Source organism: Drosophila sulfurigaster, chromosome 3 (assembly GCF_023558435.1).
Source record: "Drosophila sulfurigaster albostrigata strain 15112-1811.04 chromosome 3, ASM2355843v2, whole genome shotgun sequence".
Classification (NCBI taxonomy): Eukaryota; Metazoa; Arthropoda; class Insecta; order Diptera; family Drosophilidae; genus Drosophila; species Drosophila sulfurigaster.
In genome coordinates, this window is record NC_084883.1 from 5,265,144 (window position 1) to 5,335,748 (window position 70,605).

The following is a 70,605-nucleotide window of genomic DNA, read 5'->3' on the forward strand; positions in this document are numbered from 1 at the left end:
ACTATGATTATTATTTTTGAGCTGTTGCACAAGGTCTCCATAATTTTCATCAGTAAACAAATCTCAAAAATAATAATGATTTTTAAGTAATTTTCGCTGAAAATAAAACTCATTTTCAATTGACTTTTTATAGCTTATAAAAGAAATCTTAATCACCAAAACGTTCCCCCAGTTCAGTGTTATTACGTATTCACACTACTTAAATGAGGTACATTTTTAGAATAAAATATTCTTTCATGTGAGTAGACTAAATTTTGTAGCTAGTTGCAAGCTGCTTCATCTGGCTTTGTTTCATTTAATTATGCTGTAACACAAGGTTGAAAAGTAGCTACCCCGAAAGCTGGTCATATCCTAAGTACGTAATTAAATATGATAGTGTTAGTTAGTAACTGCCCTGTCCCGCCACGCCCACTACTAAGCATGGCGCAGTGCATAAATTATGTTAGGCCGAAGTGCAAGCAAAGTTATTTGCAACATAAACCCTTCCTCCACACACACACACACTCTCTCACTATACGTAGCCTTGGTTTGTTAGAAAGATTAACGCGTGCATTTTGTTTTTTATGCCACCAACTCATAAAAACACACACACACATGTGCATAGTTACACAACACACTTATACACATAAGTATACTTATACTAAGCCGTCTGCGAACAGAGTGAAAAACAAACTGCAACGGAAGCGGCGCCTCCGTGCCTCTCGTTGATGTGCTCTGGCGTTGTCACTTTTGGGCGACAGGATGCACAGCCAGCCAGAGGACCACGCAGAGACTGCTCATGGCGGCCACTTCAGCGACAATAATAAGCGCCACAACAGCAGCAGCGGCTGCCACAGCGGCAGCGGATGTTGCATGATGCCAGGCGGCACACGGAGAAGGTGCGAACCGAGGCGTCTGTTAATGATAATGATGACAGTCTGTCGCCGGCTTTAGCTGCACTTGCTCCTTATGCCGACGCCAACGCCGACGTCGACGCGCTCTAGGACACTCGGCGCGCTAGTTAAAGTTTTAATTTGGCATATTATAGTGGCTGTAGTGTGGCACAGCATGCTGCTCGTTAGATACGGATATAGATATAAGCATATGGCATTATATAGCCACAATTGGAATAGGACTCGCAGAGTATGAGCACACCACATCGAGTACAAGTACGAGTACGAGTGCGAGACCAGGCAGGCAAGCAGGCCACAAATGAAAAGGAAATAGAAAAGAAATGCAAACAGCCAACTGCAAACAGCAAACAGCAAACAGCAAGAAAAACACTTGAGCTTGTCAAGTTATGGCATTGAACTTAGCCAAGCGAGTTGAGAACTTGCTAAGAGCTGCATGCCCGAATAGTTAGCCAGAGTCAAGTGCAGAGCTCGAGTGCAGCTAAGGGAAATTGATAATGAGAGCAACGAGTATGAGGCATGATAAGGCGAAAGAAATTAAGTTAATTATTTAACACGATACGGCAGAATATTTGCAAAGTTATGCTGTATAAGTTAATATGATTAAGTTTTAATTATTTATTCTTTCATTTTTTGTGGTTCTTGCTCTTGAGAGCTTAAGCTTCAGATCTAATCTAACTAGCATAACTTAAAACTAATCACACAAAGTTCTGCACTCTCAGCTTTCAAGCTCTAGATCGGCGATTGACTGCATTTGGGCCGCAGTCGACGCTCACCAAAGCTCCATATGCACCTCTCTTTCGACGACTCGCAAGTTAGTGTCTCAAGCCTGACTATTTGTGACGTCAGTATTGCTCGGCACGTTAACTTATATAAGAAATACCATACAACTATTGCAAACAATGGTATATTTTTAGGAATATTAAGGGTAAAGTAATAATATATTTAAAATGTGAATAAATGATTATAATTCTAAACTGTATAAGGTAAGAAACCCAATTTAGTATATAACTATATAGAAGAATAATAAATAGAATATCAGAAAGACATATTATATTATAAGATAAGGGAAAAGAAATGCAGTTAATTATTTAATACGATAGAACGTTTACAAAAGTGCGATGTGTTTAAGAAACAACATACGACTGTAGCATGCAATGCTACATTTGTAGAATTATTAAATATATTTTAAAATTGAATACGAAATTAAACTACTTAACTAAATGTTAAAACATTTAAGAAGTTCAATAGGATACATATGTAAATTTTTTTAATTTTTTTTTAAGTTTTTTAAATGTAATTTCTTTGCTAAGTATTGGACCAGTACAGCAAAAAAGAAAATAGTACTATAACAAATATATAGAAAAACTTATTTTGACCAAACCTCATATGCATTTAAAGGAGTTGACATACATATGTAGAAGGCAAAAGAGATGATGTTTATCATTAAAAGCCTTTAGGTAGGATGTTTAGAAAGGCGAGATATAAGACACATGGTAAGCTATTATTATGAAAATTCAAGAAGTATATAAAGAAGTACACATCATATACTAAAAAAACAACTTAATATGTATTAGACAAAAAAAAGCAATTAAATATGTATTAGAATATTATCGTTGAATAAATTAAAACAAGTCGAGTGTAATCAAAAAAAAAGTGAAGCAGGTCAGTATTATTATTAAAATATAGCAAATGAACATCCTGCAAAAATACTAAAATAGAGACCATATATGGTATATTGATTAAGTACTACATTCGAAATATACCATACAGTACAAAATATACCACAATCTCAAAGCAATTAACACCCGCAGTAAAAAATAGATTAATAGATAAAAGTATTATAATAACCAATGGTAAAACATTTAAAAGGGTTAACAGAATGTAATAATATAAGTTATCGTTTCTAGTTATTTTAAATAATTAATATTTATACCAATATCGAAAATTAATTGACAATAAAATTGCAATACATAATTAATAACTTTAACAACACGGAAAACGACAAGAATGTCATCATATTTGACTTTCTCTTTTAATGCAGAAATTTAATTCAACGCCAGATTTGAAAGCACGCTTGCTAGAATTAAATTATACGGCGAATGTATTTCATAGAAAAGTTGAATAGCGGATCAGAACAACGGGGGATGATGGATGCTTGCATTTAAATTGAGGTAAAATATTCGAGTATATCTCTTTTCTCAGAAATTTATGGAATGTTTTTTAATCTTTAGTTTAACCTTGGAGTATCATAAGCTTAATCATAAGGATGTGAATAGAGAAGGATATCAAGCAATTATTTAAAGTTGAGCATATGAAGCAAGATTCTTTTAGACTAATTCTTGGAAAATCCTTTTCTTAAATCCTTGGCTGATTGTCTGAGTTACACAGAGCTCACACTTTAAGCCATTTAGCAAATTATGTGCGAGTTCCTTTAACCCTTAAGAAAAGCAGTTCACAAAGCAACAGAAGGACTGAAGACAAGGCAGAGCATCGAAGGACATCGGGAGGAGGGATGTGAGGATGGAAGGATGGCAGGATGGAATAAATAGAACAGCAGGGGAAATGGAAAATATTTTGGCAAAGCATTTTCAATTCAATCAAACGCCCACTAACAAAAATGCAAATACCCAAGCTCATACACACAGATACACATGTATTCACACACGCATACGCATACGCACACCCACATATACACATACACATACATATGTATGTACATGTTGGCATTTAAATAAAAATAAACATAGCAAATGGTTAGAAATACTTTGAAACACTTTTAAGCATCATTACATTAGCAAATTTTTCTCTCTTTTCTTCTCTTCTCTTTCCTTTTTTTTTGGCAATGCACAAAGCGAAATGTGAGCGAAAGAGATTTGCTCAAATGTGGGCGTTATTCTCAGTTGGCGATTCTTCTTCTTCTTCAGAGTAATTTTATTAGATGTGAAAAGTGTATGGTATATGAGGGCGTGGCCAGCAGTCACATTATGGCCAGTTCTTTTGGTCCTTCGTCTGTTTGCTGCTGCTTTTCCTTTTCCATTTCTTTTTTTGCGCTGACTTTTGTGGCATTTTCTAATTTACATTTAACACAAATGTAATTATTGACAAAGGCAAAACGCTCTGACAGCACGTGAACCGCTTTTGCACCCACTGCACCACCACCAAATGCTACTGGTTCCTATGCTATGTAATTGTCGTTATAATAAATAACTTCAACTGTCCAACACTTGACACTTGACATCAACTGCAACGGAAACAACACGAAAAAGAACAAGAATGAAGGGTAACGATTGCTAAACCTTAGTCTGACATACCCTCTAATTTTTAAAAGATAGTGAAGAGTTTTTTCATTAACTTGATAAAAGAGACAAATGAAAAGTACATGTTATGAGAGCACTAAAGTCGACAGAAATCGATCCAGTTTCATAAGCTGACTACAACTATCCTAAATAGATTAAATAAGATTTAAAGCAATCAAGCATTCAAAATATGTTAACGGAAAATATGATAAGGGATTATTCATACCAAATTTTATAGTCTAAAAGTCCCTACCACCCACTTTATGAACATGTCAATATCACATTTTCAATTGTGGTGATTCAACAAATTTTAGAAAAACCCAATATACCATTCTTTCAGAGAAACTGTAAACGTTAGTTGTGCCAATACCAGAAAATAAAATGTAAAAAAAAAAACCCAATTATTAATCACAACAATATTTTTAGAAAAAAAAAACGTTTTTGCCCCATGGCAATAAAAATGTATTTATCAAAATGTGTGTTCAAACCTAAAAACTGCTTTTGTTGATAGTGTAAATAAACCCAAGATAAGAGAAATTTAATTTTTTTATCTTTAATACGCCTGCAATGAATGCGAACATGTTGTTTGAGATTGAAATCAGTTTTCGATAAAGCAATTTACACAGTTTTTTCGACTGCTGTTCGAACTATCGGTTGCAAAACTATCTGTAAGCACATTATACCCCTTAAAATCCAGTTTTAAGGGGGCTTAAAAAAGCACCAAACTCAACTCGACTCTTAACCGCATGCAAAAGCAGCAGAAAAACAGCGCCGCATATTTCAAATGGGACACATGTAAAAATGCTGAAGCGCTGATAAGGACATTAACATTTGCACAAAAACACGGAGGAAGAGGAATGACTGGAATTGGAGTGGGAGTGGGAGTGAGGCGGTGGAATCGGGGAATCGGGGAATTGGGGGGATACAGGACACCCAACTCGTCGACCATTTGAAACTTTGCTTTCGTATGCGAAACATCAAAAAAACTTTGCCGCGTCGCTTTTGACACGCAAATTTATAACGGCAGCCAAAGCAAAAGCAACAGAAACTTGTTGTGGTGCAAAGAGCGAACCACCAAACTCCAGCACTCAGTCAATGGGAAATATAGGAATAAATAAAAGGCAGCAAATTTTTGAACGCATACAAATGCAATTTAAATTTACTTATTTAGAACCCCCTGGGACTTTCAAATTATTTGCCTTTTCACGCAAATTTAGCGACCATTTTTCTCTGCTTCACAGCAAGGAAAAAAATACCATTGAAACCCCCCTCAGACAGGTGGGTACCAAATTGGAGTTTACATAGTTGTTGTTTTTTTTTCCCCTCCCTCACTCAGCTCCAACTCCAACTCCAACTCCGGCTTGCCCTCTGACATGTGCTGCACAAGTTTTTCGGCTGAGTTTTTGGACGATTAGAAAATGCTTCACAGTCAACAGTACGCAGTAAAGTAACCCAAAAGGCTCTGACAAATACCCTGGCTAGCCATATTCTTGTTGTTGTTGTTCTTATTATTCTTCTCGGTCTGCTTGTTGTTGTTGTTGCTGTTGCCTCTGTGGTGATTAATGACGTCGAATGTTGCTAAAGCAGACAACAAAAGGAGGTGTTGGAGGCAAAGCTGAAGCCTGCTCTGGCAGCTTAATTTAAAATGAAAATTGTACTTAATTTCTAGCATGGCTTGTGGATACAAGGGGGAGCAAGGATACCAGTGACAGAGAGCGGGCGAAGGGGAAGGCAGTGGAGAAAAGACATCTGTGTGGTGATGCTTAAGGCCTTGGGTTAAGAGTAAGAGAGAGAGAGAGAGAGCTTATGGCAAAGCCATCGAGTAACTTCTTCAATGGCACAAAGCCTCTGCTCATTGTCTAGCTATGGAGGATTCTGGGGAACTCTATTTATAACGCGTTTTACAGATAATTCAAGCATTAAGCATTACTACATAACTTAATACAAAGCTTCACGCGCTGCAAATCCGTCATAGAAATATTGAATCAATAAGCAAACAATCCATCAAAGTCTTCTTAATACTTTATTATTAGCACCTAATTCAAAATCTATTATACTCTATATTTCTCAGATAAGCCTTTTCCTTCTCCATGATATTTCTACTTTATTTGCCATTGTCTTTTCTTCAAATTATTGGGCTCTTAATAAATTACTCATTGGCAAATTGCAAGTAAATCATATATTCATGGATTTTATTGGACGCTTCTCTATTCAATGTTAATTTTATCACAAACGAATTATAAGACACCTACATATCTTTTATTTTGAAATGAATTTAAAAGGTTTAACATATAGAAATCACTTTACTGTTTTCTCCCTCTGTATCTAAATTAGATCAATATTGTAGCTAAATTAAGAAATAAATAGAATTTGCACAGATTTTGAATTTGAATAAATTTTACTTAAATGTATTTTTAATTTATTTATACCCGCATATGCAAAAAATAAACCATGGCATTGTCAAATTGTGGCAATTGTGGCAATCAGACATATGCCAGATTCAAAATGCGAAAAAGAAGAAAATAAAAGGACCAAGAAATGCAAAAAGTTGAAGCATGACTTTGACTTTTGAGTTTGGCTGCGGGAACCGCAAGGAAATTGAATTAAGATTACCTCGTGAGGATTTCAAAGAATTTACACAGAGTCAAACAAGCTTTAGTTTATTATTATTATTATTTTTAGGTTGTGGGAGAATTGTGGGGGAAAGAAACCTCGCAGCCACAAAATTGTAGGAAAAGCGTTGGCAATTTTCAATCGCAATCTTTTATTTTCTTTGGCGCAAAAGCTACTTTATTTTGACAGCAGACAAACAAATGTCAGAATTGAAATTAAAAGGGAAGCAGCGACAGGCAGCGAGTGGAAAACTTGGTGAAAACATGCCAAGCAGAAGCAGAGAGACAAGGAGGGAGAGAGAGAAACAGTCGCAGTTTGCTGATTCTCTTCTTGCCTCCCCCTCACACACGCACTCTCACACACACACAAATACAATCACATCCACACGCATTGCTCTGTTGACTTTCTTGCATTCCCGTATTCGCTTTGGTTTTGCTTTCTCAATTGTGTGTGTGTGTGTTTTTTGTTGTTTTTGTACATTTCACACAGCGTGAAATTTTCTAAATGTCATTTTGCTGTCATCTCGTGGATAATAAGATTACAACTACGTTGAAATAATAGGATTCAAATGAAAAAACTTTGCCGTCGTCTGTCTTCCTCTCGTATTATTTTCTTGTTCTTACTCTTCTTCTGCTTCTTCATCATCTCTCAACTTTCAATACGACTCTCTCACCTATCCTCAAATATGTCTCAAGTGAGGGTTCTTTCTTTCTTCGTCTTTTTCTTTTTGCCAAAGTGCAAAGTTTTCATTTCGACTGCTGATTGAGTACCGCGATAATGAGTAAACAGCTGGCCACCAAATAAAAATACATTAAGTCCCGATTTATGTTGATGCCACAATTCGTTGGCTCTTGTTTGGCTTGGTGAAAAACACTTATGATCCGTAGACCACTTTAAAAGTCTGGATCTAACAGGGTCTGTTGTCTGCATGCATAATTGATTCGATCGACTGTCTGTCTTAAATGAGCCCACAGAAGAAATAGATACAAAAAAAAAAGGAAAAATGGCAACAACAAAAATGACCAGCTTTCATAGTCCGATCGACTTTAGCCCTGGGCCATTAGTTGACGAAAGTACTTGCCGTGATGGAAGACTCGCAAAATCAAATCAAACAAAACCAAACAAAACAAAAATAAACCAAAAACCACAGCAAAAAACAATAAGCTGGTCAAAGAGCAAATCACACAACAAACACAGCCGGGAGCCATAAAAAACCGGCTTTCATTACCGAATTTTGGATATAAAAGCGCTGAGCGAAGCTCCGAAAGCTATCAGAACTTCGCCAACGTTCTAACAAGTCAGTGATAAACATGAACTCCATTTTTGTGATCGCTTTGAGTGCTCTGTTCGTGGCTCTTGCTGTGGCATCGGTAAGATATTATCTGATCTGCTGATAGAGATATACTAGAAATGTAGAGTAATTAACAAAATTACCAGTACTTATCATCATCGTTATATAAAACAAAAACAAGTATAATTGATTTTCAGATACTAAACTGAACAACAGAAGAATTATAATTGATTATTTTTGAATTTTTCAAACATCATCTCTTTGCGCCCTTAGCCCATTGAGCTGAACGAGGAACAAAAGGTCTTGGCCAAGCAGTATGGAGAAACCTGCTCCAAGGAAATCGGTCTCACCGAGGCTGAGGTAGCCAAGGTTAAGGCCAAGGACTTCAGCGATCCCACTGAGAACATCAAGTGCTTTGCCAACTGCTTCTTCGAGAAGGTCGGCACCCTCAAGGACGGCGAGATCCAGCCCGATGTTGTGCTTGCCAAGCTGGGTGCCATCATTGGTGAGGAGAAGACCAAAGCTGCCTTGGCAAAGTGCAGCTCGGTTAAGGGCGCTAATAAGTGTGAAACTGCAGTCAAGTTGCACGAATGTTTCGATGAGTTCAAGAAGGCTTAAGCAGCTGCTGCTGTTCAATAAATTATAATTAATTTATTCTTGCATTGAAAAACAATAATAACAACTGTATTTCATAATAGACAAACAAAAAGCTCTGAATGTTGGGTGGTTGGGTTTTGTACGTGTCACAGTTTGTCACAGCTTAATTGCGGCTTTAACTGCCTCCCCGCGACTGCTCCCCAAGCCATCAGCTTAAATGGATTATGCACATATTTGTATTATTTTTGCCCAAGGCATGTTCTCATCTGCGAATTCGTGTGACTTCCGCAATTTAATTAAATTAAAGTGCATCACTTTTAATGCATTGCAATCAACATGTTATTGAACGTGTTAAAAGTCTGTTAAAATACTTTGATATAAATTTTGATATCATCAAAATACAATTGAAGGAATATTCCATTTCGCATCTTGTCGAAATTGTGTTTTGAAATCGGTTGTTGGACTTGTGTGTGCATAAGTGTGTTTATGTTTTGTGAATGTGTTGACTCATTTGCCATTTTCAATTTGCATAATTAAATGCACAATGCAGCTCACACCTCGATTATGCAGTAAATGCGTTAATATTGTAGAATAACTTTATTATTTAAGGGATTCAACTACGTGATTGCCGGATCACCCATCATTTATGCAACACGCATGCATTGTTGCCTCCTGCAACACTCCCCTCTTAGGCAGTTAATGCTTTTGCCACACACATCTCATACTTGTACACGAAATCGCAATTCGCTGGACCCGGTGCAGAGCAAGCCTTCAGCTCCGTCTTGATCTTGTCCTGCGAAATCTTGCTGAAGCGTGCCTGGGCGAACTTGAGAATAGCAGCGTCGTTTGGCTGTTCGCCAGTGATGAGACCCAGTTTCTTATAGAGACAGCTGTGGAAACACTTGTAGGCCTCAGATGGATTGGCAACCAACTTATCGCTGGTGATTTGCGCTGCCTCAGCTGCCGATATCTTCAGTTCGGTGATGCACTGCTGCTGCATAGCCTTATAGGCAGCCAAGTCCGCAGCACTCTGAGCCTGTCATACATATTTTCAATTCAACTGAATCCTTTTTAGTATTAAACTAAACTCACCAGCGCAAACTCGTAGAAGGAGCACACAATCAAAATAAGCAGAACGACTTTCATCTTGTTAGTTTGAAATAACTTTAACTGATTTCAGTGATTTTCAATTCGTTTAAATAGTTCACGCGTTATATTAGAACTTACATGCGTTTCCCAATTTCCATTTAATTAAGTTGTTAAGTTTGTAATTTTTTGTATAAATTGGTCATTGATTAAAAAACCTAGCGTTAAATTTTAAATTACTACATGATACGTTAACAAGCTCCAATTTTATGTTATCGAAATACACTGAACAAATTATTTCACATTTTACAAATAGGTGTAATAAGATTAATACTCTATTTCATTTTAGTACTTTGACTGAAATAAATGTAGAATTACGAATATTTTAGGAGTGTAATATGCTTACCAATAAGCCTCTACTGTTTCATCAGTCGGTCCATTTCTGCATTCCTCTGCTTAAGATAGTTTATCGTTAGTTTAGGTGTAGATTATCGATGATAATATGAATTATGCGACATGAAGAAAGTCAATCGTCACATAGAGTCGTTACCAAACAATTCTCGTCAAATAGCGATATATTAAGTATAATTGTGAAATCCATACCGTTCGCTAAAAAGGTTGAATTTCAAGTACTTATTATGACCAAAAAACTTGTGAGAAATAACAGTTTTTCAGTGCTAAACTTACTCATGTTAGGTTCGTACAAGATTAAAATCGTATTTAAATACATACATATGAGAAATTATAAATTCACACTTTTACTACATTCAGGGGAGATATGATATCATAGCTCTGTTCAATTACAATATGTGTCATACTCGTATAACTTTCCTACATTATTCGATTTTTAATCCAGCCTAAAAGTAGGCAATGAATTTACAATTTCATGTTATTTTATTGCCAAGCACAGCATTGAGTATGCAGTGCTTTTGCTAGTTTATTGTACCATTTAAACATTTACTTTTCTCTTCCGATAAATATAATAAATTTGTTACATACATTACATAAGTTGATAATAAAGGTTAAAATAAACTAAGCTGCTGCGGTTTCTTGTATGCCATTGATGACCTCGTTCGTCTTTTCGTCTTTTTCATTCGCATCGAGCTCATCATTATCGGGCAATGTATCGCTGCTAGTTTCACTGCGTTCGAGAACCTCTCGCAGCCGTTGCTCAGCCTCCAAATTCTTTAGATGATTGTAGCAAAGGCGCAGCTTGTAGGCAGCCTCACAGCGATTAGTGCTCCTGATATCCTGGCACTCGGTCAGGTCGGGCTTCTGACGCTGCAACAGACTCTGCACCTCCATTTTGAATGCCTCCTCGAACACCATTTCGTAGTGAATGAGGCCCAAGCCATCGTATAGACAGCGGACAAAGCAATGGAGTGGCTCATTCCGTTTGAGATCGAGGCTGGGAAGTTGCACTGTGCTATCATAGTCGATGTCTGCCACATTGTTGTCGTTCTTCAGATTATCGTCAACATTGCCAGTGGCCATGTCCAGCTCAGGGTCATTGTTGGAGTTCTCATTGAAGAGCAGACTGAGTCGAAAAAGTTTCAGCTGCGACATCGATATCTCCGTCTCCCTCATGCACGATTGCAGCAGCTCTCGGGTGATCTTCGGCGATGCTGTTGTCGTCTGATTTCGATCCTCGACTTCGTTGCGAGTCATCGACATGTTCAGCGAGACAGAGACAGAACGAGTCTACAGTATAAAAAAGTTATTCGATCTGCCTTCTGAGATATCAAAGAAACTAAACTCACCCATGCTGGTTGAAACAGATTACTGAGATTTAGACACAGCAATGACAACAGATATACTTTTTTATACATTCCACAATTTCGCGTATGATTATTTTGGAGTTCGTTTAAAATCGATAAATCGACAGTTATATGGAGCTGCGACGGATCATGCAATGGCTTTTATAGCATTCGGTCGTTAGCAAATTATGACTTTAATCACTGGAATAATTCGCTGACAAATTATGAAGAACTTTAATTAGTCTCTTCATGCCTGAATAGGCATCGATCTTCATAGATCAGATCAAATCCATAAAATTCGTACAGTTTCAATAATTATACATATTTCATGCTCATTGCTCTTGTCACCCGAAGCATTTCAACTCTCATTAAACTGATTATTTAAATGACCATATCGCATTCGGTTCAAAGAGCACAGCTTAGTAATCCATAGATTTGGGTAAACACTAGCATTATCGTTGTCAAAGATACGCATGAGTGCGTTGCCAAAGCGATTTGCGAATAATTGCTGGTCAAAATATCGATAATGATCCACACCATATATATTATATACATATTTCAAAGCTGACCTAAGTATTGAACTAAGAATGTAATTCGACTTTCTTAGAAAAATAAAGAAAATATACATTTTGAATGTTTGTACTAATATCTATTTTAAGATAGTATTCATCTTAATATAATATTTTTATAAAAAACACTTATTCTCAATATATATATTTTTTTAATTTTCACTAACATTTACATTAAAATGTTAATGTAGAACTTTATTAGGATTTATAATATAAGTATTGTACAATTATTTTAAGTTGACAGTAGTATAGTTATTTAATCTTCAGTTAGAATGGGTGTGAAAACTTTTTAATTTCAAATAAATAAAACAATAAATTTATTTATTATTTCTTAATAATGAATTACTTTACTACATATCCATATTTACAACTTCCATTATTCTATCAGTAAGTGGAATGTTGAATTTTATAGGGATTTATAATACAAATGAAATTGTTGTCAGCTGACTGATTGATGGCGAAAATTAGACAATTAACGGGAAAGAATTTTCATACAGCACAGTTCTTACATCTTCAGCTAACAACTAATAAAGTTGGTGAGAAAACTTGTTAATTTCAAATACATTTAAAATAATGTTATTAAATACTTCTTGATAACGTATTACTAAATAACTTCACATATGCTATTAAATATGTGAAATAAATAATAATCAACTATGGGATAAATTGATTTAAATACACCAATACACCAAGAATTTTTTTCTAATTACTTAAGAAACTGAAATGCAGTTCGCAGATAATGTTATCGGTCCTGGCTATCTTATTACCTCATTCAACGCGCTCTCTGAGATATTTCTCCCTGAGTTCAGTAAACTTAAAAGCATTTCCTAATTGATGAACTCAGTAACAGACGTGTTCTGGTTATCAGGAACACGGAAAGAAACGGGATTTGGCACAGGACACAGAACTGAACACGTATGTCTTTAAGATCAAAGCAAAGACAGCTAAACGCTGAACTGTCAATGCCACAATGGCGATGGCGATGGCGATGGCAATACATGTATAACAACCCCCAGAGCGCAGTTTTTATAAAATTAAATTACATTAATGTGAGAACCGCAGGCGGCGGCATCAACGGCAACTAGCCACAATCCCGACCAACCCCCAGTCCAGCCTCTTTAGCTTTCGCCCCCCTTCACTCACCAAACAGAACTCATTGCCCAGCCATTGAGCCAACTAACAAGACAGCCAAGACAAGCGAAATAAGAAAAGTTGCCCGGCTGCTGCTTGGCGGTTCCTTTGGCTGTCTCTCCTTCTGCCTGTCTGTCTGTCTGTCAAGACAAAAGGCTAGTGAAGCATCAATGTGTTTGTCCCTTTGGCAGCGACGGCGTCCTCAACCACGACCACGCGTGTTGGTTTCTTTGACAAGCCGCCAGCGCAGAAACCACGAGCTGTCTACTTAAATGCATTAGCTTGCCCTGAAGAGTGTGGACTGGGGAAAGATTGTTGATTGGAGAGTGGAGAGTGAGGGCGGCAAAAGCGACAGGAGACGAGACGAAATGTATTGTGCTGGTTTTGCTTTTTAATAGACATTAGTAAACGCATCAGTGATTATGCCAAAGCTTTTGTGCAGACAACTGCAACTGAAACGGATGCTAAATGGAAGTGACATGACAGCCAGTTCTCTGCCAGGAAGTGACAAAATGAATTATAGACGCCAGTCTGTCCAGCTCTCAGTCCAAAAGCAGACAGTCAGACAGTCAGATACTCAGGCAGCGAAGCGGTTCAGTCAGCTGATTCCCCAGCCTAACTTACCCAAATTCCCCAAGCGATTGTCTCGGTCCCTCACGTGCCTGCCAGCAACCCTATAAAGGTGACTACGAAAATCAACCCGTACTCCGTACACCTGACTGACCCACTGGCAATTGCAATTGCGCCACGTGCTCAATGAATGTTTAATGATTTGTTAATTGGATTTTGGCTTTTCACTTCTGTGACGACACGAAAAAAAACTCAGTATATCACAAGCAACACCCCTTCTTCGCTTTAACTTGGGCCTATTCATTTGTTCCTACACATTACGCATACGGCGTGTTGGCCTCCTTTTGTTGTTCGCTGCTGCAGAAAAAGCGACGCTCATCAATATTTATGCATTGCATAAACGTGCAAACGTCCAAATACCTTTGGGACTGAGCGAAGGACTTAACGCCCTGACGACGGTCTGACAACGTCTAATGACGTCCAACTGTTATGCAAATGGCCAAACACAAAAAGGACAGCAAAGTTTCCAGTTTTGCATAGGGCACAGTAATGCTTTGTGTAAGTCTATATTATCCACAACAAATCAATGAATACAATTACAAAATTATTACGGAGCCTAAAACTAGAAATTTTCGTAGAAGATTATTAAATTTTCTAAAATTACTTAAGTGTACGGAAAACTGGACAAGAAAGCGAATTTCTCACGCCTATTTGCAAATTGCATCGTAAATTTACGCTCTTTCTAAGAATAAGTCTATTTTCATTAAATATATTAATACATTTTTATTCAGCTAAATCGTTAACTCATATTACTAGTTATCATTAAATATAAGAATATTCGATTTATAGATATATATTAATATACCACAATTAATTTAATCCAAGCCATGATAATTTGAAAATATAAAGTATAAGAACTCTATCTTAAAATTAATACAATTGTTTTGTATAATGTATAAACAATTTATTCATTTATCCTAAACACGACCACTTCAAAAGAGACAAATAAAGTTCTTATCTATATAAATAGAATTATTTTATAAATAAGAAAATAACAATCGAAAAGTCACATAAATTAAAGCATTATTTAAATTTAAATACAACTACTGTTCTACTTAAATTATAAGGTTTGCTTCTAATTACTGCCAAGTTTACTCTGATGACTCAAATGCAATTTTCCTAGATCGCTTGTCGTTTGAACTATTAAAAACTGCGCATTTAATGCTTTTATTAATGACACTTTAATAAGGTACCTCAACTTTGTTGCACACAGCAACAAAGTCATCGAAGCCCTTTTAGCCCCTTTGCGAAATCCATTTGTTGTATTAGTATTTATATTTGTATTGCTTTTCAAATTTATTTTGTATTGATGTGACTAATGACCTTGAATATACAAATATATTTATATGTTTGTGACTTGCCGCTAGGAAAATTACTTCATTTATTCTGAATTTCAAATTGAGATGAAATTATATTTAAAATACTTTAAATATTCAAATATATTTCAAAACAAGTAAGAAAGTTACAGTCGAGTGCTCGACTGTGAGATACCCGCTACCCATTTTTAATAAGGGCAAAATATTGCGGTATTATTTTCAAAATAAACCGAAAATATTAAAAATACTAAAAATATACCAAATGGTATGTTTGGTATATCGATACAGCACACCATTGAAAATATACCATAGACGGCACAATGGACCAGATTGTCAGCCAAAGCAACTCAGACCCCTAGTAAGTAGGCGTTATTGCCCATACAAAAGTATTTCTTTAATAACTTCCACAATTTTTATCTGATCGCAACCAAATTTTCAGGAATCATAACTACTATAGTAGTATAGCTATAGAATATACCAAAATTCGCAACTCTAGCTTTAAAATTACGCTTGTGATTCGATTTTTTTGATTTGCGGGGGCGGAAGTGGGCGTGGCAAAAATTTGAAACAAACTTGATCCGCGTGCAAACATAACAAATGCTGTCGAAAAAAAATTATAGCTCTATCTCTTATAGTCTCTGAGATCCAGTGTTTCATACGGACAGACGGACAGACACACAGACGGACAGACGGACATGGCTATATCGTCTCGGCTGTTGACGCTGATCAAGAATATATATACTTTATAGGGTCGGAGATGCCTCGTTCTACCTGTTACATACATTTCCTGCCGGCACAAAGTTATAATACCCTTCTACTCTATGGGTAGCGGGTATAAAAAAAGAGTTCGATATAACAATTATACAATTTTTTAAAATACACAATTATTTTCATACATTTATTATTTATGAATTTAGATCAAAACTGAGATACGAAAATAAATTTAAATTTCATCACCCTCGAGTTATGTGATATTTTTCATTCATTAGCAATGAGTTCAATATAAAAGCTTTTAATGGAGTTGTAGAATGCGTTTATGTCCATGTTAATAAGTAATCAAATAGTTTAAATCATGTGAAACTAACGTTTTATTCATAAATGAATTCTTAAGAATTTTCTTAAATAAGTTTTGAATCTTGCTTTAATATTGCGATGAGTAATTCCAAAATGAACAGTAAATTATTAAATAGATTAATCTTCTGAAGTTGCACGTTTTCTTTATCATTACAATACTTTTAGCTAAATTGTGTTAAGGATTTTTATTTACATTAATTTTATAATGTTCCAATTAAGGCTCTTTATAGGTTCATTTTGAGCTTTTTAAGATGTATTCATTATAGACTATAATAAATTGCCAACTTTTACCTAGATTTGTGTTTGTCTCATCATTATTATTTTGCGTTGTCATGCTGACAAGTTGGCCTAACGTGAAATGGTTTTAGAGTTAAATTTCATAGATTTGTTTTCTGAAGTGTATATTTAAAGATTTAAACAGTTTCTATCTTTAACTATCTTTATTTTGCGTTGTCATGCTGACAAGTTGGCCTAACGTGAAATGGTTTCAGAGTTAAATTTCATAGATTTGTTTTCTGAAGTGTATATTTAAAGATTTAAACAGTTTCTATCTTTAACAACAATCTACATGTATTTATTCATTTCTCAATTAGTTTTGTTCTGTGCTCAGTTGACTTAGATCTGGGTATGGTTCTTGTGATAACACTGGTACAACTGGAAAGCCCTTCAGAGAATCGCAGTTGGCTTGTAGTAGAATATAGTAATATAAATATGTATATGTAGTAAATATAAATAGAAGAGACAAATATATATTGTATATACAACATTAATTGAATTTTTACAAATGCGCATTGCTTATTGATAATAATTAATACTTTGTTTTTAGGCCGTTTTAAGTAATTATATATAGGTAAGTTATATACATTGAAACCATTGAAATGAGTATACCCTTTATTCCACATAAACAGCGTATGGATAATATGTGGAAGTGTGTGAGTATGCTTGAATATGTATATAATCATGTATAATGTCCATGAAAAAATAAATATTTTATATGTTTGTGCTTGCCGTTAAGAAAATTACTTCATTTATTTTTAATATGCAATATAAATTCAGATGAATTTATATTTAAAATGCTTTAAGTATTCAAATATTCTGTTAAAAATATTAAAATATATTTAAAAGGTGTCGATATAACAATTATTAGATTTTTTAAACTACACAATTTTCATAAATTTATTATTTAAACAGAGATACGAAAAAAAATTCAAGTCTTATCACACTCGAATTCATTCATTAGCAATGACTTCTATATAATAGCTTTTAATGAAGTTGTAAAATGACTTTGTGTTAATGGTAATAAGTAATCAAATACAGTAAGTATCGGCAATGACAATTTACTGTATTACAATCGATAATATTGGGATTATTCCACATATTTTTTGTCTATATTTTTTAATTATTGAGTCTACAAATAGATAAACTAAATCATGGGAAGCTTCCTACATGAATTCCTTCAAATATTCTTGATTAAGTTTTAACTCAGAGACGCATAATGCTGAAATTAACAGTAAATTAAATAAATTTATCTTCTGTAGTTGCACGAATTCTTTATTATTACAGTTATACTTTTTTCTGAATTATGTTAAATTACTTTAAGATTAATTTTATAATATAATATTACTCTTTATAGGTTCATTTTGAGCTTCAAAAGAGGGATTCATTATAGACTGTAATAAATTGTCAACTATTTACAGAGATTCATTTTTGGCTCATAATTATTATTTTGCGTTGTCATGCTGACAAGTTGTCCTAATATGAAATGGTTTCACAGTTAAGTTTCATAGTTTTGTTTTCTGAAGTGTATATTTAAAGATTTGAACAATAAATCTGAGTTTCTATCTTTAACAACAATCTACATGTTTTTATTCATTTCTCAATTAGTTAACAATTCACAGATGCTTTTTAAAATGTGCGTGTATGCTAATACCTTTTGTTGTATGCTCAGTTGACTTAGATCTGGGCATGGTTCTTGTGGTAACACTGGTACAACTGGTAGGCGGTGTCGCACTTATCGGTACCCTTCAGAGAGTCGCAGTTGGCCTGAATGGCCTTGACCTTATCGTCGCCGGCAATGGGACCCAATTTCTCGAGGACAACATTAGGCTGGATCTGGCCATCGACCAGGAAGCCAGTCTTCTCCAGGAAGCAGTTGGCGAAGCACTTGACCTTGTTGTCAGCACCATCGAAAGTGCCATCACGCAGAGAATGAGCTTGCTCCTTGGTGATGCCCTCCTGAGCAATGCAAGCAGCGCCATGCTCCTTGGCCTTGGCCTTTTGCTCGTCGGTCAACTTGATTTCCTAAACAAAGTTAAAGTAGAAAAGGAGTAGGGATTAAAATGAAATGTTGTAATCAAACCAACTTCACAACTTACATCGGCGGCGACAAGAGCCACGCAGGCAACCAGAACAATTAGGAATTTCATGGTGTTGTTGGTAGTTGAGTTTGCTTTTTTACACTGTTGGTTTGATTCATCGAACGATTCGCTTTTATATCATCCGAATCTCTGAACTTTGCTCATGCTTTGCATTCGGTTTATTTTGTTTGTCTGTTTATTTTTTATAGCTGGCTGATCACAAACAGTATTCAAGTTAAGCTTTTTAGAAGAGTAGTTTATTTAACTCTCGTTTTTAATGGATCCGAGATCTCATCGCATCGTTTTTTATTCTCTCTATCGCTCACTCTCTGTTGCTCCGCACATCAGAAATTATAAAGACTTTAATTATATACCCTGCTTACTTCTGAGAGACTTCTTTGGCTTTGTAGAGCGTTTTATTGTGTAAGAAACACGTCTTCAATTACTTGCTGATCTTATCGGTTTGCTTAATAAGACTTCTGGGTATAGGATATTCTCGAGTCGAGCATTCTTAATTGCTAAACACATTGTTATCTGGCGACCTTAACAGCTATTGAGTACGAGATGATGGCGAGACAAATCCAGTGATTTACCCAAGTTTAATGTGCCATTGTTGTTGGTCGGCATTACGAATTCGACTCTCAGGCGTTAATTGCTTCGAGTAATTTGTAAAATTAACATTAATATTAATTTTCAATGAGTTTTTTTCGGGTTGTTGTTGTCGATGTTTTTGTTGTTGAGTGTCAGTCGGTGCAGCGATGCAGCAAGTTTTCGTTTTTTCGTTAATTAAATAAATACCCATTACTCAGGGCTAATTTACTGGCACAGCCTACCAAATGAGACATAATTGGATGCTTCATAAAGGTAAATAAATATATGAATTATATGAATAACAAATTTTATTCACAAAAAATAAATGGAATGATTATTATTCGATTTGTTTAATTGAGAATTTTATAAATTGTTCATTAGTGCTTGACTTTAGTTTTTCTATTATTTTGTATATAGTTCAAATTGTATTGAAAATGATCCCCCTACTACGCCACTGGGTATTGCAACTTTTTGTAGTACATTTCCATAATAAACCTACAGCCAGCAATCTTCAAATTGATACACATACGAATACGTATAGAGATAGTTATACCGGTTTTCAAATAAATGATTTAACTTCGGGGCAAAAGCTATCTGTGATTGGACTCAATTCGCTTCAAAGTCTCTAACTTGAGTTCCAAAGTTCATAGAAAGAACTAGCTAAAGCTGGAGGTCAAAACGTATCTAAAATTACCCTAAAATCAAAAATTTAACAATATTTCGTAGAAATTCATTAATTCGTAATAATTAGATGCTAAATCATGCTTAGCTGCACTTTTAAATTCTAAACAATCTTCGCCAAGACTATAGAGTATCAGCACTTCAAAGTCCAAAAATCAGAAACCTGTATGTCGGGAAGACAACAAGCTGTAAAGTTGTTGCCTAGTCATCGTGATAATTAAGTATGCAACTTAATCGATCTGCGATCACTCATAACGGGATCATTATAAATGAAACGTAAAACTTTCCTAGCGAGTGTTCGTGCAACAAATAGTAAGTAAGGTTATATCGCATATTTTACAAATATTTACTGCTGACAGCATCGATAATTCATGACCTACTCAAACTAAGCTATCCAACTATCTGGGTTTCAGAAAAGTGCCTCAACCTGAGGGAGTTGAGCACAGAAACTTACCCAGACAAACTCATAAATAGTTACGCACGCCAACCCAAACAAAACGAATCGAAACGAAACGAAACGATGAGAAATCCAAATAAACAACAGCAACAAGAGCAACAGCCAAAACAATAACAATAACAGAATGTCAGAGCTCTTATTGGGTGCCATCGTCGCCTGCCAGGGCCACAACAAATATAAAATATTTAAATAGTAATAAATTCATAATGTCAACGTGTTGTTGCTGTAACTGCCATAGATTTATAGACAATAATAACGACAAACACGAAACGCGCCCAGGACAAAAAACTGTGACTTAAGTAGCCAACAAAAAGTAGAAAAAAAAGTTGCCAAAAAGCAACAAAAACTCAACTGGGAAGAGTGTTGGTTATGGCCAAAGAGTGATATGCTAAGATTACCCTGTATTTAAATATGAATAGAAAATCGTAAGTTGTATAGTTAGTATATTTTATTAGACACAGAACTAAAGACAATCCCAATTTCCAAGATATGCATTGAATATGTTTCAATTTTAATTATTATAAAACCTATTATAAATTTTTGAAATAGTTAAAACTAAAACATAAGTGTCGATAACAATGGCGACAGGGAAAAAAGAAGAATGCAGTATATAAGTAGACAGTAGTATTTATAATATAAATAGAAGAAAATAGTATATGTACTGTTGTACTATATTTAGTATAAAAAGAAGAAAATAGTATGTACTTAGGTATAGTTGTATTTATAGTATAAATAGAAGAAGAAAAGAAGAATAGAAAAAATCCGTATACTTGTAGATAAAGGAGTATTGTTTATATAAATGCGGACAGATTACAATTAATAATTTAGTTTTAAGTAGTTTATTATTTTGGTTATGTTTTCTCTATACGTCAGTTTTATAAATTGAAACCATTGAAATGAGTATACCCTTTATTACACACTAACAGAGTATGCAAAGGAAACGCCACGCGTTTTATAACTTCATATAAGAAAATAATAAAATTCTTTTATTGTAGACATGATAGACTGTTAGCGCTAGGTAGGAGTGGGATTAATAGTGCCATGTACCTCATATATATTATATGTGTGTGTGTTTGAATATGTATATATTCATATATATATACATATATATATTAAATACTATGTGGCATGCCATAAAAATATAAACAGCACATAAAACGACTATGAAAACAGTGGCACACGTTACAACTGAGACCATGAGAGAGAGTGAGTGAGTGAGTGAGAGTAGCCCTTAGAGCTAATGAAATGTCATTGGACCCGGTGGGGACTTGTGGCAGCTATGTCAAGCAAAACTGAAATGCAAATGTCACGCGAAAAACTATTTGACGACAACATTATGGCTGACATTATATAGTATTGCGATATGACCAAAGAATACAACCAGCAGCAGTCACAGTCGCAGTCGCAAGAGACTCACAAAGCAAAAAGCAAGAACAGCTCAAGCCAAAAAGCTACGCTAAGTCAGTTCTCAGTTATATGCAAATGAGATGTGCGAAGTCATGCAAGTAAATTTATTAGCTATGAACATTAAAAACTCTTAAAAATAAATAATTACAAAACAAAACGTATCACAAATGTTTATTGTCATCATTAAATCAAATATTGTATTATGTACTTGTTATTTGGCAAAGTCAAAATAATTAAATTAAATGTTTAATACTTAAATGAGAATAAATGAGAATTAGCTTCGTTTTAACTACAATTCATATAGATTTGCGTTTAATAAATCCACATTTTGGTCAAATGATGGCCCCAGTTAAACCTTTAATGGTCGATATATCATTTATTACTGTCACGTTGTCCAAGGACAAGCAAGGAGTGCAAGCAAGCCTTCTGCGATATCTGTATCCCGACCGAACAAAAGCCTACAGAAATTCAATTAGGCTTATCCCGTGCAACAACAACAAAAAAGCATCAGGTAAAACAGCTGCAACACCTGCGCAATTAATTAGTGTTTGCCGCATTAATTTCACAAAAAAAGAAAAAAAAATTGAAAAAAAAAACAAAGTCTGAGGCTGGCATAAAACCCCAAACGGGACGTGGGAAGGTGAATATACATACATACATATACATACATACCTCTGCTCTAGGGTCAAATGCGTAGCTCGGCCCACCAGGCTAATAAATTCAAAATGGTTCCGACATCGCCTCCGTCCTTCTCCTCCTCCTCCTTCTCCTCATGCTTCAGCTTTACCCGACCTCGGACCATTGCAAAAGGCTTATCTCGGCCAGCTCAGTTTTGGGCCACGCAATTAGAGCGAAAATATGTACCGAAACTCAGCAATGGGCCAGAAACCGAGCGAAACACTAAAGCAGCTAAATCAAATAAAGCAAATTCAGTTAATTTAAATTATAATGAAGGCACGCTGCGTATCCTTTGTGTATATATTCCCTTTCACTGATGAAAGGATAAAACGTGCTTTGAAGTGCCTTACTATCTAATCGCACTAGATCTCAAAATAAATTTAGTTTCAATTGGGCCATACTTAAATAAAATTAAAAGTGTAATTCTAATGCTCTTAATTATTAACATGTTCTCATTAAGAGTTTAGTTTTAAATATGTCAGATATATATTATATTATAGATATTATTCCTCCTATATTAGTTAAATAGTTAAATAATCTCAAATTCAAATGTTCTCAATTTCAGTAATCTTTAAGCAAAAACTTGCAATCGTGAACATAAAATTTAATTTTAATAGAAAATAAGTAATAATGAAATGAATTAGATAATATCTAATTGTAATTATTAATAAAATCTTTTAAAATATAATTAATTTCTCTTAAAATCTATTTAAGAAAATACATTTATAGCATCAACCTATTATATTCCGCTGGAAAATCAAAATCCTAAATCGGGAAAAAAGTCTCTAATTATTGCACTCGATCTCAAAATAGTTCAATTTGAATTGGTCAATCAATATGTGAAACTTGTAATATTGTTATTAAGTTAAACTCGCTATCATAAAAAGATTATTAAATAGAAATATTAAATTTAAATCTTATAAAGTATAAGTTTGTCTAATAATAAAAATTCAAAATTAAATGAAATCTTGAAAATTTAATGTATTGTTTGCTTAATAATTTCGCTTAATAATTTCGCAAATCAAAATGTATTATTACAGACATAATATATCTCTAATTGTGTACTTAATTTGCTAATTTATTTACTTTTTTTTATAGTATTTGCAAGTTTTTTATGAAGCTGATAAAAATCTCATCGGAGGACATAAAATGTCGTGGACGAAGTCCGCTGAGAGATATCATAATTTCCACTTCTATAATTTGTTTATGATTATAACCGCATGGAAAATAAAACGCATTTAAGTAATTAAGTCATAAAAAAATACAAAGAGAGAGAGAGAGAGAAAACAAAAGAAGAAGGAGAAAATGTCGTGCGGTCATAAAAAAACGTGGCCGCATTGCAATAAAATGCCAAGAACAAAACAATTAGGCAATTAAATGTGCTCATATTACCAAAAATTTTCGTTTTGGTAACAAAACGCGTCATAAAATTGGGCCAAAATGCGCTCCAGGACACTAAAAAAGGGTCACAAAATATGCTTATAAAAATAGCACCAATAAGAAAAAACAAAAAGGAATGAAGAAATAGAAAAAATGATGTGAAAATTCTGTTGATTTGCCTCCGCCCTTGTCGATTGTGAGTGTTTTAGCAATATTTATTGAATTCCAGTTTGCTAAAAAAAAGAGGCGAAAATCGTAAATGGAAAGAAAAACGGAAATAATAATAAAGAGCGATGCGCAAAAGATGAGGAAGGAAAGCTAACAAAAGCATCACAATGCATATTTCTGCCAACTGGCAGAAAATTCCAAACGCGACAAAATGAATTCTTTTGTGACAAGTTCAGTTGAGTTCAGTTCGGTTCGGTTCGGTTCGGTTCGGATTGGAGGAGAAGCTGAACTCCAAGAAGACTGAAAGCAACCCCAGGAAGAGGAAACTCAGGCACTTCATATGTGGGGACTGTGCACAGGGAAGAAGGGTTCAAAAGACAGTCAGGTGAAGGAATGCAGCACCCATTTTGTAAGAAATTGAAAAATCTAACAGTGCTTTGCTTGAAGCGCCGGCAAAAATAAGCAGCAAATGCGCTGCTTTAGTTCACATTATTGTCATGGCCCTTGTGCATGGAATTTTTTAATAAACGTTAAAGTTTATAACATTCTCTCGGCACTTACATGCGAGAGTATATCGACATGGACCCTACACGGCTTCTTTGCGCCAAGTAACAAGGGGAGGAGGAGAAAATAGGGAGCGAGTGTGAGAGAGAGATTTGCGTCTAAAAGGTAAGCCAAAGGCATAAAGAGCCCTCACATAAAACCAACTAATTAGGCAAAGCATCTAATTAGACACACACAACAAGCAGGGGCAGCAGCAGCAGCAGCATCCAAAAAGTCAGGCAGAGACGGAGAGACAGGACCAAAACAAGGATATGCGTCTTTTGCGCCGGCTCGTAAAAGCCAAAGCCCCCAAATGACAACGTCGCTAAAAATTCTTATCGCAGCGCCAAAAATTAAGACCCACCCAACACAAAACAACACAACGGGAAAAAAACCCTAGAAATTTATTGTAGCAAAGGTTAAAGATGCGCCATGTTAAATGTGGAAATTGTTTAATCCAGAGCTTAGCAATTACAAGGCACAGCGCTCATGGTCAGCTGCATGAAATTGGACCTGACAACGCATTCAAAATAGCGAGACAGGGAAAAACCAACCTTTAAAAGGTTCAGCAACGAATTCTGCATACACTACGTTAAATAAATTATATAGTATATACAAATGTATTATGCCATACAATACAAGTTAAAATACAAGTTAAAATATATCCGACAGAAAACCAATTGAAATGAATATATGTATTTTATATTTATTTTCTATATAAATAAAATTCTTCTAGGCACTTTACAAATACGCTTATCTAAGCGTAATTCTTTACTGCAGGGTAAAAATATCTACAAATAAAAAACCAAAATAAACTCGGTAAAAGTGGCAAGAAAAGCCATTTGCATTTTATTTTCTTTGTAATTTGATGCTCGATTGCCTTTTTAGTGTGTAATGAGCTGCGCAGTAAATGCGTTTTATTTTGTCGCAAAGTCAAAGGCGTCAAAAGAAAGTAGTTCCCAACCAGAAGCAGGTGCACTTCTAGGGAAAATTCTATATATTCTAGGAGTTAATACTCGTATGTAGAAAAAGGAAAGTTCTTTTTTTATTTGGTCGGTTGTAAGGCTTTTTCTATTTAAACGATAAATTGAGGTAGGCCAGTTTCAAATACAAAATATTAAGCTCAAATGCCGAGAAATGCGCGTGAAACTGACTCTTTTAACTTTAACGTCGATGTTAGCTCCGATATATCATTAGTCGATATTTATGTATTTAAAACAAGTAATTGTGGCTTTTACTATGCCATTTGGAATACTTAATATTGCAATGCAATTTTCAGTATAATCTTTTTCTTCAAAGATTTTAGTTTTTGGATTGTAATTTCATCTTTTATACTTAAATAGAATTAACCAATAAAAGAAAAAGATAATAAATTAAACTGAATAGAAATATAGATTCATTACACAAAAAAAAAACGAATATTTAAATCGCTCTCACATTTAAAAAGTGGTGCATACTTTTAGGCGCAACTGAGAACTAAAAACTAGTGTGTGTTCTTTATGTTTCATATATACATACAGATGTACATATGTATGATTTATATATGAGCCACACAAAATAATTCTTTTTAGGTTGATTTCACATTCAATTTGATAGATATTCTCACAAATTTGTTAAGATTTTCTAATCGAAATCAGATTGTGGATTATATGAATATCTTTTAAATTTTTATATGAATTCATAAATAAGCCTCTTCGCTCAACTCACTCGACAATAAATATCTCTTTATTGTGCCAAATGAAATTTGTCTGCAGAGATGAAATTGTGTTTCGTACATTGTTTTCTAAGCATCGCTCTCAGCATAATTTTGCATTGCCTGAGACGCACGAGTGCATCGACAACACCCAAAGAATATTTAGGCACTTCAACTTGATCAAAATAAATTGCATAAAATATTCTATTTACGTTTTCTCGCCAAGCAAAAAGATGAAGCGATGAGTGGTGTGAAGTAAATAATTTTGAAAAATAAACCCAACAAATTGTTTATTATATTTATTGCAATCAACATTTGGAGCTGCAGTGCCTGCGGGCTGAGATTTATTACAGCCAACTTCGGGTTTGCGGTGTGAAGAATACTATTTAGGGTTTGGTGAAACACTGCGTATTTTGATATTAAACACATTCCAGTGCAATGGGTTATGCTTGGAATTTATGATAAGCCTTTCAAACAGTGTATATGTTGTTTTGTATTTAACAATAAGTGCTGTTGAATTGTATTAAAGGCTGTTAAACTTAATTATAGATAAGGTTATATTGAATTAATCATTCGAAATAAAGTAAACGAAGAAAGTTTTGTATTTTTTTCACTTCTTTAATTATTTTCTAATAATATAGAGTTACGAAAATCCGCAATTCGAATTTGTATTTGTGTTTTTTATTTGATAAAAAAAAACTTGCATTCGCACACGTATGCGTTCTGTTTGCTGAGTCGTCGCCACGTGTATTTTAATTTGATGAGAGCTAAAAAATATGCAAATATCAGTAATTAAATTAATTAAAATGAACTTCTCCTACGAAATGACTAAGCAGAAATTGTTCTACACTAAGCTCTGTCATTTGCATTGCAATCGTAGCCAACTTTTTTTTGTTTTTAGCAAACTGTTCGCTACGTTAAAAAGTCACATTAGTTGCGACACAGTAATTAGATTTAAGTGCTTTTCATTTGAATTTAGGTCTATTTTAATTTTAAAATTCGTTGTGGAGACAAATAGTTTGCTTAATAATTGGTTTAATTTAACTGACCCGATAAGGGAATACAACATTGAAAAGTAAATAAGCAGTAAATGTTATATTTTAAGCCATATTCTATATTATAGAATGATAACATAAAAAAAGAAAATATTTAACAAACCTATAAATATTGGCTTTTATTTTAATGGTAGAAATATTACGAGAAAATATAATATATATATTGTTTGTTATATATATATATATTATTGTTATATATAACAAGTAAGAAAGCTACAGTCGAAAGGACAAAACAGTAAGGTGCTACTCCTAAAATATATATATTATAAATATACCAAAAAATGCTCAGTTTTATCGAAAGTTATATTTTGTGTATCGATAAACTATTCTATTCAAAATATACCTAATATTTTTCATTATAAAGATTCTTTCTAGATAACTAATACAGTTTTTATCTAATCGCAACCAAATTTTCAGGGATCATAATTATTGATGTACTACGGCGCAAGTAGACTTTACAAAATAAATAAATTATCATAAATACTTAATTCAAAATTTGTAATATAATAACTAATTAGTTTTCCATATTAAAATGTTTAACTCATCATCCAAGTATATCTAACATAGCAGTGTCAAACATAAAAGAAAGCATCCCCCATAGTGTCGAAGCAACCCCTAAGCATTCCATTCGAAAGCTAAACTATCCACGCATTTACCAACTGACCCCAATAATGTTGAACAAAGTTCAACAACCTTGCTCCACCATAAAGCTGGATACCCAAAGGAATTGCCCCACAATTTCTGATGAAGCTGTTTTCGAGGGAGCTTATCGAAGCCGCAAATAAAAACAAACACACTCACACATACACAGATACAAATAGAAGTACAGAGAAGCAATAATCATAGGCATAAGATTTACTAATAACAATGATATAAGACATTTGCGCAAATGAGTATATAATAAAGCTAATGGAAAATTATGAAGCCATCGGCTGAAAGAGGGGAACATTTTGCTTGTTGGCGCCAGTTTGGTGTGTGGAGAATGAAAACAACGATGAGTAAACTATATATGTTATGGATAGGATAATATATGAGTCGAATAATTTATGTATAGCTTTGCGAATGTTGAGTGTGAAGAAAAATGGCAATTTCGATTTCGATTTTTAGACTTTTCTATCATCAATAATTCAGTGCAATAAATTTCTATAATTGATTAAATTCACCTTCATACATTTTACGGGCTTCACTTGAGGCCATCATTGAACATTAAATGTCGACTTTTAATGTTTATTACCTACACATATTGCAACTAAACCTTTTTTCTATGTAATTTGGGTTGGGGCAAGGAGTTTTGTTGCTGGACACCTTAATGGTCTATTAAGGTGTTTTGGGCCTGCGATTTAAATGCAATTAAATCGAAATGTCTTTCTCCAACACACTTTATGGCCTTGGCCACCCTAAAGGGATATGCATTGCCTTCAATTAAAATAAATGAAATTGTTACCATCCTTCCATCTACCTCGCTATCTACCGAATGGAAAACTCGTAAAAGCATTTAACACTCCAAATGACCGTCTGCTCATCGATGAATGCGAGTTGGCATTTATTTATGAACAATAACAAACTTTTAAAGCATTTCATTTAGCTGAAAACTCGCAAATTACAATACAAGCGCACACACTCTCTTTAGCGGTCGTCATTGTCGACCAAATACACAAACACATACATACATAAGTGTGTATACATCCACTAACACACACACATACACACACTCATTTCACCGCAGAGTCGCCGAGAGAAAATGTCAACTTTTGGCAACTGAAAATTGTCAAATGCATAGAATTTTCTACGCCATGCATTTATGTTGATGCGGTTTGAAAGTTTTTTAATTACATTTGCAGCACCTAGCCACGCCCACTCACCCACACGCCCCCTATTCAAACAGTCTCACTCGAGTGTGGTATCGAAAATACGAACATTAACATTATCGCACACATTATGATTGTGTGGAAAACTCATTTAATTTGAAATAAACTAGAAATTATAGCATACCCAACAATCTTTTATCATTATGAAAATATATTTGCACGTATATTGATTAAATTATGGAGAGCACAATGATTTTTGGCAATTAACATATCGAAAATATAATGTTATTGTATAGGAATCTACTTTACAATTGCTATTTCTACTCACTATAAAACATATAAAAAAAAAATAATTTCAAAAGGTATTTAGTAACCATTTTTTATTATTCTTTAAAACTATTTCTTAGCTGTACTAATAGCTCAACTTAACAGAAACTGCTTTGAATTATTGACCATAGTAATGAAAGTAATTTGTATGGCAAAAAATGGAAGTAGGGTCTTACTCAGTCCATTAACAATCTGGTATCTTTTGTATTCTATGGTATATTTTCAAAGTAATACTATATCGATATACTTGGGTATGTATATTTTAATTATCTTGTTTAAGTTTAGTATTGTTGGTATATTGATTCCAAACATTTTAGTATTTTTGGTATATTGATCGGGTATATTTTAAGAATAATCCCGCACTGTCTTGCTTTTATTGACAATGATTAACGAGTATCTCACAGTCAAGCATATTCCACAGTAGCTTACTTACTAGTTTTTAATTATTTATTCTCACATATCTGCAGAGACTGCGTTAATATTATATATTGTACTATATTATAATACAAAAAACTATTATAAAATTCCTTTTTACACATTAATATTATTTAAATAGCAAATTCTAGCTAAGGCATAGAATACATTCCTTAAAAGTTATAGTAACTATACTTTTCTTTTATTTCACATGATTTCTTTAGTCTGCCCAATACACATCCACATATTATCCTTTTTATGATTTCCATTTTATGTATCAGCATGCTTTACTTTATGCATGTTTGCATTGCGAAAAAGGTCATTAAATTTGAGTTGGTTGAGGCGTCACTCATCCTTATTACTTGTCAGCCGGATGTCAATCATCCATCAGTTGAGGCCACATTAGAAAACTCTTTTGCAACTTGGCTACTTATCTATACACATTGAGAGCACACACAAAAACTAATTGCTGAAAGACCGCTCCTTAAGCACTAAAGATTATGTAAAGCCCAGCAGAATGACAGCCTATCCTATCTCTAACCCTGAATCGTAAAAATGTTTAGACAACAAACACACACACACAAAGCCACACACACTCACACAGTGAGATAGAGGCAGCTCATCATTCATTTGGCGCAAGCAAACATGGCAAAATGGAGAAAGTGCCTGCTTAATGTTATCAGCTGCATGTGATCTAATGTGACCCAAATCTATACGATATATACTTATACACAATATATGTTGGGGTAAACTTTGTGGTTGTAGGAGCTGTGCTGCTGACCAAGCCAAGGCAAACAAATTTAAAGCAGTCTCATTCGAGCTTTGTCAAGTAGACTGCATTAACAGCATGAATGCTGCCCAAGAATACGAGTTAACAAGAGTGTGTACGACTACGAGATACCCAGCACTCACTAAACACAATACAATAGTACTTTATTTTGTTGAAATTGTTTTGTTGAATTCAAGAATTCTGCTTTAAAACATTAAATTATTTAATTAAATGCTTAAAACAAGGCTTACTGCTGACTATTTACTCATTCACATCAATTTTATTTCAATGTAAATAAATATGTAATGCAAAAAATCATATATTAATTAACAATAGTTAGCACAAAGAAGTAATACAACTTCAGTCAATTATGTTCGACTGTGGGATACCCGCTAAACATTTTCAATAAAGGCGGTTTAATTTTTAAAATACACCAATTTAAAAAAAACTAAAATCTTACTATTTGTTATACTCGTATAACTATACTATGACGTTCATACAGTATCATGGATAGTGGATATAAAAATTTAAATTTGATAACAAAAAGTTATTATAAGTATTGATAATGAATGGTAAATAATTGTTAATAAATTTTATGTTCTCCCAATTTAATACTGTAAAGTCAATTTAATTTTAGTAAATCCCAACAATTTGACTTCAATAAACATTTCCTACAAAGTGACAAATCTGAAGCAGAGTTTTCCCTGGAGAGTCGTGTAATTCAACTTCATCAATGCAAACTAAAAGCACAAACAAACAAATTATATAATAGCAAAGCAAACGCAATTTTAGCACTAAAGAGTATGAAAATGTCAGATAAAGAGTGACACACAAAAAAAAATTAATTGCTCACATTGTTGAGTTTAGTAACTCGAGCAAACAATTAAATAAACACAATGGAAACTAAATCATTATTACTATTCAAAATTGTTCTATAAAAAATTTGATAAATGCATTCAACAACAAAAACCCGATTAACTTTTTTGTTAATCAAGAGCAGCGTATAAAAGCGAGCAGAATTCAAATGTAATCAACAGTCAGAGTACATCAGGATTTAGTCAACATTCGTAATGAAATTACTGATTGTGGTGATCGCCTGTCTGGCAATAGCTTCTGCTAAAGTAAGAATCAGATTTCAGTAATTCCTTAGTATTTTACAACACACATAATTTCAGATAACAGAAGAGATGATGGAAACTTTACGTGAATATACCGCGCAGTGTGTGGAGCAAGAGGGTATAACCAAGGAGCAAGCCTTTGCTCTGCGAACTGGCAATTATGACGATCCCGATCCAAAGGTGAAATGCTATGCCAACTGCATGATGGAGAAAATGGGATTAATGGTCGATGGCCAATTTAAGCCGGATGTTGCTCTAGAGAAATTGGGACCAGTGGATGGTGTTGATGCCACCAAGGCAATGCTGGTAAAATGTGGTTCCATCAAAGGATCCGACAAGTGTGATACTGCTTATCAGCATTTCCAGTGCTTCCACAAGAATCATTCTGAATTGTAAATACTGTATGAAGTAAAGTATTGTATTGCTTGTTGGTTATTAATAAACTGTTATGAATGAACATTGAAAATGCGAAAAAATTTAATTTCAAATTTGATAGTTCAAGTGTTAGAATTTACTAAACAAGATTGAAGCTTCACAAAACATATCGTGGTAAAATCAAGAAAAATTCGAAATTGAGAAACTAAGTTTTTGAATATTAAAAAAAAAAATCTTTAATAATTATAGATTGGGTACTCAATAGAGAGAAGAAATCTGCCCAATGCAAAAATACATTCTTTTTTTTAAATTAACCCATTCCTGCAAATAAATTGCTTAAATTAAAACAAGAAATATTGGCTTTATTATAGAGTAATATAGTAAATTGAGAAACAAAGTTTTTGAATATTAAAAAAAATCTATAATAATTCTAGATTGGGAGAAATCTGCTCAATGCAAAAGTTCATTCTTAATTTAAAATCACACATTCCTGCAAATAAATTGCTTAAACTAAAACAAGAAATATTCTCTTTGTTTTACAGTAATATACATTGAAGTTGGAAATTCTCCAATCTTAAGAGATTGAAAAATTAAATTTTGTTTACAGAATTTTTCTAGGTGTGTAGGAAGCATAAATATCTATCAACTTATTTAAAATCCAAGATAAACCAATTTTCTATTTTCTAGTAACCTTTGGCATTTCTGTCTAGAGATCTTAACTTTACATTTTTGTGTTTCATATTGTAGTATAGATTTGAGCTTGCTTTCGATTAGAACAACATAAATTCAAAACAAATTTTTTAGACATGTCGAAGTCGAGATTTCCCAAAAAGAATCTTATTAATTACATATCTAGACTGTCTCATGTGGCGAAGACGAAGCCCGTAGCCAATCGAAACATTTTCGATGTTCAGAGTGTCAAGGAGTTTGAAAAGAAAGTGAAGCGCAGTGACAAACCAGTTATTGTGGACTTTCATGCAAGGTAGAAGATTTAAAGATCTTAATATAGTTATCTAAATAATACTCTTCCCAGTTGGTGTACTCCTTGTAAAGCACTTGCTCCACGCATTGCCAATCTTGTGAACGAACAGAGGGGAAGGGTGCATCTGGCCAGAGTGGATATCGATGAGTTAACAGACTTGGCATTGGATTACAAAGTGGCCTCTGTTCCCTCCCTGATGGTGATGCACAATGGCAAGGTGCTAAATCGAATGGTGGGTCTTCAGACCTCGGAATATTTACGCGACTGGCTCAACGAAATCGTACGTCGCAGTAATAAAGAGTGGACTAGTAGTTGAAAGCCGATAAATAGGTGTCCTGTTGTATGAGCATCGTATTAAAGTTGTATTAAAAATGACTTGTTTATCAACGAGACAACACGTTTTTAATTAATTTTCCATTTAACAAGTTTGCCGTCTGGCGATTTACCAGTACAAATATCGGCGCCGGCAATTCAAAATGTAAACAAAGTCTCAACTGAACTCAGCTCAGCTCAACTCGACTCAACTCGTCTCCAACTCTTGTTGGTCTCTCGTCCTGTCTGGTTGCCAAACAATTTGTGAATCAGCATCGAGGCAGAGCAGAGCCAGAGTCAGAGGAGACCAACAACAAATACAATACGAGTATCTCATGTGTATCTCAATTGTTTGTTTATTTGCTAGCCAAAAACAACAAAAGCTACTGAAACTCTCTCTCCCCGTCTCACTCTGGTCTATATACATAAGAGTACGGAATCTATCCATCTCTATTTACTTTGGCTGGTTATGTCGCATGTTGTGTGCTTGGGGAATACTCTCTAATTGATTTTGCTAATGTTGCTTTTTAATGAAGTGTCAAATGTGTTACTCGGCAGTTACTTGAGCTGTCCTCTCTCTCTTTCCCCCCGCTAAGCTACCACATCGAACTCCAAGCTGCATGTCATGAGCAAAATCTTGTGGTCTCACGGGAGCATACGAAATGCAGCTAAATTTATTATACTAGCTTAGCAAAACTGGCTGAAAGATGATTCCAGTGTGGAAGATGTAGCCACAATCTTATATTATTTAATCGAGGAAATGCTTAGTTCTTAAATTTCAAAATTTTAATTAAAATCTTGTGAATGTTAATAGTTTAGAAATCATCTGTTATGATATTCACAAAAATAATCAAATGTGCATATTTTTAGCACATTTTTTTAATTTCTTGCGCATCAGATTACGAAACTAGGTAATCTTCAAACTATATTTGTCTATCAATAGAAATATAAATTATACTTATAAATAACTTTGCCTTGAAATAGTTCCTCATTTAATCTTATCTAATTTGTTAAAACAGATAGATATAAATACATTTAAAATGAGGTATTTATGTGAAATAGAAAATGCTATATTGAATAGATTTTTTTCGAGTAAATCTTTGAGCAGGCGATATTCACAACGGCCCATTAGCTCAGTTGGTTAGAGCGTCGTGCTAATAACGCGAAGGTCGCGGGTTCGATCCCCTCATGGGCCACTTGAAAAAACTTTTTGTTTTATATTTTTTAAATATTTACATATTTTTAAGTTTTCAAATTTGTATATTTTGATCTCCATGAAAGATAAATTCAAGCAACTGAAAAGATGTTACATATGTATATACATATATGCAGAACTCATTGGATAACTTTCTGTGAATTTATTATTAATTATATAATTTACTTATTTTTAATATAGACGGATTGTAAATAAAGGTAGAGCAGGAAAAGAAATTTGTAATTATGTATATAACAATAATTTTAGTAAAATACAATCTCTATAATTGCTGATGATAAAATGAATGTGAGTGCACATAAAAAGGAGAAAAGGTCTTGCCAAAATGCTGGCGACACTTATGGACCATAAACAAAATTGCAATTATAAAGCAAAAGTGTTGAACAATTGACAATTGAAGAAGTTTTTTCTAGAGGTAATGGGAATGTCACTCCTTACACCCGCTCAATCAGATATTTTGCTTTTACACATTTGCGCTGGACCCGCAAAATAGATTTGCCGCAATGTAATTGAGTATTTGTATTCAATTAAGACTTATTTCAATATTTGCATACAAACGTTGCAGACACTCGACTGTGAGCTGTGAGACGACACTGTTGCCACTCTGTTGAGTGTGTTGTTGATGCACAGTGTGAATTCCCCTCCATATGCTGCAACACATAATTTGGTGAAACGAAACTTGTACAAACAGAAGGCCGGACAAAAGCCGAACCCAGAGTGGACTCCACAAATCTCTGCCTTGGGTTTGGGCAAAGGATTTGCTCTTTCTCTCTCTCTCTCTATATATCTGTATGGGATGGGCACGTGGTACATCATGTGTGCAAACTGTCTGATTTTGACAGCCCGCATAAAGCGCTGCCAGACAACTGTACTACACCCTAGGTAAATAGCAAAAGTGAACAGACGGGAGAGAACAGAGAGGAGAGAAGCAGAGTGAAAGGATTGACAATAAATGCAACGCTTCTAGTTCGGTCTGAGTTGTGTCCTGTGACACAAAATGCAACAAATATTAATTTTTATTATGCAAACATTGCTTTAATTACATTATTTTTGCGTATGGCCAACAAACAAACTTTGCCACAGCATCAACCTGACAATTTCCCTTACTACCTTCTGAAATGGCCATGTGTATGTGTGTGTGTTCGTTCGTGTTCATGTGTGTGCTTGTGGATGTGTGTATGATCAATCACTGGAAAATTGGATTTTCATATGGGCCGTACTCGTGCAGTGTGTGGCGTTTATGCAATTTCCCTTAACCGTGTCCATTGCCTTGTGGCTGTAAAAATCAATCACTTGCCACCGTTCAGCAATTGACTGCTTTCTCTCTTACCTCTCTCTCTCTCTCTCTGTCTCTCTCTCTCTCGTTTGCTCCCAGTCTCGTTGCAACGGAGCGTTTGACAAGCACAAACACAAACACAAACTTAATCAGCAGCCATGAATTGGTCAATAATTTTTAAATACAAATCAAGTGTTAACTCCTCGTATCGAAGGGCCAATTGACGTTTTTGCAACGCGAATCGTGAGCAATGACCAAAAGGGAAAAATGTAAACAGAGAGCAAGGGCATCAAATGTTGAAAAAATCATAAAGTTATTACACAACTGCTATATAAGCTATATTGGAGTCTTTAAATGATTGAGAGCACAGTTTTTGCAAATATGGATGTAGAGTCAGGGTATTTGGTAATTTTATAACAAAAATAGTACTTTTCATATTCCGACATGATACATTAATACATGTTATTCATTTTGGAATCTTTCAAATGATAACTGTAGTGTTGTTATTTATTTTGTATATTTTTTTCTGGAGCAGATTGCCTTGATTTTATTTAATTTACTATATATCTGTAAATAAAAATCTCAAAAATAATCTTATTTATTGTACATAATACATAATAATAAATTAAAATACTAGAAAGTAAATTTTATTGGTGTAAAGTTCAGCAAATAAAATAACAATTTCAATGGACTGAAAAAAAAAGAAAAAATCATAAAGTTACACAATTGCTGTGGTTTTTAAATAGATAAGTACACTGTTTAACAAACATCAATGCAGTTTCAGGGAAATATAGTTATAGTTATAATTGAACCGATAATTATTTTGTAAGTTTATAACATGGAACATTTGTTATTCCTTTAAGATATTTCAAGTGGCAATTGTAGTGTTCCAATGTTGTTGTAATGCATAATATAACTAATTTCTATAGTTGATATGATGATTAAAGATAAGAGACAGAGATCTAATTCTTTTTCGATAGCACTAATTCTTTTTGCACGCAGATCACATTTGTTTCATATTTTTGCCACGCTTTCATCCGACAACCAAATCGGAAAAAACTGAATACCAAGCAAATTTTGAAGTCGCAATAACTACAGTATTTAGGATTCCTTAAATTTAACTTGAGATCAGATAAAATTTATTGAAGTTAGTCAAGAAATACTTTTGCTTTGCAAAAAACGTTTAGTGTTATAGCGTCTTAGTTGCTTTGTTTGACAATCTGGTATTTTCGACCTTCGGTATATTTTATTATTTTTGTGGTATATTAAATATGTATACTTTTAGAATATAATTTTATTGCATATGAATAATCAGTATCTCACTTTCTTACTTACTTCATATAGATCAATCATTCAAAGTCAATTTGTTGACCAAATAAACCCTTAAGAGATACAGAAAGTAGAGGCTATAAAATTGGTATAAAGTTTAGCAAACAGTGGCATAAAAAGCAATTTCAATATATTGCAAAAAAAAGGAAGTTATCGCAGTGAATTGCAATTTCCTTTTCCACTAGCTCCCTGTTAAAACTTGCACTCTTATCGAATGGAAAAGTTTTAAATAATGTACCATCATTGCTCAGAGTTTGTTGCAATTTTATGGCCGTATCAAAAGTCATTTACTTCGCTTCAAACAAAACTCAGATGAAACCACAAATGTCTCTTAACTCGCACACGCACACACATAAAACACATTCGTGTATACGTGCAACACACTCATACAGGGAAGATGTTGACACTAAAGCAGATTCTCAATTCAGCCGGAACCCTTTTGGTCTTTTGGTCGGCTCAAACCATTTTGGCAATCAATATAAACAGACTCTTACATGCATATGGAGATGTCCAGCTTTCTGTGGTTGTTGCTGTTGAATATTTTTGTATTTTTATACCCTGCTTCCATCAAGAATAGGAAAATATTGAGCATGTGAGAGATTTAATGGAGCAAGTCGAAGACACGATTCCTATAAACAAATATAATATCTAAAAATTTATTCTATACACAGAAAGAATAAAAATCTTGATTAAAGATTTATTCGAACTTGAAAACTACAATCTTGAAATAAACTATATAAGGTTTGCATTGTAGAAGATTATCTATCTGATCTACTAAAAATCTGTTAATTCGAGCTTAATGGACAGTCTCTTAAAGCTGCTTCGATTTTTTCAATGTTTAGGTAAAGAATGAAATAAAACTAAAACTTTCTTAATAATTAATCTATAATAATATTTATAATATCTTTCATATTTAGGAAAGTAAATTTGAAATTAGGATGAACAAACATATTTTAGTAAACTATCGTGAGTCATATTAAACAAGTTCTATGATAAATAGAAAATGACATCAATATAGTTATGGTGATTTTCATCTGTTATAAAATTAAGTATTATCACTTAATGAGGCATATTGTCGCTATTTGATAAGATTTATATTATCCAATAAATATTCTATCGAATGCCAGTTTCACTGACATATAAATGTAATGGTGAAAACTTCTTGTGGATATGCTTCAATACGATTATTGCAGAGCTTAAATAAATCAAATGCATGTAAAGACTGTAAAAATAAATTATAAGTTATAGAGACTTTTAAATTCTGTTGTAGTGCCTCAGAAACGGGGTATTTTGTAATCAACCATTCTCAACTAAAGCGTTTTACTGGTGTATTTTTAACTCTGCATTGGGAGATCCATTGACTGCGTTTGTTCGTTCGACTGCGGCGCCAGTCTGACCGTCTGTCTGTCTGTTCGTCTGGTTGTCTGGCGGAAATTCGATTTATTTTCATCAATATTCAATGTCAATGCAACATCTTCGTGGCCAAAACCAAAAACGTACATCAGCCATGTTGCAGCAGCAACAACATGGCCAAGAGCGTGAAGTGTTGTTGTTGTTGCTGTTGCTGTTGCTCCATGGAAATGGACTTTGTGGCTTGAACTTTTTGGGGTTTTCCTATTAAAATTTGATGCCGCACGTTGTCGTTGTCTCTTGTCTCTTGTCTCATGTCTCTCGCTGCGGCAACTGCCCCCCGTTTGGTGATGCTCAACCCTCGGCTCTTCACCCTTTTTCAGGTGATGCTGCAGTGTGGCGTTACTTTGGTCTCTTTCCCACGCGTTGACGCTTTGCCATTGCATATTTAAACAAATTTATTTGCAATTTAGTGTTTGCGGTCTGTGAGCATTTCCCATTTCCCACAATGGGCAAACGATTGAGGGGCGTGGCAATTCAACGATTCAGCGATGCAGCTGGCTTTTAAGTGGCGCGAAAATTAATTAAAATTTTCCAATTTATTGACAAATATGTCAATACGTTGACTGAACCATTTTGTGTCGCGAACAAATTTGTAAAATAAATGAAATTGCCAAAAATATTGTCAAATTTGTACCGTAACAAAGTGGCAACTAAACAGGTTTCCTTTGATTAAACAAATATATATTTATTATCAACTATTTCGCAACTTTTTAAAGTCTCGTTGGCAGTCAGCTTTAACAAGCAATTCATAAACATTGTAGCGCCAGTGCCTGCGTAAAACAAACAGAAAAGCCAAAAATCAACAGGAAATTGCACTCGAGGCGCGGTTATTAAAGTCATATTTGTGCCAAAGGCAAAAAGCGTTGGCGCACCAAGCAAAAAGTGCTACACAAGAGGTTTGAGGGCACGGCACAACGCACAAGCAGCGGTCGCATGCAACGTGGCGATAAGAGTCGTCAACAGAGTGTGGCCACAGTTAAGTAAATACGTAATCCACGTGAGTTCGTTCGCTCTGCTCGCCGCCTTCACTATGCGTGCGTGTTTGCCTGCATGTGTGTGTGTGTGTTTCATGTGCCAGATTTTGCTCAACAAACGCCCTGCACTGTTTGTTTCTGACTTTAGTAGAACATTAGGGGTTAGACTCACAACGAGCAGAGTGGCGCAGTGGAAGCGTGCTGGGCCCATAACCCAGAGGTCCGAGGATCGAAACCTTGCTCTGCTATGTGGAAATTTACTTTTTATTTTGCATAAAAATTTATTCTCTTTTGTTCATGTTGTTCATAAAAAAAATATCAGAAATCCATATCAAAAAAGCAAAAAATTACTTCCCATACCGGGAATCGAACCCGGGCCTTCTGGGTGAAAGCCAGATATCCTAGCCACTAGACCATATGGGATATGTTATGTGACGTGTCAAATATCTCTTTTGTTATAAGCCAAGTTATATTTACTAAAATATTGTAAAGAGTGTGAAATACACACTGTATCAACATTTTATAATGTATTAAAAATTATTTTGAAAAATACACATATATAAAAATGTTAAAATCATAAAACGTATTTTAGTCATAATTTGTTTGATAAAAAAAATAGTTTTCAAACTGAACAGCCAGTTTCCCATACCGGGAATTGAACCCGGGCCTTCCGGGTGAGAGCCGGATATCCTAACCACTAGACAATATGGGAGATGTGCATCTGCTTGCCAAATATCATATTTGGTCTGGAAACATTGCACTCATACAAGAAAAATGAGAAGTATTCATTCGTTTACTGACTACAGTTTATTCTAATGCAATTCATACATATATAATTCGTTTCATTAATTCTAAGCAAAGTTTTAAATTACTTAAAAAATCGATTTCTTAGTTTTCAACACATTTTCATGGAATAAGGAGTAAATCATTCTTCAAAATTTAACTTTTGAAAGTAATATTGTTCTATCGTGGAAGGCAGAAGTAAGACATTTCAGCTCAATTTGTGTAGTCACCACACATATTTTCACAACGACTCATTTTATTACTCGTTGAATAATAAAGACAAGCTGATATTTTTTTCTAGTATACAAATTGCACAATGACTCATTTTATTACTCGTGAAATACTTAAAGACTACCTGATTTTTTTTCTAAAGACGCATAAATTCTTGGTTCCAATGAAACTTTTTCATACTTGCCCTTCATGTATGAAATTTGGCACAACTTTGAACATCTCCCATATTGTCTAGTGGTTAGGATATCCGGCTCTCACCCGGAAGGCCCGGGTTCAATTCCCGGTATGGGAAATTGTTGAATTTACTTTTTTTTGTGTATTTTTTTTTCTTATTCTTTAAAAACATATGGAATTTAAATACATTACAGTATAGAAATCTTGTCACTTTAATTTATTGTAATTCAATAGTTCGCGTTAAGTTTTGTGTGCTTGGCTGATTATTATTTGTATATCTGGTTTAATTTCGGTTTTAGCAACTGAGAAATTCTGCTGAAAACAAATTTGTTATTTGTCAAACGACATAACATATCCCATATGGTCTAGTGGCTAGGATATCTGGCTTTCACCCAGAAGGCCCGGGTTCGATTCCCGGTATGGGAAGTAAATTTTTTTGATATTTTTTCTTTGAAATGTAAACTATACTTTGAATAGTATTTAAAATATTTAGAACATAAAAATAAAAACAAAAGATATTTCTACTTAAGAAAATATTTTAAAAATAATTTGATGTAATATTACATTACATTTCCAAAATATATTTGGTTGATGTGATCGCGCGTTTTGTTTTTCGTTTTCTGCGCTCTAATTCACAAGTGGTTCTAGCAATATGGCGGTGGTTTGATTATCGCTTGGCATAGAACGATTGTCATTAGTAGTGGTAGACTGACGTTCTACCCAAATACTAAAAAGGCCAATTGATGATACAAAATTATGACACTTTGTGATTATAATTGAGTACCACGATTCTGACGGGGTTGCTCCTGCCTAGAGTTGTCGGTTGTACTGATGGTCTTTCAACTAATGACAAACTTTTTCAAAATAATCAATTCTGAAGTATGTAGTTTGTAAGAGTCCGAGAGCATATTCTAAAGAGCAGAGCGTGCACGCTTTTTGGGACTAAGTGCTTCGCTTGCTGTTGGGTAACAGTGGGCGCAACAGAAGGCCCCACGCTTGTTTTCTCTCTCTTTCCCACATGGGGAATATTGCCACTTGTCTGTGCGCATCGCAGTCTGTGACTCATTGATGTGTGTTGGAGGAGATGCTGACGGTAAAGGGCAGGCGAAGGCGAGACTGGGAGAGAGAGGATGAATGAATGACGAGGACAGACCGTTTGTCTGGCCGTGACCGTGGCAACGAAATCATCAGAACTGTTGCCTGCCTCCGCCTCCGCTTTTGAGCCACGATGCGATGCGTGCGGCGGCGTGGCGTGTGTGTGTGTGTATGTTTGTGTGGCATGTATTCAGTTCTTTTTTCGGCAAAAATTTACATAAAAATCGCATTACACTTAACATCCACTTTGCTAAACGAAGCGCATGAAAGCGAGCGCCCATGTGGTTTGGGTTTGCGCCTGGGCCTGAGTTTGGGTTTTCGGTTTGGGTGCTCGACTGCGCTTTTGTAAGCTGAGAGAGATGATGTTGTTGGTCTTGTTGTTGTTGCTGTGTATGTATAATGTGTGTGTGTGTGTTTGAAGTGCATGCCGCGGCGGTGGCGCCATCGACATCGACATCGGCTGCCTACGAAAATTAAATTAAAAAGCGCATTCAAAAACGGGCAAATGAAAACAGTTTGTGTTTTTCCTTTTCAAAAATCGAAAATGAGAAAAACAAGAAAATACCAAATTGCAATTTGGGCCCTGATCCACTTGTCTGTCTGTCTCTCTGGCATAAAAGCGAGCATGCAAGAGTTGTCAACACTTGATAAAGACAGTCTGTTAACATATATTTACTGTATATTCCATAGTCCGTTATCACTACAAGTCTTATTTACAATGATGATTAAATATCGATTGATTTTCAAATATAAGTTTCACCAAGTTTATCAAAACCCTTACATAATCACAATTCCTTGAAACAAAAAAAATATATAATAATAATTATGAATGGCATTTACATAAATGCTTTTTATCAAAGCATTGAAGCATTGAATTCATACTGGACATGATCGTTTTCTTTACTGCACTGTTCTATCTGCTGTCCAGCAGCCAGGAGAAATATGCTCCACTGCAGATCACCAAATATATGGGCTACTCTACCTCGGGCATTAAGGTCGCCGATGCGCTGGAAAACTCCATTACCGTCGTGCTCATCTCCATGTTCAAATGCGCCACTTTTACGGGTCTCTTTACTTGGCTGGTGTACACGGTCTTTGGAGCACGCATTGTCTTTCTACCCTCCGCTTTGGCTGCGATGCTGGCAGCTGCTCCTTTCTTGGGTAGCTACTGGTGTGCGGTGCCAGCGTTTCTGGAACTGTGGCTGGCCCAGGATCGCTTTTATGCGGGCGTGCTGCTCTTTTTACTGCAATTCTTTGTGCCATCCTCTTTTGAGACAGCCATCTATGCGGATCTGAAAGGTGGCGGACATCCATATCTTAATGGTCTGGCCATTGCTGGCGGCATGTATTGGATTGGCTGGCAAGGTGCCATCTTTGGGCCACTCATGCTGTGCTTCTTCATTGGCCTCTTCGAGGTAGCCACTTTGGCGATGCGCAACAATCAGGAGCCCAGGCGCAGTTCGGATGAGGAGACGCGCACTACGTGAGTTCTGCGAGGGATTTAAATCGAAAGAACTAAAAAAAAAATGCTACGAATTTCCTGCTCGAAATGCAAACTAACCAATCATTAGCCAACTTCACAGCAACTTGGCTAACCAACTGAACTAATCCTTAATCCAATAAAATTTTGACAGTTTTATGCATTTTCCTTAATTAGCTTTTATATTTTTTGAATTTTCTGTTTCGCTATTCTGTTGATATTTTGCACTAAATTTAAAAAGTATTGCAAAAAAAAAAAGAAAATACGATTCCGTCTTGTAATCTCTGTATTAAAATTAAACAACCTAACGTACTAACTAATTACGTATAAGACTCGATACTCTTGAAAAGCTTTAAAGTAGTTTGTTGTGAGCTTAATTGAAAAGCTGTTTAATTGTAAAGGCTTTAAGCAAATGCTTTTCAAGGGTATTTGCGCTTCGATCTGCCGAAGATAGCTTTCTAGTTGTAGTATTTACCACTCATTTTATTTCCTTTATATTGTACATAACTCGAAAAAGAAAAGAATTTGTATTTTAAAGCTTGACTCCGCAAGAACAGTACCTTATTTTGTGCTCGCTACAAATGTGATTTGTTTAAGCTTAAGTTAAAAGTTCATGTTCCGTTGCGAATAAACGTCATTTACATACTAACAAATAAAATATATACTCTTAAAGTACGAATATCTATTAAGTTTGTCTAAATGTGTGAAATAAGCAGATGAATACATCTTCAAAGATGTATATAAATATATTCTTGACCAGGGTCAATACTGTAATTATTATATTTAAAATTAAACGTCTATAGTAAATTTGTAATATAAAATATAAATATAAATGCTAACATTTGATGGATCAGATGAAATGTGAATAGTAGATTGTGAATGTTTTTAAATATTTATAATACACAGCATTTAAAAATACCTTGTGTTTGAAATTGTTTTTTATAAAAATTGAAAAATAATTCCTGTTTTCTTTTATTAAAGTGTTAAAATAAAATCTATTTTTAATATTTATAATTAGGATTGTAAAACTATTTGCATTGAAAAAAATTGTGTTTTTTTTTGGTTTGTCGAAAACATAATACATATGTACAAATATTGTAAATATATAAAGTTTTTTTCTTCATTTTAGAGTCATTTTGAGTTTACATTTTCCTAAGCAAATTAGTGTTAAAGGCATTTCAAGTAATTTTGTCATTATTTAATATAAACTTTTCAAGAAAAAATTGAAAATTTGTTGGGTATCGTAAAATTTTAATTAATAATGCATGAATTGAAATGTATTCAACAATTAAAATACATTTTAATTAATTTGGAGTTATAATTGAATTGTACGTAATTAGCTCTAGGCCCTTGGTTCGTCTTAAGTGTTTAGGCCATTAAACATTTATGAGGCATAGTTAAAGCGACACGCGCTAAAAAACTTGGCCAACAGCTGTTACGCATATTCTGGTTATTAAACATAATTAACGCACGGCGATTTGTTGGCCAACGCTATTAAAATGAAAATGAAGTTGTAGCTTCGATATTAACGAGGACATCTGTTGGCCAGAAATGTGCAGTGCAGTGAAGCTTGGCTAAATTGTCAACACACGCATTTGTTAGCCAGCCCAAAAGCAACAAACTGCATTTAAAATACAATATTACCGTAGTACAAATTTAAACTGCAACTGATTAATCATGGATAAAGTTGTTGTGTGTTCGCAGTTGTTATTGTTGTTGTTGTTGTTGTTGTTGCCGGTCACGTGACTGAAAACAATTTGACTTCAAACACATTAACAGTTACGGTCTCGATGCTACAGAAAGAGAAGAGGGTGCAACGTGGGACGTGGGACGGGGGACGGGGGACGGGGTTTGTCACCAACATTGAAGAACAGCCACTAACTTGGCTAACTAAAAGTTTTCATGCATTGCCGTTGACAGTGCAATAAACATGCCAAAACAACAAATGCAGCAACAACAACAGCTTATGAAAACAACAGCGTCAACTGACCCCGCCCTTTGACCGCCCCCTAAGGTCCCCCCCTTCATTCCCCTTCTCCCACCCAAACACCAACAACGCCCTCGCTTAACTTCTTCTGGGTTCGGTTGGTTCGTTTCTCTTTGAATTAGACACGTAGCCTGTGAAATATTTAGTCGGATCGAATGAAAGGGACACATTAGAAACTCAACAAACTACTCGGCAAATAGTTGACCGACTCTTTTCCAAGAATCCCTTACCTTCTTTTTTTATTTCGACATTTTTTCATGCCTTTGCCAACGTGGATGTGGAATTTGACTGATTTACGAACTCTGCATTCAACTTGCGGAAATTCCTTGGAACTCAAAGTTTTTTCCTTAGTGTTTAAAGTACATCTATTTTTTATTTAAAAAAAAAGTAAATTTTAATAATAATACATTTTTTAAATTGTATTCCTATTCATTAACTCTGTAAAAGTTCTCAATATGTGCATATTGCATTCGTTCTTTTGGTTTCACAATCAAAGAAACGTCGTCTTCTAATGGAAAATATTCATTACATGTGTGCAAAATTTGCTTTATGGCAAATTTTAATTTTTTTGCCCGCAAAAACTGAAAAATAGGGTGACTAATGGCGCATCTCAAGGGCGGCAGCGCATCGAGGGTTGCACTTTATAAGCATGAGCATGAATATAAGTACTACATATATGTATGTCAGGGAAGGGGGGAGTGCATGACATTCATTGTATTTAATGAACATCCATTACTCGTGCGTTGTGTAATATCATAAATAATCAAAAAACGTGCTGCCACGTTGCTTTGCCAAGACCATAAAAAATTTGCCAATATTGCTAAAAATAGCCCCGCAACAGATGGCAACAATTGGTCATGCGGTACGATTCGGTTTCATTTGTCTATTTATAGATTTTTAAAGTCAGCGTGTCGAATTCAATTCACAAGCTACACTACAAGCAACTATGAACAAGCAAGCATGAGAAAACAGTGTTTTAGCAACTCGTCGTCAACAATCCTCGATAGTATAGTGGTTAGTATCCCCGCCTGTCACGCGGGAGACCGGGGTTCAATTCCCCGTCGGGGAGTGATTGTGAATTTTTTTTTTAAATTTTTGTAGTATGTACATTTTTTAATTTCTTAACTAGTTTTTAAAATATAAAAATACTAATATCGATTCAATTCTTATGAAAAATGCGACAGGCGGTACACGTTCAATTTCTAGCGGTATTGCTGGACGTTTTCATTGTTTTTTTCAACAATAATAATAATTCGCTTATAATTCTTCTGCTTAAGTGTTGCCATTAGTAATGTGTAATTAAATAAGCATGTGTTTCTATTCTATTTTCATTTTAAACGGTATTGTGAATTTAGAAATGGAATAGTGATTATAGAAGGATACATTGAATCGAATAGTCTAATTCCAAAAGCTAACTATAAAATTCTTTTGAAATCTTAATCATACCTAGTTTCAGTAAAAGTGAATGTTTTATTTTATTTATCGCCAAATACTCTCTATAAAAACTTTTTTGATTTTAAAGATAGATGTTTTTATGCACTCGGCCTTAATCTAAGCAAAGAGAACAAGCTAACATATTTGAACTATAAATGTATTTGGATTTATTCAAAGTGAATAGCACGCGTTTCACAGATGCGTATCAGCGACTGTAGAACAACCCTTTTCTACACACTCTCACACACACCCCTTTGTTTAGTGAATGTACCTGCGTCGAGGCCTGAACCCATTAATACTCATTAGTATCTGCATTTTTTTGTTGTTCCATTCGAGAGACACTCACTCGCATGGCAGAGGGAAGAGACAGTCACTTTTTGGCGTGCGCCTTTGTCAGCCATTTAGCCACTTTGGTCATAATCCCCGATCCCCGATCTAAGGGACGCGCAACAACCGCAACAATATGCGTGTTCATTATTGTTGTTGGTTGGTTGTTTTTTGGCAGCCAGAGTTGTGTTGTTGTTTGTGTTTGTTTCGAGTGTGGTGCGGTTTATGCCCTTTGTCTATACTCTTAATATTATTAAAAAATACACCCAAGGGTATAACAATTCGGTCGATTCGGTTAGTTTTTCGGTGGTGGTTTGATGTATTTTGACCATTTTCAATACTCTTGTAGAGCAGACGCATAAATTCAGTCTCGCAAACCCCCCAGACAATTAGAACTCAAGCAGGAAAATGATGTGATGCCTGGTGAGGTGGGTGAAGAGGAAGGGGAGCTCTGGCTGTGGCATGTGAATACTTACTGGAACGGTTAAGTACAACCAAAAAGAGGAAAAAAGCGAAACTGTGAAAATCGTTTTATATCCATTGGTAAAGGAATACAATTTTAACAATAAAACATACAATGCGCCTGACATCCTGTTGCCAGGACTTTACTTTACTTAGCTCAAAAGTGATAAATGATGTTGCTTGTTACTGGCATTGGCTTTTGAGTAGCAGGCATCACGTTTATTTGCGCTGTAAAATGGTTTAGCATTTTGCCAACTCGTCGTCTGTCTTTAAACTCGCTTCCTACACTTTTTATACGCTTAAATGAATTGCAAGCCATGTTAACTGTCATGTTAGCCAAACGACGAGTTGACAAGCGTTGCGGCATTTGATTAGCCAAGTGGCGCCACTACGGGAAAAGCATCTACAAAGTTTCTAATGCATCTCTAATACGAATGCGTGCCACGCAGTAAATTAAAGTAACTGTAAGCGCCTCTCACGATCTATGGGATAATAATTATAATATATTATTTACTATTTACTAATATTTAGGTTATATACTTACGTCTAGAAAGGTTTTCAGATTCATGTCGACCAACAAAGCGCGCATCTTCATTGGTCTCTGAGTGTGTTGCATCATGAAGAGCAATCTTTTCTGCACCGGCACATCAAAGTTATACCAATCGCATGCATAGCAAGCAAACGCCAAATCGTCTTTCTGTAAATGAAATTAATAATTGAATAAGCAATTGGACAGAAATATGGATTACTAAAACAGAGTTTTATGTATGAGAGAATATCCTTAAGCTTAATCAATTGCATGTTTAATTATCATTATCATTAAAATTATAAATATGACTCTTAGAAGAATCTATTAGAGATTATTTATTTCATGTCCCATTCAAGTATAAGTATAAGCAAAATTTAGAATCTAAATTTTTAAGTGAAGCAAAACTACGAGATGAATATAAATGAATTTCATTAATTTAACAGCTAGTCACTTTTTAACAGATTTCTTATAAAGTTTAACATAACATGTAGTTAATATAACATTGTATTATATTGCATACTTTTTGGCATTCAATAAAAGTCAATTAAATCACGTAGTTTCATTATAGGCTCTAGAGTAATAATACTATTAATAAGATTTTATATAATTTACAACAAGTCGAAATAAAGAATTACGATTAAAATCTACATACATATGCTAATGTTTTGTAAATCTAGTGTAAGTACATTTGTTCATTTTCAAAAATGTTGTTGTAAATTTTATTCAGTTCCAATTTTCGCTTACTGTTCATTGTTCGTAAACAAATTGTTTTGCTATTTATTCTATTGGACATATTATATAAGGAACGTATGCACGAAAAAACCGTTAGCACTAGGGAGACTTATCAAACGAACAAGAAGGATCTAACGATCAAAAAGAGTGATGAAGAAGAACTTATTCAGTTGGTTCCCTTTTCTTTAGTGAATAGCTAATTTTCGGTTCGTTTGTTCGTCAACAACAGAACATTTTTACAAATACTGGTGACTTCGTAATAATTTTACTATTAACCGTATAATTTTTATAATTATTTGTTGCATTAAATAATATTAATGACTAGTTGTTTTACCAAATAATAATAATAATAATGTAATAAAAATAAACTTATGAAAATCAAAAGACAAATTAAAACTCTTAATTCTTTTTACCACAAATTAGGTTTTTATAAATATAATGCTTATTTATATACGGAAGCATAATTTGTAATAAAAAAGCATATTTTCTTAATTTAAATCTAGATCTAGTTGAAGAATATTCAAGTTCAATTTGAGACTCACGCTTTCAACGATTAAGGTGGCATGCCAATGATAGATCCACAAGATTGCAGCCATAACAAAAAGATAAATGAACATGAACGAATAATCCATTTTGCTAGGCACCTGCAATAAGATGATTCAAGTTAATGCTTTTAGAGTGAAAAAGTAGTTACTTACGCCCACGGTGAGGGCAAAGAAGAGAAAGCACATGAGAACCGAGAATATGATGAAATCGGCGAAAACTGGCACGCGAATGAGCTGCTGTAATTCATGAACAAACTGCCGAATCCTGAGTTGCTCCCCAACGAATTGCTTGCAGAGCCGCAAACGCCAGAGGTTGAGTTCAGCTGGGGTTAAATGTTGAACCACCAGATCGGGCTTCATGCGAGTTATCTAGGCATTAATTACAGAATGTGGAATTACATATTCGAATGCACTTTCATCTCACTCACATCCATGGCAATCACTCGCTTGTTGAGTATTTGCAGCTTGAGGGTTATGTACTTCATGAGGCACGTGATGAAGGTGTGCCACAGGGGAATTGTGGTGATGCCCAGGCCAAGAGCATACCACGGACCCAAATAACCGATAAAAAAGTTATCGCAAAGATCGGCAAAGGGGAAGAGCTTAAACAGCAGAATGGGTTGCGCCTCGCCTCGATGCACGGCGGCCGCATTGAAAACGGTTTGTGGCAAGAAGATGGTGCGATAAATGCAGTCCGACCAGGCCATCAAACCAGCCACCACCGAGGGCACCCACAGCATCATGGTTATGGTGCGCAGATACCGCTGAGTGGAGTCCAACAGCTCCAGTTCCTGATCATCAGCCTGCAACTTGAAGGCCTGCAGATCGGCGTGTGCCTGGCGCAGCATAAACACGACACCTGAAGAGGCATAATAGTATCTCAGTTGTATTAAAGAGTGAACTACTTACGTTCACGTTGCATGTACGCATTGAGTGTGGCAATCGATACGGCAAAGTATTGCACTGCTGTGGCCCAACTTGTGGCACCAACACTCAGATTCTCATAGCTGCCGGAGAGGAAAACGCGTGTCAACATCAAGGCACAACTTATCCAAATCGATGCAGTGAAGACGATGCAACGTATCAAGGAGAACCAAGGATGCGATTGCTCTGTGGATGCCACATAGCCGTACCATTGAAAGCAATGGAGGTGCATGCGAAAGAGCGGATTCTCAAAGATGTCCGGAGACAGCTGCAACTCCTTCACCTTAAACATTCTGAGACAGTGACAGCAAAGGCCAAATGTTTGGATATTTATACCCACAATATATTCGTAATTGTGTATTTACCTCCAGTCGAATGGTTAAGTGGACAGCAATTTGAATTTCTAAGGTGCTGAAAATGGCATGGTCAAATACTTGGTATGTAATTGTCATTTAATGGCTATTATTTCCTGCCTTCTGTCAAGTATTTTGGTTGACAGATGTTACAGTTCTCCTCACTGCAAATGGCAAATTGTACAATTATCATATTAACAATCACTTAAATACTGCTTAAGGTTGAAAGGAGTGTTATTTGAATGTAAACTCGAGCATGCAGTATATGTTTGGGTTTATTTTGAGGGCGGCAGCATATCAAATTGACTTTCAAATTATTATTCAAATATTATATTTATATTAATTTTAGACATTTTAAGTAGACATGCAATGTTTGGATACTTCACACAATAAAGAAGGTAAATAAAGCACTGAAATAATACAACACATAATGATTTGATTAAAAGTCAATCCAAAATTACTAAGAATTCGAATAGAGGATATCTTTATTTTATCACATAACTACAACTTAAACGAAAAACACAGATACCCGTAACCAATTATTAAAAAAGGTAAACAAAAAACGACTGTTTCCGTCGGATAACAGGATGGTATATTTTGAATGTAATATTTTTATACTAGAAATAGTCTTCGGTTTATTTTTAGTGTTTTTGGTATTTTAATTCGACAATTTAAAGAATAATAGCGCATCTTTTTAAAATTTACTAAATAAATATACTAAAATTACATAGAGCTAAATTATTATAAATAATACTATTCCATTTCAATTTATGCATTGAATCATGTATTGCCATTATCACACCTTAAGCAGACACCTTGGGCAAACATTGTCAGAAACATGTCAAGCATAGGTAAAACTAAAAACCTGTGGAATTTCATGGTATATTTTTATACCAGAAATAGTCGTCGGTATATTTTAGTGTTTTTGGTATAGTCATTTGTATTTTAAGATTAATGCCGCACATTTTAAAACTTTATTAAATAAATATACTAAAAAGATACTTCAGATTTTCCAATATACTATTTATAGGGTGGAAGATGACTCCATTTGCTTGTTACTTATATTTCCTGGTGGCCTTGCCCTTTAACACCACGGGTAGCGGGTATAAACACATATATTTGTTTCACATTTCAAATTGAAATTTTATTTACAATTATGTAATATTACAAAAAATAATATAATTCCTTTTCAATTTAAGCATTGAATCATATGTTGCCATTATCACACCTTAAGCAGACTGGCTGTCAATTAACCTTTGGCCAATTACATTTACAGCAAACATTGCGAATCGCAACCGAATCGCAACCGAATCGCAGCGAATCGCTTCTGCGATTTATGTTATGTTATATTATATTTTTAAAATATTTCAATATAATAATTGAAGTATTATTAAATCACTAAGGTTTGAACTTTTTTTCCAAAATCGCATGCGAATCGCAGGCGAATCGCACCCGAATCGCAAGCGAATCGCAGGCGAATCGCAGGCAAATCGCAGGCGAATCGCAAGCGAATCGCAGGCGAATCGCAACCGAATCGCAGGCGAATCGCAACCGAATCGCAACCGAATCGCAAGCGAATCGCAGGCGAATCGCAAGCGAATCGCAGGCGAATCGCAGGCGAATCGCAAGCGAATCGCAACCGAATCGCAAGCGAATCGCAGGCGAATCGCAGGCAAATCGCAAGCGAATCGCAACCGAATCGCAAGCGAATCGCAGGCGAATCGCAAGCGAATCGCAAGCGAATCGCAGGCGAATCGCAGGCGAATCGCAACCGAATCGCAACCGAATCGCAGGCGAATCGCAACCGAATCGCAGGCGAGTCGCTAGCGAATCGCAAGCGAATCGCAGGCGAATCGCAACCGAATCGCAAGCGAATCGCAGGCGAATCGCAAGCGAATCGCAACCGAATCGCAAGCGAATCGTAGGCGAATCGCAACCGAATCGCAACCGAATCGCAGGCGAATCGCTTCTGCGATTTATGTTATGTTATATTATATTTTTAAAATATTTCAATATAATAATTGAAGTATTATTAAATCACTAAGGTTTGAACTTTTTTTCCAAAATCGCATGCGAATCGCAGGCGAATCGCAAGCGAATCGCAAGCGAATCGCAACCGAATCGCAACCGAATCGCAAGCGAATCGCAAGCGAATCGCAGGCGAATCATTTCAATATAATAATTGAAGTATTATTAAATCACTAAGGTTTGAACTTTTTTTCAAAAATCAAGAATCGCAAGCGAATCGCAGGCGAATCGCAACCGAATCGCAAGCGAATCGCAGGCGAATCGCAGGCGAATCGCAACCGAATCGCAGGCGAATCGCAGGCGAATCGCGACCGAATCGCAAGCGAATCGCAGGCGAATCGCAGGCGAATCGCAACCGAATCGCAAGCGAATCGCAACCGAATCGCAAGCGAATCGCAACCGAATCGCAAGCGAATCGCAGGCGAATCGCAACCGAATCGCAACCGAATCGCAGGCGAATCGCAACCGAATCGCAAGCGAATCGCAGGCGAATCGCAGGCAAATCGCAACCGAATAGCGATTCGCATGCGATTCGGTTGCGATTCGCTCGCTCGCATTATTATTTAAATGATATTTGAAAAAAAGTTCATATGCAAAAACCTTAGTTATTTAATAATACTTCAATTATTATATTCAAATATTTTAAAAATATAACATAAGTTGTGTTTTCAAACATTTTCTCGCCCCGCGATTTATTCACCAGCGATTCCCCTGCGATTCGCATGCGATTCGGCTGTGATTCGCTTGCGATTCGGTTGCGATTCGGTTGCGATTCGGTTGCGATTCGCCTGCGATTCGCATGCGATTCGCTTGCGATTCGGTTGCGATTCGGTTGCGATTCGGTTGCGATTCGGTTGCGATTCGGTTGCGATTCGCCTGCGGTTCGCCTGCGGTTCGCCTGCGATTCGCCTGCGATTCGCTCGCGATTCGCCTGCGATTCGCTCGCGATTCGCCTGCGATTCGCATGCGATTCGGTTGCGATTCGCATGCGATTCGGTTGCGATTCGGTTGCGATTCGCTTGCGATTCGCTTGCGATTCGGTTGCGATTCGCTTGCGATTCGGTTGCGATTCGCTTGCGATTCTCTCGCGATTTATTCGCATTATTATTTAAATGATATTTGAAAGTTCATATGCAAAAACCTTAGTTATTTAATAATACTTCAATTATTATATTCAAATATTTTAAAAATATAACATAAGTTGTGTTTTCAAACATTTTCTCGCCCCGCGATTTATTCACCAGCGATTCCCCTGCGATTCGGTTGCGATTCGCATGCGATTCGGTTGCGATTCGGTTGCGATTCGCTTGCGATTCGGTTGCGATTCGGTTGCGATTCGCTTGCGATTCGGTTGCGATTCGCATGCGATTCGGTTGCGATCCGGTTGCGATCCGGTTGCGATTCGGTTGCGATTCGCTTGCGATCCGGTTGCGATTCGGGTGCGATTCGGTAGCGATTCACCAGCGATTCCCCTGCGATTCGCCTGCGATACGCTTGCGATTCGCTCGCGATTCGGTTGCGATTCGGTTGCTTGCGATTCGGTTGCGATTCGGTTGCGATTCGCCTGCGATTCGGTTGCGATTCACTTGCGATTCGGTTGCGATTCGGTTGCGATTCGCTTGCGATTCGCCTGCGATTCGCTTGCGATTCGCTTGCGACTCGCCTGCGATTCGCCTGCTATTCGCCTGCTATTCGCCTGCGATTCGGTTGCGATTCGGTTGCGATTCGCTTGCGATTCGCCTGCGATTCGCTTGCGATTCGCCTGCGATTCGCTTGCGATTCGGTTGCGATTCGCTTGCGATTCGGTTGCGATTCGCCTGCGATTCGCCTGCGATTCGGTTGCGATTCGGTTGCGATTCGTCTGCGATTCGGTTGCGATTCGCTTGCGATTCGGTTGCGATTAAAAATACTTAAATTATTATATTCAAATATTTTAAGGCGAATCGCAAGCGAATCGATTCGCCTGCGATTCGCTTGCGATTCGGTTGCGATTCGGTTGCGATTCGCCTGCTATTCGCCTGCGATTCGCCTGCTATTCGCCTGCGATTCGGTTGCGATTCGCTTGCGATTCGGTTGCGATTCGCTTGCGATTCGCTTGCGATTCGCCTGCGATTCGGTTGCGATTCGCTTGCGATTCGGTTGCGATTCGCCTGCGATTCGCCTGCGATTCGGTTGCGATTCGCCTGCGATTCGCTTGCGATTCGGTTGCGATTCGGTTGCGATTCGCCTGCGATTCGGTTGCGATTCGCTTGCGATTCGGTTGCGATTCGCCTGCGATTCGCCTGCGATTCGGTTGCGATTCGCCTGCGATTCGGTTGCGATTCGCTTGCGATTCGGTTGCGATTCGCTTGCGATTCGCCTGCGATTCGCTTGCGATTCGGTCGCGATTCGCCTGCGATTCGCCTGCGATTCGCTTGCGATTCGCCTGCTATGTTATATTATATTTTTAAAATATTTCAATATAATAATTGAAGTATTATTAAATCACTAAGGTTTGAACTTTTTTTCCAAAATCGCATGCGAATCGCAGGCGAATCGCAAGCGAATCGCAAGCGAATCGCAACCGAATCGCAACCGAATCGCAAGCGAATCGCAAGCGAATCGCAGGCGAATCATTTCAATATAATAATTGAAGTATTATTAAATCACTAAGGTTTGAACTTTTTTTCAAAAATCAAGAATCGCAAGCGAATCGCAGGCGAATCGCAACCGAATCGCAAGCGAATCGCAGGCGAATCGCAGGCGAATCGCAACCGAATCGCAGGCGAATCGCGACCGAATCGCAAGCGAATCGCAGGCGAATCGCAGGCAAATCGCAACCGAATCGCAAGCGAATCGCAACCGAATCGCAAGCGAATCGCAACCGAATCGCAAGCGAATCGCAGGCGAATCGCAACCGAATCGCAACCGAATCGCAGGCGAATCGCAACCGAATCGCAAGCGAATCGCAGGCGAATCGCAGGCAAATCGCAACCGAATCGCAACCGAATCGCAGGCGAATCGCAAGCGAATCGCAACCGAATCGCAAGCGAATCGTAGGCGAATCGCAACCGAATCGCAAGCGAATCGCAGGCGAATCGCAACCGAATCGCAGGCGAATCGCAGGCGAATCGCAACCGAATCGCAAGCGAATCGCAACCGAATCGCAGGCGAATCGCAACCGAATCGCAGGCGAATCGCAGGCGAATCGCAACCGAATCGCAAGCGAATCGCAACCGAATCGCAGGCGAATCGCAAGCGAATCGCAAGCGAATCGCAAGCGAATCGCAACCGAATCGCAAGCGAATCGCAACCGAATCGCAGGCGAATAACAGGCGAATCGCAGGCGAATAGCAGGCGAATCGCAACCGAATCGCAACCGAATCGCAAGCGAATCGCAGGCGAATCGATTCGCTTGCGATTCGCCTTAAAATATTTGAATATAATAATTTAAGTATTTTTAATCGCAACCGAATCGCAAGCGAATCGCAACCGAATCGCAGACGAATCGCAACCGAATCGCAACCGAATCGCAGGCGAATCGCAGGCGAATCGCAACCGAATCGCAAGCGAATCGCAACCGAATCGCAAGCGAATCGCAGGCGAATCGCAAGCGAATCGCAGGCGAATCGCAAGCGAATCGCAAGCGAATCGCAACCGAATCGCAGGCGAATAGCAGGCGAATCGCAGGCGAATAGCAGGCGAATCGCAGGCGAGTCGCAAGCGAATCGCAGGCGAATCGCAAGCGAATCGCAACCGAATCGCATGCGAATCGCATACGAATCGCAACCGAATCGCAAGTGAATCGCAACCGAATCGCAAGCGAATCGCAACCGAATCGCAACCGAATCGCAAGCAACCGAATCGCAACCGAATCGCGAGCGAATCGCAAGCGTATCGCAGGCGAATCGCAGGGGAATCGCTGGTGAATCGCTACCGAATCGCACCCGAATCGCAACCGGATCGCAAGCGAATCGCAACCGAATCGCAACCGGATCGCAACCGGATCGCAACCGAATCGCATGCGAATCGCAACCGAATCGCAAGCGAATCGCAAGCGAATCGCAACCGAATCGCAACCGAATCGCAAGCGAATCGCAACCGAATCGCAACCGAATCGCATGCGAATCGCAACCGAATCGCAGGAATCGGTGGTGAATAAATCGCGGGGCGAGAAAATGTTTGAAAACACAACTTATGTTATATTTTTAAAATATTTGAATATAATAATTGAAGTATTATTAAATAACTAAGGTTTTTGCATATGAACTTTCAAATATCATTTAAATAATAATGCGAATAAATCGCGAGAGAATCGCAAGCGAATCGCAACCGAATCGCAACCGAATCGCAGACGAATCGCAAGCGAATCGCAAGCGAATCGCAACCGAATCGCAACCGAATCGCAACCGAATCGCATGCGAATCGCAGGCGAATCGCGAGCGAATCGCAGGCGAATCGCGAGCGAATCGCAGGCGAATCGCAGGCGAACCGCAGGCGAACCGCAGGCAAATCGCAACCGAATCGCAACCGAATCGCAACCGAATCGCAACCGAATCGCAAGCGAATCGCATGCGAATCGCAGGCGAATCGCAACCGAATCGCAAGCGAATCGCAGGCGAATCGCAACCGAATCGCAAGCGAATCACAACCGAATCGCATGCGAATCGCACCCGAATCGCAACCGAATCGCATGCGAATCGCAGGCGAATCGCAGGCGAATCGCAACCGAATCGCAACCGAATCGCAACCGAATCGCATGCGAATCGCGAGCGAATCGCAGGCGAATCGCAGACGAACCGCAAGCGAATCGCAACCGAATCGCAGGCGAATCACAGGCGAATCGCAAGCGAATCGCAGGCGAATCACAGGCGAATCGCAAGCCGCAGACGAATCGCAGGCGAATCGCAGACGAATCGCAGGCGAATCGCAACCGAATCGCAAGCGAATCGCAACCGAATCGCAACCGAATCGCAACCGAATCGCACCCGAATCGCAACCGAATCGCATGCGAATCGCAACTGAATCGCTTCTGCGATTTATGTTATGTTATATTATATTTTTAAAATATTTCAATATAATAATTGAAGTATTATTAAATCACTAAGGTTTGAACTTTTTTTCAAAAATCAAGAATCGCAAGCGAATCGCAGGCGAATCGCAACCGAATCGCAGGCGAATCGCAGGCGAATCGCAACCGAATCGCAAGCGAATCGCAACCGAATCGCAGGCGAATCGCAGGCGAATCGCAAGCGAATCGCTTGCGAATCGCAGGCGAATCGCAACCGAATCGCAGGCGAATCGCAACCGAATCGCAGGCGAATCGCAACCGAATCGCAACCGAATCGCAGGCGAATCGCAGGCGAATCGCAGGCGAATCGCAGGCGAATCGCAAGCGAATCGCTTGCGAATCGCAGGCGAATCGCAACCGAATCGCAGGCGAATCGCAACCGAATCGCAGGCGAATCGCAACCGAATCGCAACCGAATCGCAGGCGAATCGCAAGCGAATCGCAGGCGAATCGCAAGCGAATCGCAGGCGAATCGCAACCGAATCGCAGGCGAATCGCAACCGAATCGCAAGCGAATCGCAACCGAATCGCAGGCGAATCGCAAGCGAATCGCAACCGAATCGCAACCGAATCGCAACCGAATCGCAAGCGAATCGCAACCGAATCGCAAGCGAATCGCAGGCGAATCGCAACCGAATCGCAGGCGAATCGCAGGCGAATCGCAACCGAATCGCAAGCGAATCGCAACCGAATCGCAAGCGAATCGCAGGCGAATCGCAGGCAAATCGCAGGCGAATCGCAGGCGAATCGCAAGCGAATCGCAGGCGAATCGCAGGCGAATCGCGACCGAATCGCAAGCGAATCGCAGGCGAATCGCAAGCGAATCGCAACCGAATCGAATCGCAACCGAATCGCAGGCGAATCGCAGGCGAATCGCAACCGAATCGCAAGCGAATCGCAACCGAATCGCAGGCGAATCGCAACCGAATCGCAACCGAATCGCAAGCGAATCGCAGGCGAATCGCAACCGAATCGCAAGCGAATCGCAACCGAATCGCAACCGAATCGCAACCGAATCGCAACCGAATCGCAGGCGAATCGCAAGCGAATCGCAAGCGAATCGCAAGCGAATCGCAACCGAATCGCAAGCGAATCGCAACCGAATCGCAGGCGAATAGCAGGCGAATCGCAGGCGAATAGCAGGCGAATCGCAACCGAATCGCAACCGAATCGCAAGCGAATCGCAGGCGAATCGATTCGCTTGCGATTCGCCTTAAAATATTTGAATATAATAATTTAAGTATTTTTAATCGCAACCGAATCGCAAGCGAATCGCAACCGAATCGCAGGCGAATCGCAACCGAATCGCAACCGAATCGCAGGCGAATCGCAGGCGAATCGCAACCGAATCGCAAGCGAATCGCAACCGAATCGCAAGCGAATCGCAGGCGAATCGCAATCGAATCGCAGGCGAATCGCAAGCGAATCGCAAGCGAATCGCAACCGAATCGCAGGCGAATAGCAGGCGAATCGCAGGCGAATAGCAGGCGAATCGCAGGCGAGTCGCAAGCGAATCGCAAGCGAATCGCAGGCGAATCGCAAGCGACTCGCAACCGAATCGCATGCGAATCGCATACGAATCGCAACCGAATCGCAAGTGAATCGCAACCGAATCGCAGGCGAATCGCAACCGAATCGCAACCGAATCGCAAGCAACCGAATCGCAACCGAATCGCGAGCGAATCGCAAGCGTATCGCAGGCGAATCGCAGGGGAATCGCTGGTGAATCGCTACCGAATCGCACCCGAATCGCAACCGGATCGTAAGCGAATCGCAACCGAATCGCAACCGGATCGCAACCGGATCGCAACCGAATCGCATGCGAATCGCAACCGAATCGCAAGCGAATCGCAACCGAATCGCAACCGAATCGCAAGCGAATCGCAACCGAATCGCAACCGAATCGCATGCGAATCGCAACCGAATCGCAGGGAATCGCTGGTGAATAAATCGCGGGGCGAGAAAATGTTTGAAAACACAACTTATGTTATATTTTTAAAATATTTGAATATAATAATTGAAGTATTATTAAATAACTAAGGTTTTTGCATATGAATATATCAAATATCATTTAAATAATAATGCGAGCGAGCGAATCGCATGCGAATCGCAGGCGAATCGCAGGCGAATCGCAACCGAATCGCAACCGAATCGCAACCGAATCGCATGCGAATCGCGAGCGAATCGCAGGCGAATCGCAGACGAACCGCAAGCGAATCGCAACCGAATCGCAGGCGAATCACAGGCGAATCGCAAGCGAATCGCAGGCGAATCACAGGCGAATCGCAAGCCGCAGACGAATCGCAGGCGAATCGCAGACGAATCGCAGGCGAATCGCAACCGAATCGCAACCGAATCGCAACCGAATCGCACCCGAATCGCAACCGAATCGCATGCGAATCGCAACTGAATCGCTTCTGCGATTTATGTTATGTTATATTATATTTTTAAAATATTTCAATATAATAATTGAAGTATTATTAAATCACTAAGGTTTGAACTTTTTTTCAAAAATCAAGAATCGCAAGCGAATCGCAGGCGAATCGCAACCGAATCGCAGGCGAATCGCAGGCGAATCGCAACCGAATCGCAAGCGAATCGCAACCGAATCGCAGGCGAATCGCAACCGAATCGCAACCGAATCGCAGGCGAATCGCAGGCGAATCGCAACCGAATCGCAGGCGAATCGCAACCGAATCGCAACCGAATCGCAAGCGAATCGCAACCGAATCGCAAGCGAATCGCAGGCGAATCGCAACCGAATCGCAACCGAATCGCAAGCGAATCGCAACCGAATCGCAGGCGAATAGCAGGCGAATCGCAGGCGAATAGCAGGCGAATCGCAACCGAATCGCAACCGAATCGCAAGCGAATCGCAGGCGAATCGCAACCGAATCGCAACCGAATCGCAAGCGAATCGCAGGCGAATCGCAAGCGAATCGCTTGCGAATCGCAGGCGAATCGCAAGCGAATCGCAGGCGAATCGCAACCGAATCGCAACCGAATCGCAAGCGAATCGCAGGCGAATCGCAACCGAATCGCAACCGAATCGCAAGCGAATCGCAACCGAATCGCAAGCGAATCGCAAGCGAATCGCAGGCGAATTGCAACATTGTCAGAAACATGTCAAGCAGAGGTAAAACTAAAACCTGCATCCAAAAAGAGCCTGTAGAAAAGTTCATAAAGTTGAATTTAACTAACGAAATTCAACTCTCGCATGCAGGTTCCTCTGCACTAAAACCATTTGACATTACACTTTTGTTTAGATACTTTAGTTCAGCTGGGTTACACTAGCTGACTGGCTGGTTGGCAGAATGTGGACAAAGTTTTTGGCAAAAAGGTGCCAGCGAGCATAACATGCAAATCTAATTTCAAGTTAAGAACAAAATTTTAAAGTGAACTAGGGAGCTAACATAGATACAACTAAAGCGGGGATGACAGAATCTTTCCTTTACTACATAAATATAATTATAGAAATGACATTACAAACATAGACGACTTAAGCAAATACATTATGGGACGGGAAAGAAAAGTGTGCAACGAATTATATATATATGATTAAAGTATAAATATTTTATCAACCCAAATACTGCAAAGGATTATCCAATAGTAAATTAGAGCACATTTTAAACTTTTTGAATATTTGTAAGAATTGTTTAATAATTTAATTGTTTACTTATTTATTGTCTTCTTTCTTTTTTTTTCTACATAAATATAATTTAAGAAATGATATTACTGACATAGACTCAAGTAAACACATTGTGTGATGCCAAATAAAATTATGGAGCAAATTTTCTAGAAATACTAAATTGAATTTAATTTATTAGTCCTATAATCAAACCATTTCAAAACTTGTCAGAATTGCGCAATGAATTTTCTGGAACTACGAGGGCTGCTATTTAAGTTTCTGGCCTAATAATGAAAATGCGAATATTTATAAAAAAAATGGATTTATTGTTTGTCACAGTATTCTCCAGCAAGATTTATATACTTTTGAATGCGCTCAACCCAATTGTCGAAGATCTTTTTCCACTCTGATTGAGGCACCTCCAAAACATGGTTTTTGAACACTTTAACAGCATTTTCTGGCATCGAAAATCGATGACCACGCCTTTTTTCTTTGATTTACGGGAATAAAAAGAAGACATTGGGTGCCAAGTTAGGGCTGATGACCCATAAATTCCACGTTTTGACCGGAAAAAAAGTCGCGGGTTTGAGCTGGTGTGTGAGAGTTCGTGTTGTCATGGTGCAAAATGATCCATCTTCTTGTTCGGTTTTCGAAATTCTACAAGGACTTCAGGCAAACAAATTGCGGTGTACCACTCAAAATTGACCGTCCTACATTGCTCAAGCGAATCTGTTGCCACATGACCAGTTTTACCGAAGAAACAGGCAACCATTTGCTGAATAGTGCTTCCTCCACGAACAAGGTTCGTTGGATTTGGCTCGTCTTCAAAGACCCACAAGGTCGATTGCTGTTTTGTTTTGGGCTCATAACCATATATCCATGAATCGTCACCTGTGACGATCTTATAAATGTCTTTTGAAGCACAGGGAATGTATTTTTTCAAAATTTCTTTGAACCAATTCACACAAGCCTTTTTTTGAGCAATTGTCAAATTGTGCGGGATCCAACGAGAACAATCCTTTTTTACGACCAGGTGTTTATGCAATATCGAATGTATTCTAGTGGAAGAAATGTCAAAGGATGCCTCTATCTCACGATATGTCACATGACGATCTAGCATTATCAGTTCACGCACGGCATCAATGTTTTCTGGCACAACGTCTGTTTTTGGATGACCTTCACAACGTTCGTCTTCCAGCGAGCATCGGCCACGATAGAATCCATTAAATCAGTTTTTCACAGGGCTATAGAATGGCACATCATCGCCTTACAAAGATTTAAGTTCATCGGGGCACTCTTGTCGTAATAATCCAAGTCGAAAGTTGTGAAAAATTATTGGTCGAAAGTGTTCACGAGTTAATTCGATTTTTCTGCCGAGGTAAGTTTTTGATTAATCGTTTCTCGATATCAAACGTGGTCGCACATGAAAAAGTTGTATGGAGCTTTTATCGATAAAAGTCCAAACTTTCTTTGGGAAATAGCCAATTGGTCATAATATGGCTAGAAGTGACCTAGGCCAGAAACTTAAATAGCAGCCCTCGTATATTCTACATATTTTATAACTTTAGTGGGAATTTTAAACCTTTTAAATATTGGTAGAGAAATAAATTTTTGTATTCTCAGTATACACTATTACACAAATATAAATATTGATACAAGCAAACATTTTAAATTTGTGAAACGAATTTATTTAAAATACTAAATTTCATCTATTTTTTAGATTTTTAGAAATAGCTTACTTATTAAATGAAGTTAAGTTTTAGTATATGTTGCCGCCAAAATTATTTTATAATTTTAAAAATATTTAATCAAAGTTTTAAATGTTAAATGTATAACCATTTCGTTAACGTTAAGAGATTTATTTCTTTATTAAATTAAACCAACACTAAGAAAAACTTTATTGAAAATTGATTGAATACTAAGCGTCACTGTAAAAGTAAATAGCAACACGAAGTTTGTTTAATGTAAATAAAGATATTTATTGCAATTATTATAAAAATAAAAGAAGAGTTTGTATTTTATTGCTCTCAAAAATCGTGGTCTTTTGCAGCAACAATATAGTAGTATAAGAATTTTGATGAAGTTTAGTTTGAATTTTTAGTAATCTGTTCCTTTATAGTTAAAACGTTAGCTGCAGTAAGAGGAGCAGTTATCGTTATTAAGGAATTTATTATTGTATTTATTGTGGAATAAATTCTTATACACTATACATACATATAAGTTTTTAAACTGCTGCCGTTTAGCTGAAACTCTTTACGTGTGCAATCGTTTGGAGGCAACACAAATTGGTATTCAATCAGAGTTCCTTTGTAGTTACCTGTAGTTAACTTGACTGACTTTGTCAGTGGTGCATTGGCAATTGGCAATTGGCAATTGGCAATTTGTTGAGTGATTTGTCAAAAGCTGCTCAGCTTGCTAACTCAACTGTCGAACTCGAGTGTCCCTAATACACATGAGCTATTGAACTCGTTAATGGTATTAAATGAAATGAGATTCGTTGCGTTTCATATTTGCATTTGCGCAAGGCAAAAGTGGACAAAACATGCAGAAAAATGCAAAGCATAGAATACGAAAGAGAGACCGAGAATACATTGTGAATGCAAGAGAGTATATTGGGCAGATGATATTGGGTAGCTAACGGATATTGTATCTGTGGCTCGTCGTAGCCGTAGCCATAGCCATAGCTGAGTGCGAGTGCGTTCTATATCACAATTTGCATTTAATATCCTTGTGTGAATAATTTACAAATGCAATAAACGTAAATGCGTTCTAGCCAAACGCACTCAGACATGGCTTCAAATAGAAAGCAGCAACAGCAGCATTCGAAGCAGACCCAAAACTGAATCTAGCATTGAAATGCTTCAGACACTCTCTCTGCTCTAGACACGCTCCAACTGCCACAAGGAGCCACCAATTGCCCTCCCCTTCCACGTCCTCTTCCTCTTCATCATTTTCGTTCTCTGCTGTCCCTGCTGCTGCTGCTATACGCATATTTGTATGTTGCATGTTTGCAACTGTCTGTTCTGTTCTGTTCTGTTTGGTGTTTATGCTTGTGTTTGCAAATGTGTAAATGCATTCGCATTTGCTCTTGCTCTCTCTATCTCCCTCTCACCCTTTCTCTCTGTCTCCCTTTTGTTGTGCTATGTTGGCGTGAAATTTGCTGTGAGCAATAAGCCTGTAAGGATATTGAAAGTCACTCGTTTCTGGTATTTACTTATGCATTTGTTTCATGTTTGGCAAAATGATGCTACACACACACACACACACACTCCCACACATCCACATGACTGTCTGAATTGGCTTGCAGCTTTTCACGCTACATTTCCACTTTGCCTTAGCCAGTAATCGGATATTAGTTGGTTTTAGTTATTGTTATGGCATATTTATTGCAACTCAAAATTGCACCCGATAGTGCGTGCAGTTTTACCAATGCATTCGCATGGCCATTGGCCACTGCTTAAAGTGCCACATAACTTGGCTCAGCTAAGTGTTAACTATGTTTGGAGGGTCTCCTTTTAACTCCGCTCCCCGCTCCCCGCCCCCTCTGCTTGTTGGGGAGACATGTGCAGTTTCTGTGGCTTTGACTTTTGTGTGGGATTTGCGGTCAAGACTTTACAACTTTGCAATTGTTTAATGCCAACTGTTCGTATTTGGTAAGCATTGGAATTCCAATATCACATTTTACTTCATTTCCTAAAGCGCATCAAATGCCAAGGAATGTGCTCAAAGCGAATCGCACAAACAACCAATAAGATTGAACTCGGTTTGTTTTTCAAAACACGCATTTCTTCTTGTTTTGCTATTTTGTAGTGCAATTTGTTAAAGTCATGCACAATATTGGTTCATTATTATATACTGATTTTTTTAAAACGATTGTATAGATTTGCCAATAACTCTGTGTTGAGAAATTTATTTTACTCTGCTATACAAAAATTATGTTTTGTATAATTTAAACTCAAAATGTTTAAATAAAATACATTTTGATCAGGAATAAATGATACAGGTAAAAACAATAATTATAAAGTTCGTTTTTTTTTTTTTGGATGTGGCGCAGAAAATATATTTGGTGTATTGACAAAGTACTACATATAAAATATACCATAGAGTATAAAATGTACCACAAAGCCAGCTAAAGTAACTAAGACCCCTTTGCGGTAAGCGGTTTGTCCAATAAAAAGTATTTCTTAAATAGCTTTTACAATTTTTATCCGATTGCAATCAAATTCTCAGGAATCATTAATAGTATAGTTATTATTGTCTTTACCAAAATTTGTGACCTTCGATTTTTGTCAGTTGTCTTTGAAGTTGAAGAAAAGTTTCAAACTTGATTTGCGTACAAACATAACAAACGCTCTCTCCTATAGTCATTTTCAAAAATTTTGAAATGTGTGGTTAAAAAATACTAATTTAATAAACTAATACATACTAAACTATACCAAAAGCTTTATATGGTACAATGTTATAATACTATTATTGTGTCTATTAAAATATACTAGATTGCAAACAAAAGCCTGTTCTATGATATATTAAATTATTTCCCTATGAATAGCCGGTACAACGATCGATTACTTGAAACCATTTGCAAAATTGTAAATAAATAAACAATTTGAATACAAATGCAAGTACATCTCTTATACAGAAGTTCACAGGCATTGATAGCACTATTAAGGATTTTCATAAATGACATTTGCAGGATATTTCATTGTCAAATTTCACGCAGTCGAGAGGAAGAGAAAGATACTTTGCACCATCATTATGGACAGAGTTTTATGATATAAGTATTTAAACGAGCAACAGAAACATTTTCATGGCTCATTCGGGAAATGTAGACGCGAAAAACTTAGAGCCCAAAGTTGGTCGTACGTCCTCATTTTGGCCATGAAATATTGTTATATTTAACCTTAAATCAACTGTTTCAAAAGTTCATAAACTTAAAGCGCCAAGGGGGGGCTGAGTGGGTCCGCCACATCTCAACGTTTGTGTGGTGCAGGCAAGGACAGTGGGGAATAAGCAGGGGGGAGCGCCAACCAGCCACTAAATTGTTTACACGCAATTTCATCAAAACAATAAATCATGCAGTTGAAACGGCACAACAAAGGCGGCGACAACGCCAGCGTCAACGTCGGCGTCGCTGCCGACGTCAACGTCCGTTGCTGGCGACGTGACGTCAAGTTGACATTTGGTGAAAATCAAATCAAAAGCATTTTTCCGCACAGCGGAAGTGGCGCTAGCTCAGCTCCCAGTTCAAGTCAAACTTGGCAAACACACATTTATAACGAGTGTTGTGTGCTCCGAGTGTATGAGTGTGTGTGTGTGTGTGTGTGTGTACGTGTCGTTGGCAATAAACTTGACAGCCATAGTCATCAATCCTTGCAAGAATTCTGCGCAAGAGTCAAAGTTTCATTCTTCTTTTTCTTTTCTTTGTTGTTGTTGCTTGCAGCTTGTCCCTTGCTCCATTCACATTTTTATTTAATTTATAAGTATAACATTTAATATTAATTATACGCCCTGTAAGCCCATAGCCCATAGCCCATAGAGCGCTGAAAAGCCAAGCGCTTAAATAAGTACGAGTATTTGTCCATTGGCCGGTTACCAGCCGCTTTTCATTTCATTCATAAACTATGCATGTTTATTTGTTCTTCTGCTGCCCACAATGAGCAGAACATAAAGGCGGCGCCTTCTACTGCAAAGCCTGTGGAGCACAGAACACTGAATTGCTTCTTCCTTTTTTCGTAACCCTTTTCTGTAGTCCTTTAAGCATTGTGAAAGTATTGCAGGGTATCTACAGCCAAAAAGATACTCTATAGAACATCTTACGACTAAATACAACTTATTGTGAAAATTCGACTCTTTTTAAATTCAATGTCTAGTATTGAATAACAACAAAGTTACGTAAACACTTCTAAATTTATTTTTGAAATACTATATTTTGATTCATAAAATTATTATATAGAATATGTCTTAAGTTATAAATAAAACTGTAAATTAAATATAAAGGTTCTTATTTCTTAAATTTTCTAAAAATAAATTAATATACTATAATGACACGGCGACGCATTTGATGCCTATGCAAATATACAAGTGAAAATATTTTCTGCATTAAATTTGCTCTGGAGAAAATATCAAAAGAAACTGTAAAAATGAATATTTATGATATTTTCTTCAGAAAAAAAATTAGTGTCAAAGCAATTTGAACGCTGATTGAAATATAAATAATGAAATATATTATTATAGTGTACTCCACATGAAGTATAGTGTAGTATATAGTATAAGTAAATTTGTATTGAATTACATTGACATTACATAAACTTAAAGCTAGCGAATAGTAAAGTGAAGTGTTATACAGTTATTTCTTAACATATAAATAGCAGAGACAGTCATGAAGATCGGAATGTTCAGCTCGCGTTTTGCTAAATTAAAAATTATAAAATATATTAATATACTTGTAGTGTACTCCACAGTAAAGTATTGTATTGATATAAGTAGATTGATGTGGAATTGCATTGGGCTTTCGAATAGTAAAGCTATTTCTCTTAATAGATAATGGAATAAAAAGTTATTATAGATAAATAGCCAAGACATCTATGGAGTTCGGTCTGTTCAGTACGCATTTGGTTAGAGCATTGAAACAAATGAGTAAAACTCCATAATGCTTAAATTGTGGTTGCTTCTGGCTACGGGAAGACTGCTCACACATATATTACCCATACATATACATAAAATTGCCAGCTCAAACGCACACACTCACACACACATAGAGCTACACCCACACGTAGACGTCCAGAGCGCAAGTTGAAAATCAGCACCGAGTTTTTATTTGCATTAAGAAATTATAATTATGGCAGCTGGTTTGCGAGCTGGCTGGTTGCCTGGCTGCCTGGTTACTTGCTTTTATCAGCTTTTGGGGTTACTTTCGCCCTTACGCCATAGTTGTCTGCCTTCTTCCCCCCTCCCAGCCACCCACTTTGCCACCCACTCGTAGCCCTGGCCCTGACGGCGCTGCTTGCTGGCTGGAGGCGGCGACTGCGTGCGTCATAGAAGGAAGGCGGTGGCGCACACTTTTTAATTGAAAAGTGCAAAATAATGTTAAAGAAAAGTAAAAAGTAGTCGCGAGCGTAAAATACGCTCCCAAGTACATATTATAACCCATACTCGCTTCCTCTTCCTCTTCCTCCTCTTCCATTTCCATTTCCATTCTCAGCCCCAATCTCAATCCCAAGAGGCATGCCACTGTTTGTACTTGCTACGAGCATTATGCGTCCGGACAGATGAATGCAGTTTTTTTTCTATTTTTATTTTTTGTTCAGCTGCGCAAAGGGGTCAGCTTCAATGAGGGGGGACACGAGGTGTGAAGGGGGCTTTGCGCTGCGTTGCTTTGCTTTCCTTTGCTGGGTCGCTGGCCTGTCGTTCCCTTAGCTGTTGGCATAAATTCTGACTTCTTCAACGGGGCAGATAAGTCCAAGACGTAGGGAGTTTAAGACGGAAGAAGCTGCCAGAACACTGGCTTAGCTCTTTGGCAAACCCCTACAGAAATATCCCTTAGTACAAAGTGTAACTATGAGAACGACTATGACAAATATTTGTTATTTGACTTAATTAAAAAAATTATTTTAAAGAAATATTATATTTTCTTTGAGAAGACAGAGAGACACTGTGCTTCAGAGACTGAGATAGATTAGATTGCAGCTCAACATATTTATGATTCAATAAGTGAATGGTGCATTTAATAACATAATTTGCTTGGAGTGTATTATAAAACACATAATTTTCGGTACTTTTGTTTAAATAATATATTATTGGAATAGCTTTTTAATGCTTAATGCCATTTTGAGATGGCAAAGACAAAAAATCAAGATAAATCAATATTATGTCAAATTTAGTTCGGAGAGCAAGATTATTAATTTATTCTTTGAGAAAACAAAATAAAAGTATGTTTGGTTTAACATCATATATGCAAAGTAACTTATTAGTATTGTGCCTAATTATAATTTTATTTCAAGAAGAAAATCGTGAATCAATATTTAAATGATAATATAATAATAATAATAGTTTTTAATCTTAAAAGGCTAATTTAGCATACCAGTTTTGATTTAAGATTGTTTCAATATAAAAATCTTATTTCAAGATTCTTCTTTTTTAAGAAAAGATCTTAAATCTATGTTTTTTCAATCTAGATTTTTTTCTTTCTGTATGAATCATATAACTTTGGATTGACACTTTAAGTTTTCAAATTAAATGAACGAATTAGTGCACAATCCAAAAAAATTAACGATTTTATAAAATCAATCCTAGCTTTAAATATAATGCAGTCAGAGATAAACCTTACCTATTTTGATAATTTTTGTTTAGATAAATAGTGTTGCACATGAAAAATTCGGCCAGTGAATTATTGATGAGAAATATTATAAAATCTATAAAAGCTAAACGGAACAACATCATTTACCCACTACATAATAATTGGCTTAAATATATTTTCCAGTCACTTTATATCATAGCTTAATTATAGTTTAAATACAAATGGAAAAGAAAATATCAGTATGTGATTTGAATAAATTTAATTAATTATTAATCAAGGCATAATTTGAGCATAAATAGAAATAATTTGATGAGCTGCATAGACAACTGGCTTCGAGAGATTTTAAATATGCAAAACGATGATTAATCAATCAGCCTCTTGGACAAAATCACTTCATATATTGACCAATTACTTAGCATAATTTCACGCTTTATTTCATGCCTTGAGCCTGAGATATTGCTCCTTAATTACACGTTACAAATGTAAAAGTCACGCTAGCAGAATCGATGTGAGGATGGCAAAATATTCTTCTATTTATCGACAATTACGTCACTTATAGTAGAGCACTTGTAGTTGTGGCTGGTTTGATGTTGGCAATTGAATGGACTTTACTTAAGATGCATAACATTTGCGCTACTTATGCAAAACTGAGCTGCATTCCAGCCACATAGCTCACCTGGCCAGGCAATCTATATAGGTTGTTGTTGGCTGTTTGGATGCTGGTTGTTGGTTGTTGGCCAGCTGCAGTTCGTTTGGCGAAATGAAGCATGTAATTCAGAGTGTGGAGCGGATCGCAAAATGCTCTACAAGTAATTTCAAATTGATGGCGCGAAAATTACGACAATCGCTGCGGGGCCAAAGTCAAGAAGCCACGTTAAGCGCAGCAGCGGAACCGTTAGAAAGCGCAACTCAAGCCAAGTCAACTGTGAAATAAGCTTCAAGTTGCCGTCTCTGTTGCTGTTGCTGTCGCTGTT

The 70,605-nt window shown here is 36.9% G+C and overlaps 8 protein-coding genes and 7 non-coding genes across 15 annotated transcripts; 9 read left to right on the plus strand and 6 right to left on the minus strand.

Annotated features, from left to right (window-relative positions):
• Positions 1-8,061: 8,061 nt before the first annotated feature.
• Positions 8,062-8,766, plus strand: LOC133844916 (general odorant-binding protein 56a). The gene is made up of 2 exons (XM_062279212.1): positions 8,062-8,172; positions 8,367-8,766. Exons 1-2 carry the CDS (start codon positions 8,113-8,115, stop codon positions 8,709-8,711), a joined length of 405 nt encoding a protein of 134 aa, XP_062135196.1. The 5' UTR covers positions 8,062-8,112; the 3' UTR covers positions 8,712-8,766.
• A 9-nt stretch (positions 8,767-8,775) lies between these two features.
• LOC133844917 (uncharacterized) lies at positions 8,776-9,867 on the minus strand. The gene is made up of 2 exons (XM_062279213.1): positions 9,783-9,867; positions 8,776-9,726 (listed from the first exon to the last, which is right to left on the minus strand). The coding sequence occupies exons 1-2, from the start codon at positions 9,834-9,836 to the stop codon at positions 9,379-9,381; spliced, it is 402 nt and encodes a 133-aa protein (XP_062135197.1). The 5' UTR covers positions 9,837-9,867; the 3' UTR covers positions 8,776-9,378.
• Positions 9,868-10,711: 844 nt separating this feature from the next.
• On the minus strand, positions 10,712-11,649 carry LOC133844004 (uncharacterized). Its single transcript, XM_062277785.1, has 2 exons — positions 11,537-11,649; positions 10,712-11,477 (listed from the first exon to the last, which is right to left on the minus strand). The coding sequence occupies exons 1-2, from the start codon at positions 11,603-11,605 to the stop codon at positions 10,809-10,811; spliced, it is 738 nt and encodes a 245-aa protein (XP_062133769.1). The 5' UTR covers positions 11,606-11,649; the 3' UTR covers positions 10,712-10,808.
• A 6,435-nt stretch (positions 11,650-18,084) lies between these two features.
• On the minus strand, positions 18,085-18,785 carry LOC133843478 (general odorant-binding protein 56d). Its single transcript, XM_062277050.1, has 2 exons — positions 18,629-18,785; positions 18,085-18,554 (listed from the first exon to the last, which is right to left on the minus strand). Exons 1-2 carry the CDS (start codon positions 18,677-18,679, stop codon positions 18,207-18,209), a joined length of 399 nt encoding a protein of 132 aa, XP_062133034.1. The 5' UTR covers positions 18,680-18,785; the 3' UTR covers positions 18,085-18,206.
• Positions 18,786-31,561: 12,776 nt separating this feature from the next.
• Positions 31,562-32,158, plus strand: LOC133843048 (general odorant-binding protein 56d-like). Its single transcript, XM_062276406.1, has 2 exons — positions 31,562-31,702; positions 31,757-32,158. Exons 1-2 carry the CDS (start codon positions 31,652-31,654, stop codon positions 32,093-32,095), a joined length of 390 nt encoding a protein of 129 aa, XP_062132390.1. The 5' UTR covers positions 31,562-31,651; the 3' UTR covers positions 32,096-32,158.
• A 656-nt stretch (positions 32,159-32,814) lies between these two features.
• Positions 32,815-33,451, plus strand: LOC133843047 (thioredoxin, mitochondrial). The gene is made up of 2 exons (XM_062276405.1): positions 32,815-33,056; positions 33,108-33,451. The coding sequence occupies exons 1-2, from the start codon at positions 32,881-32,883 to the stop codon at positions 33,370-33,372; spliced, it is 441 nt and encodes a 146-aa protein (XP_062132389.1). The 5' UTR covers positions 32,815-32,880; the 3' UTR covers positions 33,373-33,451.
• Positions 33,452-34,490: 1,039 nt separating this feature from the next.
• Positions 34,491-34,564, plus strand: Trnai-aau (transfer RNA isoleucine (anticodon AAU)). Its single transcript has one exon. It is a non-coding gene; the product is annotated as a tRNA-Ile (tRNA).
• Positions 34,565-39,749: 5,185 nt separating this feature from the next.
• Trnam-cau (transfer RNA methionine (anticodon CAU)) lies at positions 39,750-39,821 on the plus strand. Its single transcript has one exon. It is a non-coding gene; the product is annotated as a tRNA-Met (tRNA).
• Positions 39,822-39,924: 103 nt separating this feature from the next.
• Positions 39,925-39,996, minus strand: Trnae-uuc (transfer RNA glutamic acid (anticodon UUC)). The gene has a single exon. It is a non-coding gene; the product is annotated as a tRNA-Glu (tRNA).
• Positions 39,997-40,213: 217 nt separating this feature from the next.
• On the minus strand, positions 40,214-40,285 carry Trnae-cuc (transfer RNA glutamic acid (anticodon CUC)). Its single transcript has one exon. It is a non-coding gene; the product is annotated as a tRNA-Glu (tRNA).
• A 522-nt stretch (positions 40,286-40,807) lies between these two features.
• Trnae-cuc (transfer RNA glutamic acid (anticodon CUC)) lies at positions 40,808-40,879 on the plus strand. Its single transcript has one exon. It is a non-coding gene; the product is annotated as a tRNA-Glu (tRNA).
• A 236-nt stretch (positions 40,880-41,115) lies between these two features.
• Trnae-uuc (transfer RNA glutamic acid (anticodon UUC)) lies at positions 41,116-41,187 on the plus strand. Its single transcript has one exon. It is a non-coding gene; the product is annotated as a tRNA-Glu (tRNA).
• A 1,542-nt stretch (positions 41,188-42,729) lies between these two features.
• Positions 42,730-43,986, plus strand: LOC133844190 (transmembrane protein 245-like). The gene has a single exon (XM_062278087.1). It carries the CDS (start codon positions 42,744-42,746, stop codon positions 43,341-43,343), a length of 600 nt encoding a protein of 199 aa, XP_062134071.1. The 5' UTR covers positions 42,730-42,743; the 3' UTR covers positions 43,344-43,986.
• A 2,334-nt stretch (positions 43,987-46,320) lies between these two features.
• On the plus strand, positions 46,321-46,392 carry Trnad-guc (transfer RNA aspartic acid (anticodon GUC)). Its single transcript has one exon. It is a non-coding gene; the product is annotated as a tRNA-Asp (tRNA).
• A 1,219-nt stretch (positions 46,393-47,611) lies between these two features.
• On the minus strand, positions 47,612-50,568 carry LOC133844299 (odorant receptor 56a). Its single transcript, XM_062278217.1, has 6 exons — positions 50,262-50,568; positions 49,781-50,211; positions 49,506-49,721; positions 49,350-49,451; positions 48,091-48,243; positions 47,612-48,028 (listed from the first exon to the last, which is right to left on the minus strand). The coding sequence occupies exons 1-6, from the start codon at positions 50,566-50,568 to the stop codon at positions 47,972-47,974; spliced, it is 1,266 nt and encodes a 421-aa protein (XP_062134201.1). The 3' UTR covers positions 47,612-47,971.
• Between the last annotated feature and the right edge of the window lie 20,037 nt (positions 50,569-70,605).

Coding starts and splice junctions, on each gene's coding strand:
- LOC133844916 (XM_062279212.1), top strand. CDS start 8,113: ATGAACTCCATTTTTGTGATCGCTTTGAGTGCTCTGTTCGTGGCTCTT. Junction 8,173..8,366: donor TGGCTCTTGCTGTGGCATCG/GTAAGATATTAT, acceptor TTGCGCCCTTAG/CCCATTGAGCTGAACGAGGA.
- LOC133844917 (XM_062279213.1), bottom strand. CDS start 9,836: ATGAAAGTCGTTCTGCTTATTTTGATTGTGTGCTCCTTCTACGAGTTT. Junction 9,727..9,782: donor CCTTCTACGAGTTTGCGCTG/GTGAGTTTAGTT, acceptor TATGTATGACAG/GCTCAGAGTGCTGCGGACTT.
- LOC133844004 (XM_062277785.1), bottom strand. CDS start 11,605: ATGTATAAAAAAGTATATCTGTTGTCATTGCTGTGTCTAAATCTCAGT. Junction 11,478..11,536: donor ATCTGTTTCAACCAGCATGG/GTGAGTTTAGTT, acceptor TTTATACTGTAG/ACTCGTTCTGTCTCTGTCTC.
- LOC133843478 (XM_062277050.1), bottom strand. CDS start 18,679: ATGAAATTCCTAATTGTTCTGGTTGCCTGCGTGGCTCTTGTCGCCGCC. Junction 18,555..18,628: donor TGGCTCTTGTCGCCGCCGAT/GTAAGTTGTGAA, acceptor AACTTTGTTTAG/GAAATCAAGTTGACCGACGA.
- LOC133843048 (XM_062276406.1), top strand. CDS start 31,652: ATGAAATTACTGATTGTGGTGATCGCCTGTCTGGCAATAGCTTCTGCT. Junction 31,703..31,756: donor TGGCAATAGCTTCTGCTAAA/GTAAGAATCAGA, acceptor ACATAATTTCAG/ATAACAGAAGAGATGATGGA.
- LOC133843047 (XM_062276405.1), top strand. CDS start 32,881: ATGTCGAAGTCGAGATTTCCCAAAAAGAATCTTATTAATTACATATCT. Junction 33,057..33,107: donor ATTGTGGACTTTCATGCAAG/GTAGAAGATTTA, acceptor TACTCTTCCCAG/TTGGTGTACTCCTTGTAAAG.
- LOC133844190 (XM_062278087.1), top strand. CDS start 42,744: ATGATCGTTTTCTTTACTGCACTGTTCTATCTGCTGTCCAGCAGCCAG.
- LOC133844299 (XM_062278217.1), bottom strand. CDS start 50,568: ATGTTTAAGGTGAAGGAGTTGCAGCTGTCTCCGGACATCTTTGAGAAT. Junction 49,722..49,780: donor AGCGAGTGATTGCCATGGAT/GTGAGTGAGATG, acceptor ATTAATGCCTAG/ATAACTCGCATGAAGCCCGA. Junction 48,244..49,349: donor CCACCTTAATCGTTGAAAGC/GTGAGTCTCAAA, acceptor TTTCATTTACAG/AAAGACGATTTGGCGTTTGC.